Below are 72,089 nucleotides of genomic sequence, written 5' to 3' on the forward strand. Positions count from 1 at the left end.
ACTCCTTTTTTGCGTTTACGTGTGGACGAGGAATACAGAGTTTGTCACACAACGTCAAAGGTATGTGCCTTTTTTCACGTCATGCTGTGCACCACGTTATTGTTTACATGAGATGAATTGCAGAGTAGCAGATAGAGACAAAATACTGTTAATCTGACTATCGTCAGGTTTTACAGCTTACATATACACACGCAGTTACTGTCCCTCTATTTAGAAAGGCAGAGGCGTCACGATGTGATTATTTTACGTGTAGTTGTTTTTTTCCTGTGTAATAATATTCAACATTGCTATCAATACATTTTTCAAAAAATGTCTCTCTGTGCAAAATGGGTTCAAAAACATAAACAACTGTGGGATATTGTTTGTCGGTGATTTAGACAGGGGGAACAAATCGTGGCAGGATCAGCCTGATGTTATTTGTATCCCACTGTAACTTTACTGTATACTAGCTAACATCTCCAAAATGTCAGGAGTAGTTAGTTATTACAACAAGTGTTTGTGAACTAAAAATCAAGAATGTGGGATACTGTTTGTCCGTCATTTGGAGAGCCCAGCGCGTGCTCCCGACAAAGGGAAAACCAATTCTGCAGGGGAGACCTACCTCGGCACTTGTGCAGGTGAAGCCAAAGGAAAGACCACCATATTTCACCATATTCACCATATTTTCTAGTCTTTGGCTTAGAATGAAGTTGGTTTGGAAACATATTCAGTGATGCTTCATCTCCTGCTTTGCGTTTCTGTAGGCGCCCCGTGCTAGCAGTGTCCAAGCGTTTTGTTTCCTTTCCCCCCTTTTCACACCGTGCCCCCGCTGCAATGGCTCTGCACTGTCTGTGTAATTTGTGCCAGCCATGTTCCCAGGTATTTCCTCTTGCCCTTTCCCCACTTGTATTTGTCTTCATGTTCCTTTGCTTCTTGTCGTGATCTCCATCATGCCTCACTCTGTGTTCGGTCCGTCAACCTGCCTAGTTAATTTGTATCTGTATTTCGTTTTTTCCTTGTTCAGCAATAAAGCTGGTTTTGGAGTTTACATTTCATTTCCTGGAGTCTGCATTTTGGGTCCTTTTCCTGCCTGCCTGCCCACAGCCAAAACACCATATATGAGATGGAGGAGATGGCTGCAAAGCTTTTAGGTAGATCCAGCATCTAGTCTATGGTTTATAGGGTTGTACCACACAAGTCAGTAAAATTGCTTTATGAAACGGTGCCTAGTTGTTAACCTATTTTTGTAACACAGCAACCAGTTGGCAGGTATGGGATCTATCAGGACAAAAACTGAAGTACCTTCCTCAGGACCTTCTGGCACCAGTTACTTTGTATACAAGTGTGGATTTGCAGAGGAACAAACTAAAACGTGTCACCGGCATCTCCAAAAACACCAACATCACAGAGCTTAATCTGTCCAGGAACAAGATAATCGAGTTTTCTCAAGAAATCTGCAACTTGAAAAATTTACAGACACTCTATATGAATCATAACAATGTCAGATCAATTCCAGAAGGAATCTTCCCACATCTTAGAAATTTAAAGTTCCTAAAACTCAGCACCAATCGCCTGGCAAGGCTTCCTTCAGATATAAACCAGTGTACCAGTCTTACTTACCTGGACCTTTCCAAAAACTGCCTGCAAAACATCGAACCACTAGTTGGGCTACCAAAACTGAGGGAGTTATTGGTTGAGAAGAATCAGCTTACAGAGCTACCATCCCAGCTTTTCCAGAAAGGTAGCTGTGAGCTGACCAAGTTCAAGGCCATGTGTAATCCACTAAGGTGTCCACCAGAGGAAGTCTGTGCTGGAGGGGTCATGGACATTCAGAGCTACTTCCTTCAAATGGAGGAGAACCCCAATGCTCACACTACCTGGACAGTTAAAGCAATGTTTCTGGGCTCTTCCATGGCCGGGAAGTCCACACTCTGCCACAGCCTTAGGGAAGGGAAGCCTGTGGCAGTTGCAATGAAGGATCGGACGGAAGGAATAGATATCACTCGGCTATACACCCATGAAGTCCGCTTCCTTCTCTGGGACTTTGCAGGGCAGGAGGAGTACTATCTGACACATCATATCTTTATCACACCAAGAGCACTTGTTATCCTCACTGTCAATTTGGCCAGGTGAGACAATTATTGTTTCTTTTTTTTATGGTTATTTTGTTAAATTATATGACTAATAGTCAAATAATATGACTAATGTGACTATAGTTCTTTTGTTGCCCTTCCAGCTATCTAAAAGTTATCTTTCTAAAAGAAATTCTTTCACTAGAAAGTCTTTTTAATGCTTTGCAATTGTATATTCAGTCTTTATTTTAGAAAGCAAGGGAAATCTGTGGAAGTTAACATATATATATATATATATATATATATATATATATATATATATATATATATATATATATATATATATATGTGTGTGTGTGAACATATATATATATATATATGCCAAGAGTGAATCGATGTCTCGTTCACTCTTGGCATACAGGAGGTGGTCCTGTGGCATACACAGGTTGGTCAGTCTGACTGCTTGGTCTGCCAGTAGCTGGTGTTTTGCGCCTCTGGTATTCTTGCCCATGCTCATGTATTGACCCATGTGTCAGTTGGAGGGGACCGGTCCTTGAGGATCAGGACTGTCCGGCCTTCGGTTAGCCATTTTTATTGTTCCCTTGGTAACCGGCTACGGGGGGGGGTCCAGGTTTCAAGCTTGGCCATGATCCTATCTTGATCTCAACGATCCTTCTCCTATCGCACTTGGGGCTTGGTACCCAATCTCGGGTGGGGGTGATGAAATCTCCCCCCTGACCTGGCATCCTGGCTCCCCCTTGCCGTAGCATTTATGTTGTACCTCGTCAATCTCTAGCTGTGAGAGCAGTCCCTTCTTTCGAATGTTGGAACAGTTGTGGATGTTGGGTATCGAAGAATCCATAGGTCCCTCATCCTATTCATGTAACCCCTTCCGCCAGGGTTACTTGCGTAGTAGCATTCCAACTACGCCTTGTTTTCGTCTCTTGCCCACCAATGCCTTCTTGTTCCAGTAGCCCACTTCTTGTCAGGGTGCCCTGGTTCCTCGACACCTGACGCGGTGCATGCCTCCATATTTATCTGTCTCGCTCATGTCTGCGGTAGGCTTGCTTAGCATAAGGGGTCTAGCCTATATATATATATATATATATATATATATATATATATATATATATATATATATATATATATATATTAGATAACTAATACATACACACACACACACACACACACACACACACACACACACACATATATATATATATATATATATGTGTGTGTGTGTGTGTGTGTGTGTATGTATTAGTTATCTAGGTGACAGCAGCAGTGGATATTTTCAATATTCACATGGCTGCCATATGTCGCTTAGTTTATGAATGTTGTACTTACAGCTTCAAAAAAAAACCCTACTTTTTCAGTCAAGAAACAGTTTTTTTTAATGTACTTTATGACCAAACACCTTCCACCCTACTGATATTTACTTGAACAAAAACTATACATTGAGTTTAGTGCTAGTTAGCCAAGATATGACAAATGTGAAATTAATATTTGTGTATGCCAGTTATCGAGCAGCAGCATTCTGACATTATGTGTAAGTACCAATGACACCCAGCATCTTAGAGACCAATAGCAAAAAAAAAAAGACAATAATGATTCTGATTTTCTATCAGCTATAGCACTGTAGACCCAGAGTCTTTCAAAGACCAGATTTGGTTCTGGTTAAACAACATACAGCTACGTGTGCCAAATGCAGTGGTCATGCTTGTGGGAACACATTGTGATCAGTGCAGAGACCTGGAAGAGGTAATGGAGAAGAAGAAAGACATTGATGAGAAGATTAACATAATGCTGGTAAACAGAAAGATGGTTTTAAAGTACCAGAAGAAAAATCTGGAAGAAAATACAGACCCATTTCTCTACATGGATCAAGTGGATGAGATTGATTCCCTTTTAGAATACAGTTTGAAGGTAATGATTGGTATGATTAAAATATACCATTTTAAATGCCACACAGGCCCAGTGGGGTGTTACTGTGGATGCAGAACCTTTTACAGTTTTCCTTTACCTTCCCTTCAGGTGTTGGATCTTCTAACTCTTGACTGCACAAAGACTCAGGATATTGTAAGATTCAGAAGTCATATTTTGAAATGCATTCAATCAGAAAGCGCTTTCCTGTGTTCTGAGACCATCTTACCACAAAGTTATGAAGAAGTGGAACAAGCCATCCAAAACCTTGTTACACTAGAACAGATTCCTCAACATGGTAAGTCCAGTTAATGACTGTGCACTTTATTTAAGTAACACGGAGAAGTTGTTTTTGCTTTGTAATAAAAAGTATCCATTTTCTATGTCAGGTATTGTTCTACTTGAAGAACTCTGTGATTTAATAATGAACCATGTAACACAGAGCAGAGAGCACCTCCACTCCATATTGCAATTCCTCTTGCGATATCTGCACAGAATTGGGGTTATTATTTGGTATGAAGATATTGATGTACTAAGTGACCATGTGTTTATCCAGCCTTCATTCCTCATTTCTATGTTCAAGGTCAGTGGCTGTTTTTCTTTTTTCAGACCTATGTATGCACACACTACCCTTTCGAAGTACAATGGTTTCCTTTACAAGCATTAATGTGAAGATTCCTGGTAGTGTCGCTTCCACTTTAATTTTAATTCCAAACAAATTACCAATAAATATAATGTATACATGGATCAGAATGCAGTTAGGTTAAGACCAAAAAATAGCACTGGCCACGGTCAAACAAGCAGCTACACTCTTTTGATCCCTTTGCCTGAAGATTTCCACAGAATTTACAAACTACACTAAACTACTGTTACCACAGTTTCTCCTAACTTACTCTCCTAACTGCTTTCTGTGATTGCAGACCATTGTGAGACATGACCTGGTGCAGCAGCTTGAGAGAATCTCAAGAGACCTACTCATGCAAGAAGGAGCTCTGATGAAACAAAGGTTCATCTGGGTGGAGGACTTGCGGTGCAGAGGCACCCTGCACAATGCAGCCCTGCGCATCTTAGTCCGGAGGGAGTTAGAGAAACTGGTCATAGATGATGATGATTTGGTCAGAGAGGTAGTAGGTAACAAAAAGGAGGAAGGCATAATTCTCACCCTGTTGCAGCACTTTGAGGTTACCCTCCCAACTCTTGTCAGAAGCCCCATGAACCCCCAAGCACCAGACTTCATCCCAGGAGAAAATCACTGGGAGTCAGTCAGGGAGTCAAAGAGAGACCCTGATGGAGCTTGCCTCTTCCCCATCTATCTGAAGGATGACCTCATAGTATGTCAGAAATGGGGTGAGAACAAGCAGGATGATGTCAGAGTCCATGTGTACGTCCTTCCTGAGGTTCCACATGGCTTCTTTCACAGGTAGCTTGGAAAAAATTTAATTGTTTGTCACCTTTTATAACAGGGGTAGGCAACTCCAGGCCTCAAGTGACAGTGTCCTACAGGTTTTAGATGTGTCCTTGATCCCACACAGCTGCTAAATGACCTCCTCAACATGTCTTGAAGTTCTCCAGAGGCCTGGTAATGAACTTATCATTTGATTCAGGTGTTTTGACCCCGCCTACACCCTTTACAATCACAGGTCAAGGATGACCCTTGGTTTGACCACTCGTCCTGATCTGGTGGTCAGGGCAGGGCTAGTGTCCATGGTTGGTGTTGCAGTGTCTCTAGATGGCGACAAGGGCTCTGCTTGTTGTTGAGCTGCACTATCAGGCTGGCTTATCAGATCGGGTGCTGGTGCTGAAGGTGCTGGTCACGCCTTAGCGCCTCTCAGGTGTCGTCAGTTACGCCGACGTCTGCCCCTCGCCAGTGCGGATCACAAAAGAGCGGGCAGTCTCTGCAGGTCGGATGATGACAGCCGGTTTCCAACTTCTGGACTCATCCTGAAAGCAGATGTGCTCCCTCTGCGCTGCATTTGTAGTATCGCCTCTGGTGCTCTTCTCTTTCCATCCGTGTTTTTTGCACCACCGTCTGGCTTACGACGCTGGGTACCAACTGGTATACGGTGATGGGAAGCACTGAGCGCAGACATCGACTCATGAGGAGCTGCGCGGGTGATCTGAAGCCGTCGACTGGTGTGTTCCTTTGCTCCAATAGAGACAGGTAGGGATCTACTCCCTGAGCATGAGCTTTATCCAGAATTGCTTTGGCCGTTTTGACTGTTCTTTCGGCAAGGCCATTATTTTGTGGGTACAAAGGGCTTGAGGTTGTGTGGACAAAGTCCCATGTGACTGCGAAGTCCTTGAACTCTCGAGAGCTGTACTGTGGGCCGTTATCTGAGATAAGCTTCTCTGCTTTACCGTGTCTGGCGAATATGGCCTTGAGCTTTTTGATGACGGACCCTGTGGTGGTGGAGAATAGCCTTTCGACCTCAAAGAAGTGGCTGTAATAGTCCACAACTACTAAATAGTCTCGTCCACGCCATGTGAAGAGGTCTGAGGCCACAGCCTGCCATGGTCTCTCAGGAATCTGTTGTGTAATGAGAGGTTCTTTAGGGTTCGCTGCACACCTCTCCTAACATATGAAACAGTTTTCCACTGTGGCAGCAATGTCCTTGCCCATGCCTGGCCAGAAGAGGGTGTCCCTCGCTCTCTGCTTACTCCTCTCAATCCCCATGTGCCCAGTGTGGATTCTCTCCAGCATATTGTTTCTTAGGGCTGTTGGCACTGTGATTTTGTCACCTTTAAAGATGATGCCATGGAAGTGTGAAATTTCATCTCTGAAATTCCAGAAGTCCTAAAGGATATGGGGGCATTTTTTCCTGTCCTCAGGCCAGCCATCATGCACGGTTTACTTCAGAAGGGTGAGCTGCGGGTCGCATGCTGTCGCAGCCTGTATCTCTGAGAGCTTTTGGTCACTTACTGGGAGGCTGTTTATCACTGAGTGGACCTGATCCTCCATGCCTTTGCTCAGCGTGCTGTCTTGGTCGAGCAATGGTTTCCTGGACATGTCGTATCTCTGCAGCTGTAACAGCATGTGCTGCAGATGAGCAGGGGCTATGGAGATTGGCTTCTTCAATATGTGCTCCAACGGCTTGTGGTCTGACTCGACGATAACTCTTCTGCCATACATGTAGGTGTGGAAGCGCTTGCATCCAAACAACACTGCAAAGAGTTCTTTTTCAATCTGTGCATAGTTAACCTCTGTCGGGGTCAGTGTCTTTGAAGCATATGCTATTGGATGTCCGTCCTGCATCAACACAGCTCCCAAGCCATACTTTGATGCATCTACCTGTAGGCATAGCTCCTTGGTCGTGTCGTAGTATGCCAGTATGGGGCCTGGTTCCCTGGTTATGAGATCCTTTATTTGCTGGAAGACTCTGTCATGATTCTGATCCCAGACGAACTCAGAGTCTTGCTTGAGCAGCTGACGCAGCGGTGCGTTCATTTCTGATAGTCGTGGTGCGAATCTGGACAGGTAGTTCGGCATACCAAGAATTGTCTCAAGCTCATTCTTATTCTCAGGAGGTGGCATGTCCTTGAATTTCTGTAGTTTCTTTGGGTCTGGCTGGATGCCCTCCCGGGTGAGTTTGTGTCCAAAGTAACTCACTTCTGTGGCCCCTATGACAAATTTCTCTGGATCGAGACGCACTCCTCGCTCCCTTGTGCGCTCAAGCATGGCACGGAGGTTCTCGTCGTGTTCCTCCTTTGTCTTGCCAAACACGAGGATGTCATCCACGATGGCTGCCACCCCATTGAGCCCTTCATATGTCTCATTGATTTTCCTTTGGAAAATGTCCTGTGGTGATATTATCCCAAAGGGAAGGCGCAGAAAGCAGTACCTGTTTTGTGCGATTTCATAGGAACGTGCAATGTCTATGCCTTTTTCTAGAGTCAAATCTGACCCTTGGCTCAGCAGCTTTTCTTTGACTTGTGGGAAACTGGTTGCAAAGACAATCCTGTCTTAGACCATTTCATCACAGTTAACATAGCCACACTGCTTGACGAGTAGCTTTAATTAACTCTGTCACAAAGTGTTCGAATGACTCTCCTTCGCCTTGGAGTCTTTCATTAAATTTGTATCTGGCAAAAACGGTGTTCGTTTTCAGCATGAGGTACTGTTCAAACCTGTCAAGATAGGTGGTCAGCCTTTTAGCTTCTTCATCAGACAGCTGCCATGTGTTATAAATGTCTCTGCCTCTTTTTCCTACCCACAGAAGAAGATAGCTGCACTGGGTCTCCTCGGGCTTGCCACTTAGCGGGCCGCTAAACATTAGCTTCACATGTTGCACAAACCTTTGCCAGGCATCGGGAAGAGTAGCTGAATCCCAGTCCATTCGTGGTGCAGGAACTCCCGACGAATCCATTTCGCGGTGTCAAAGGGCGTTTAGTTCGAATTACTCTGACACCATGTAATATTCTGTTCTTTGACTTATGAATAATATATTCTTAAACTGCTTCGTGAGTCTCCATCTTCTTTATTTACCACTCGCTCGGTACAACATAACACACCTCCACTTCCGTAACCCGCCCCACTGCCACTACGGCAAACCCCAAGGGACAATAAGCACGAAGTGCAAACATTATAAACAATACAACAGTGTTATCTAAAATCTGCAGGACACTAGCACTTAAGGCCTGGAGTTGCCCAGCCCAATCTGTAAGATAAGTATATTTTCAATTGTATGTTGGTTTTCACAATTTTCAAGGCAGAGTCTATATAAAAGACTCAAATATGTACAATGAAATTCACAGACACCACTAGCACCACAAAAAGCTCATTCAATAAGCTACAGAGAAGATGTATTGTGTCTTTTATATATATATATATTTTATATATATATATATATATATATATATATATATATATATATATATATATATATATATATATATATATATATATATAATGGCACACTTTTACATTTACACTTTCTTTGTAAATTTCTTCAGTTTCCAATGTTTTCATTGATTTATAATTCTATTTTTTTTTCTTATTCTTACTCCACTCAAAAACCTCATGAACCATAAATCTTCTGATCTCTCATGGTTGCCACATGTAACCCTTAGACTGATCATTAAGACGTGCTCTCTTTACTCGACTCACTGGGTGGGAAAGGAGCAGTGTCTCCTCTGCTGTGGAAACAGACTTGCTCTGTTTAGACAGGGGGACAACAATGGAGATTCCTTTATAGAGATACGCTGCCGAAGACCTGAGAAGGATGAAGGTAAAAAAAAAATCTGTGGTGTCTTTTGTTTTAGGACCAAAAAGAGCTCGACAGCAACAGTAGAACTACATGTAGCTCATTTCTTTTCTTAGAGTTTCGGCAGATGTGGGATCTGATCTTGGCAGTGATGTCCAAGCTGTTTGTGCTGTCAAGGCAGTGGCCAGGACTGACCCAGCAGGTACACACTCCCTGTCCAGAGAGAGGCTGTCTGCATTATTTTACCTGGAGGGACTGGCAGGAACTGAACAACACCAACCTTTACAGTCTGTAAGTGTTGTATCTCTTAAGACTTCATCCCTGATGGCTTTTCAGAATCTAGACTACAGGGAGTGCAGAATTATTAGGGAAATGAGTATTTTGTCCACATCATCCTCTTCATGCATGTTGTCTTACTCCAAGCTGTATAGGCTCAAAAGCCTACTACCAATTAAGCATATTAGGTGATGTGCATCTCTGTAATGAGAAGGGGTGTGGTCTAATGACATCAACACCCTATATCAGGTGTGCATAATTATTAGGCAACATCCTTTCCTTTGGCAAAATGGGTCAAAAGAAGGACTTGACAGGCTCAGAAAAGTCAAAAATAGTGAGATATCTTGCAGAGGGATGCAGCAGTCTCAAAATTGCAAAGCTTCTGAAGCGTGATCATCGAACAATCAAGCGTTTCATTCAAAATAGTCAACAGGGTCGCAAGAAGCGTGTGGAAAAACCAAGGCGCAAAATAACTGCCCATGAACTGAGAAATGTCAAGCGTGCAGCTGCCAAGATGGCACTTGCCACCAGGTTGGCCATATTTCAGAGCTGCAACATCACTGGAGTGCCCAAAAGCACAAGGTGTGCAATACTCAGAGACATGGCCAAGGTAAGAAAGGCTGAAAGATGACCACCACTGAACAAGACACACAAGCTGAAACGTCAAGACTGGGCCAAGAAATATCTCAAGACTGATTTTTCTAAGGTTTTATGGACTGATGAAATGAGAGTGAGTCTTGATGGGCCAGATGGATGGGCCTGTGGCTGGATTGGTAAAGGGCAGAGAGCTCCAGTCCGACTCAGCTTGTTTCTGATTTTTATGAGGCGAAAGTGGTGTGTAAGTCTTCTGATGTACTAGCAATGGTCAGAATTCCAATGTTCCGTGCCCTCAGACTTTTACCATTAGCATCGGTGCTAAAACAAATTACTGTTAGCTTGTAACAGATAGCACACAGAACTAGAATTAACTTGTTTTTCTCCTCCCCCTGTTTTATTATGTATTTTCATCTGGTTATTGTTTATATCTCTTTATTTTTTACAGTGTGAAGGAGGAAAAATTAGTTTGCCAGGGAGGCCATACACGACGAACGGAATTCATTTTTCCAAAAGGTAAATTGATGTCTTCTTTATTCTGTAAAATAAAGGGGAAAATACAACAACAACATGTGCATTGTTTATATTGTTATTAATCACCACTGTGTTTTCTCTAAAGCTGCCACTTCGCAGTGATGACTGATGAGAATGACGTCGAAGAAGACAAACACAGCATCACAACCTCTTAAGCAATATGTTTAGTGGCAAAATGTTTTTTGTGCTAGCCAATTTTATCTTCTTTTTTAGTGACTGGTATGAGTATTATTTGGAAAAGTGTCACCAAGTATTACGTTCAGGGCTGAGGCTGATTTTGTAATAAATGTTTTGTAATAGATGTATTTAAAAATACTCCAGAAGACTACTTGCATTTCTATTTTTGATATGCAGCGTTTCAGTGTTTATGTGTACAATGACAGCCTCTGCTGGCTCTTGAAGACTGTCAGCTATGTTTTTCTTTGTGAAGACAAGTTGTAGACCTTACAGTGTTACATGAAAAATTACAACTGCTGCATGTAAAACATTTAAGCTGATCTTTAATAATATGATAGTCCAAATCAATCCGGTCATCTGCAAACTCCTAAAATAGGCTTGCTACCCCTGTATTTCTCTAGTTTTTCATCAGTTCCTCAAAACTCTCTTCTACGTGCTGGCTCATGCTGCCTTCAGGGTCTACTCGTAAATGTCAAGAAGAATGTCATGAAGAATGGTTAATTGTTAAACCCCTGTAGTCAAAAGAAATGACATGTTATTAATTACATAAACTGTCGCTGTCATATAAAAAAATACATGTCAGATTATCATATATTTTTGTAGTCTTTTTTGTAGCCACTCATGCCTGTATGAAAAAAAAGTCCTCACAGCAAACTGAACTGTGTAGTCTGAGTTAAATCCAGATAGAACAGAACCCAGTGAGTTAATGTCCTATAAGTCATATAGCAGTAATTTTCTCTTCTCTTCTGTCTAAAGACGGAAATCGACTGTCTGAAGTCTATTTTTGTGTCTTCTGTTTTGGAAATAACCTGCTTAAATGTAAATCTGACACTTGTTCAAGTGAAGAATGAGGTAATCGAATTGATCAACTTCTGGACGTACACAACTTACATGTTTTTCAGAAATATTTATGCAAATGCTTAAGACCCTCCTGAAGTTCTAAATTTAGGTGATGTTTTTAGGAAATTACATCTCAGCTATGTAACTCTGTTTAAAAACGAGAGGGACAGAATTATAAGACCATGGCACCTTGGTCAACATTCACTTTAACGTTGTGCTGAGCAGCTATAGAAGTCTACATAGAGTATATATATATATATATATATATATATATATATATATATATATATATATATATATATATATATATAATTTAATGAAGGAAAACACAAACTGGATAATTTTACAGGGCGAATAATTTCCAAATACATCAAAATCTTTGGGCGTTACCAGTTTTGATTATTCTTGCCCCACTTTAGGTAGTTACTATGTTTCCCACAGTCTTCGAAGGCAGCATCCTATCGCGGCATCGCCGGACCTCTCTCAGGTGTCTTTCCCGGGCAGCTGCACGGCGGAACGGAGAAATGAGAAAGGGGCAGCATGGCGGACAGGGAGAAGAGGAAAGCTACCCCGCCGTCTGGCCGCAACATCCAGGTGAAGTCCCCGGCCAGTTTCAGGTAGGTCCCGGCGGACACAGGGTTGGAGGGAGGGAGCGACCGAGCTGCCAGCCTGCCCACCAGGCTGGAGGCTGTGAATGAGGGATGAACCACTGCGGTTTTGCATATCCGAAGGTGCTGATGCTGGCTGGTTGGAGCCGCTGCAGCAGCAACAGTGTCTGTCTCCGCGGAGCTTTCCAGCGTTCCGACTTGCAGTGTGTTGTTGAGTCGCATGTTTTGTGCTTGGGCGTGTCTGCTCCCGGTGGACAGACACGAGCGATGAGCTCCCTGCTGCAAACATGGTTTAAATATGCCCTACTTTCTGCTAGTCTGCTTCAAAATCCTCACAGTACAAGGATACTTGGTCGTAGTGCATGTTTAATACATATTTTTTCCTTTGCTTTGGTACTCCTTTACGACGCAGTCCAAGTCTCCATCATACGTTTGCATCATTTTGAGCTTGATTTGCTGCTAAAACTCTTGATTCGACAAACCCGGCACTGATTTAGTGTCATATTTTCGGATTTTAACAATACAGACAAGGAGTAAAGCATATGCCTCCAAAAGAATATTTAAGGGACTGATTGTGTTGATGATTTTATGGAAATGTTATCAGAGCCATACGTCATCATAAGCTGACTTTTGTGGTTTAACAGTAAGTAAACTTTGATATTAAGTGGAAAGACTTTAAAACATTATTGAATCATTCTTCCTGAATTATTATTCTTATACCAGCTTAAAAATAAAACACCAAAAAGACAGAACAAAAAAAGAAAACAAGTACACTATTTGTCCCAATTACTCACTTTTACAATGCATAGATTTGCCACACAGTCAGACTGATTTTGAATAGCCTAATGTACTCAGTAAACAAAATATTCAGTAAAATAATTACATCCTTACAATAATAATTTAGATTTTGGTTTTGCTCCTTGGGTTGATTTTCAGACTGAAAAAAGCAGTCTGGGGAATCTTTGTGCTCTACAAATGGACATGTAGATATCAGCTGTTTAAAAACGGTAGGTCAGGTGACCAGTCAGAGGGATTCAACCTGTAGAGCTGAGCACTGCAAGAGATTAGCTCCACGCTGATGTCTGCTCTCACATGCTGAGTGCCTCACACACTCGGAGACCATTGCAGCTCTGCTTTAAGAGAAGCTGTGGCATTACCTCAGGGTGATTATTGTGAGGATGGAGGCCTGTGATCAATATTCTCTAGTGAGACAACAACACACACACACACACACACACACACACACACACACACACACACACACACACACACACACACACACACACACACACACACACACACACATTCCTGCAAACACCCAGCCTCTGGCCCAGTCTGTCCTTGTCTCATTAGCTGAGCTGAAAACAACCACCAAACATCTTTGTTCAGGATTTCATGATGATCTGTTATTGGGGATTGAATGCTGCTGATTGGTATTTGGGAAATGTGACTGACTAGAGGAAAGAAGCCAGATAATCCAAAATCTCGGGGGCTGGCCCAGTCCCAGAGCGGCCATATGTTGTCATGTTTTTCTCTCTCACCTCCCTGCCTGTGCACGCTACAGTGAAATCCTATGTCTCAGCCCAAGCCACTGCAGTTAAGAGACCAGCTCTTTGTGTTGGAGATGTTCAGTAAGTGAGACACATAAACGCCTCACCTTTATTTCTGGTGTTTTAGTGGCGCATTAGGATTTGTGGCATGAATCTGAGTGCAACTGAATTATGTATTAGTCATAAAGAACTGGGTTATACAGAAAGGATGACACCCATTCGATTTTTATGCAAGTCAGATAAATGGCCTGTATTTGTATAGCGCTTTACTTTGTCCCTATGGACCCCAAAGCCCTTTACACTACATTCAGTCATCCACCCATTCACACACTGGTGATGTCAAGCTATATTGTAGCCACAGCTGCCCCGGGGCAGACTGACAGAGGTGAGGCTGCCAGACACTGGTGCCACTGGGCCTCTGACCACCACCATTAGGCAACGGGTGAAGTGTCTTGCCCAAGGACAGACCGACCGAGACTATCGGAGCCAGGGCTCGAACCGGCAACCTTCCAATTACAAGATGAACTGCCAACTCTTGAGCCACACAAAGTCAGATAGCCGCACAAAATCATTCTGTATAACAATAGATTTCTAGTAAAGGTTCTAGGTTTTTAATCCAAAATGTACAGCAGGTAAAATTCTTTTTGCCAAAATCATTTATTTCTATTGGTTTATCAGTATGCAAATTGTGTCTTCTGCTTTACTGAAAAGTTTGTTCTCACTGGGTGTACCCTGGATGACTCATGTTACCGCTAAGGATGGAAACTGAGTTCCCAGTAGTTCAGTTCCTTGGAATTGTTAGTCTGCTTTCCTATCGATTCTGCTTATTGGTTCCACTTCAGTTGGTGTCCTGGAGGAGGAAAGTAGCGGTGCAGTCTACAGCATGAATATAGACATAACTTTTATTTTTATTACACAAAAGGACGAGAGCACAATGGTAAAGTGCAAACTGCATACAGGACAGAAACCTTGTGCTGCTAAAAGAACTTCAGCTCTTTGCAATTATCTGCACAGATAGCATGCTAAGCTAGCCAAGAACCCAGTGTGATGTTAAAGCTGAGTGTAGAGCCCAGCCCAACAGTCAGACCCTGAACTTCAACAGGCAACAAATTGATGAGCAGTCAGGCTCTAGCATTTTTCTCCCTGTTCATGTTTCTAAAGTAGAATCACTGTGGCGATCGCATTAAAGTCTCTCTGTGCTAGTTTTCATCTTTTTGCTTTGTGTTGTCAACTTTGTGTTCATACCTTAATACTGAAAGAAACGTCATGAGTGTGTCCTCATTAGAATAGGGGTTTGTGTTGGTATGTTGGCCTGTAGCCTATAGGTTTTTATTGTTAACTGGTAAATTATGAGACAATGATTTTTCATGTCATTTTACAGAGAATAGTGAAAGTAACATAATGAGTAGTAATACATCTTTTGACTTTTAAGTAATGACCCCAACACTAATCAGAGCCTCCAGCATGCACAAACATTTGACCGCACAGCATACAGTTATTTCCCACAAATGTGATGTCTTTGATGTGTTGGCTGCTGGTGGTGACTCTCAACCCAATGACAATTGACAGGAGAATCGATAAGGACACTAATCGATAAGTGATCTTGATAATGGAAATCTGAATCTCTAAATTCATATCAGTTCTTATCTAGTAAGAGTTTTACAACTCATGATGTGGTTGTTATAAACACTGTGCACTATAACAACAACGAAACGTTTTCCTGTTAGGCAGCTTTGGTAGAACGTGTGTAAACTGTGGCATGTGGTGTTAATGATATTCAAGCTGACAATGAGCCGTGACAGCAGAGTTAAAAAAATAGTCTAAAGTGATGTTGAATTCTGCATTTGAACATCCTTTTTATGTTCATCCTGGAGATGAAGAGAAACTGTTGAAATGTTCGGGAAACCGGCAGTCATATTGTAACTGATATTAAGCAATGGACAGCAAAATGCTGCACAATGTAGTCTACAAAAAAAGGAAAACTAAAAAACTTATAAAGGCTGCATAAAATAATTAGACCTTTCAACTAGTCATCCCCAAACAGAATTTAATCTTCAGCTATCCTGTAATATTTAATGTGAAATTAGGTGTTCAGGAAGTCTCAAACCTGGATTGTATTTTTTCATTTTAGAGGGAGTGGTGTGGTGAGGGCTGGGCTATACATTTATGTGAACTTTTGTTTTAAAATTACCTGCCATGCATTATTCACATAACTCACTTGTGGCACAAGAGGGCGTAGTGGGAAATCTGTATCTGTGCAAGTGTGCGTAGTTAAGCATAATTAAGAAGATATGAAGCAGAACAACAGTATAGGATTGCAGACTACTCTAGGGTGCTTTAAGGGAAAAACTCATTAGACATCAGCCAGCTGAGATCCCTGTTGATGGATCAGGTAATGCCTGTCTTTCTCAACAGGTGCAAGTTAACTGTAATCACTTGTTAGAGTTATAAAATAGCTTTCTGTGAATAGGGTTTGAGAGTTCTAGTAAGTTATTTGATTGGTTTATCATACAGTAGCATTAATTTGATTTGGTTAACTTGTCTAAGCTGGAACTTTCACTCTGTTAGCAACAACTGGAGCTGAAATAAAGGTATTGTCATCACCCCGTTGGACAGATGGACAAGGCGGGTGGAGTGGACATCTAAGTTTGTGAATGTAATAAGTCGAGAACAAAGATACGTAGGATTTTCAAATTGATGCCATAGGTGCATCTACTAAAAACCTTGGATAAGTTTGAATGTCAGTGATCTTGACCTCATGGTCAGAGTATGCTTTCTGAAAATCTTGTGAATGCAAAAACTTGAAAACGGGACTACGTAAGATTTTGAAATTGGCAACTCAGGTGTGTTGCCAGTTGCCAGTAGTTTTTGTTATGTATTTCATTAAACTGGCTGTCATTTCCAATATTGCTCATAAAAGTTTCCACCTTAAGGGCACGGAAAATACCTTTGTAGGTCATCATTCATCTGTTTCGTGTTTAAAGAACATAAGTAGAAGGCAGCTGGAGTTTGTTCTAGGGATGTCATGATACCAGAAATTTAGAAGTTGGTACCAGTAGTATTATACGAGTCTCCATGCCCAATTCATTACCAAACCACAATTATTATCCTATGTACTGTACTTAAACAGACTCCTTTATTAAAAGGTATTTTAAAACACTGACATACTGGCATAATTTTAATTTAAAATGTTAACATTAAAATTTGCTCACAAAACACAGATTGAAATGTTAGGGTGGTTGTCGAATAGTCTAGTAACGTTACAGCAAGGATTGTAACCTGTGGAAGAAACTGATTTCACAACAGTATTGCCAGCTATGATAACATATATTTCAGGATTAAGTAAGAAGGATAATACTTTGAATGATGTTAGCATAAACTGAAGGAAAAGTCTTTACACATGATTATGTTTAAAATAATTAGGGATGTTTCCCTCAGAATTAGATTGTATTTGTGGCAGCGAGGCAGATCATGTGTGCACATATTTTAAATGTTGTTGAGCACACTCACAAATTTCATGAATTATTAAATAATAGCATATACACTAACCACATTATAAATAATAAAGAAATAATCAACTGCCTTGCTAATAAGTTTCCAATCCGTTGAATGAACTCCACAGGTATTTGCCTGTTCTGCTCTACAGCCGTAGTGAGATAAAGTGGCGAGAGCTTTTCTCGTTCCTCAGGCTCTGGTTAGATATGCCTTTCCAGCTCACTGTAGATCATGTTTACTCAGATTTACTATGCCAAGGAGGACCCTAGCTGGCTAGCAGTTTGTGAAATTTCAAATACAATTACTGATGCTCTTTCATGGTCGAAAGGATGCATTGTGCAGTTGGTTAAAAAGGTTGATCCAAATTCAGCATCCATAATAGAAAATATTTTTCAATTTTAATATGTGACAATAATGCAAAAGCAGAAGAGTTACATCATTAAGTTACTTTAACTGCAGCGTTAAGCAGTCATATTATATTTTTACTTAAAATTAACATTGACAACAGTACTTTTATGCTTACATTTGACTTATGCTGTGTCACTACTGTTGCTATAATGCTGCTGCTGCCACCTTGTTTCAGTAGATTTACATTTCAAATTAGGTAGTGTGTCATCAGGGACACTAGCTCTCTGGTAAAGAAAGTTGGAAAAGGCCCTTCATTTCTCTTGTAAATGTTGCTGCAAACATCAGTTAAATGTTGTTCAGGATTTTTTCTAGTTTTTTCTTGAATCATTGTGATTTAATTTGGAGGCTATATTGCCCACCCATACTCTTGCATTTTGCATGACTTATGTCCCGAGGAATCAGAACTCGTAGGCACATCTTTCCATTTTTTCCCCAAATTACTTAAAAATCAAAAGTTTATCAGTAATCTCTTAATTATAAATCCACAAAAGTGTTTGAGTCATTTATCCATTGACCCTCTTTCTCTACTTTCACCTTTTCATTTGCAGCTTTAATGTTGGTTGATTTGAATTTCACCTGTAGTAGGAGCTAGTGGACAGTAATTGCCCTGCTTGCTGTTCCCAGTGGATGATCATTTACTGCTGTGTCTCATTTCTGCTAACAATGCATGTTTGACTTGACAGCACTCCGTTCTGTTTATACAGTACAGGACCCTCTCTCGCTCTTCTTTTTCTGTCACTCTCTCTCTCTTTAAAAGCAAGTACAGCACAAGTAAAACCTAATTTAGGAGTTACAGTTATATTTAGAGAAAGATAAGTTGCTAACGTTCCCTTAGTTTTTCTAAAAGATCCCTGCTTCGCTTGTGACATCTGGTTTCACCAAGATGGTGAAAGAATTATGACAAGGTGTCTGTTTTACCTATGGTAGGTCTTGATGCATTTTCAATCATCCAGGAAAGAAAACCTCCAAAAGTTGATTCTTTTCATCTGGACGTAGCATTTGGGAGAAACGTTTCAGCACTCATCCAAGTGACTTCTTGAGTCTCAGCTGACTGCAGGTTTCCCCAATCTTATAAACAGTACATTCGCATAATGACTGAAACCAGCCCACTGAGGAACAATGGGCTGGGAGGTCAGTTCCTTAATCTTAATTATGCAAATTCTCATGACCATTGATCAACAACCACTGACCAAAACCCACTGATCAAAGACCACTGATCAATGGCCATGAGTACCATTCACAGAGAGTTGGGGAATGGCTGCAATCACAGCATTGTAAGATGGCGAAAGATGTACCCTTAGGCCCCCTCCTCGATTCAGAGATGGTCTTTCCCTTTTCACATAAATGGCCTCCTTGACGCCGCGCTCAAATCAGCGTTCCTCCCTGTCCAGGATGTGAACATCCTCATCCTTGAAAGAGTGTCCACTGGACTGTAGGTGTAAATAGACTGCAGAGTCCTGGCCTGACGAGGTAGCTCTTCTGTGTTGTGCCATCCGCTTCACCAGAGGTTGTTTGGTTTCCCCGATGTATAAATCCTGGCAATTCTCCTGGCACTTAACAGCATACACTATGTTACTCTGTTTGTGTCGGGGGACCCGATCCTTGGGGTGGACCAGTTTTTGGCGCAGCGTGTTTTGGGGTTTAAAAGCCACAGTGACCCGGTGTTTAGAAAAAATGCGTCTCAACTGCTCAGATACTCCTGACACCTATGGGATCACTACAGGTTTTCGCTTGGGCAGCGGTTGTCCTTCTCTCCTGGATCGGCTGGAGCTTTCTTTAGATGCCTTTCCAGCTTTGACAAAAGTCCAGCTGGGATAACCACATTTACTCAGGGCCTTCTTGGTGTGCTGTTCTTCTGCCTCCCTGGCCGCTGTGTCAGTGGGGATGGTGTTCGATCTGTGTTGTAGCGTCCTGATGACACCCAGTTTGTGCTCCAGTGGATGATGAGAGTCAAACCTTAGATACTGATCTGTATGTGTAGGTTTACGGTACACGTCAGCTTTTAGATGTCCCCCATTACTGATGGAAATCTCACAGTCTAAGAAGGCTAACCTGCCACTTTTCATATCCTCCCTGGTGAATTTGATGTGTCAGTCCACTGAGTTAATGTGATCCGTGAATTGTGGTACGTCCTGAGATTTAATTTTCACCCAGGTGTCATCCACATATCTGAACCAATGGCTTGGTGGTGTTCCAGGGTAGGATAGCAAAGCCCTCTTTTCAACTTCTTCCATGTACAAATTGGCCACGATGGGTGAAACTGGGGAGCCCATGGCACACCCATGTTTCTGCCTGTAGAACTGACCCTTGTATGTGAAGTAGGTGGAATGAAGACACAGTTCCAAAAGCAAACACACTTGGTCGATGCTGAGAGTGGTCCTGTTGCTGAGGTTGGTGTCATCCTGTAATCTCTTACAGACTACCTCCAACACTTCCGTGACTGGGATGCACGTGAAGAGAGATGTAACGTCTTGCAAGACCATGGTTTCATCTGCCTCCATAATGACATCTCTCACCTTCTCAACAAAATCCAGGGTGTTCTGGATGTGGTGTTCAGAGCTGTCCACCAGCGGGTTGAGGATCGAAACCAGAAACCTGGAGATGTTATAGGTGACCGAGTTGATCATGCAGACAATCAGTCTTAAAGGTGCATTAAGGCATTTATATATACCTGGCAGTTCTTTCATCCATCCAATCATTTCAAATTTAGAGACACCTCTTTGGTTTCAAAAAACCAAAGTGGAAACAACTATATGCATATTTTATCTACAGTCCATGCAAACTGGTATTATGATCTACAGCTGTGTGTTAAAATGAAGTTTTCAGCCACACGGCTAATGAGAATATGATTGCATATACATTTACTGAGGCTATTTCTTAGCTTCAATTTACAGACATTCTGCTTACAGCAAAACAGTGGGGGTTTTTTTAAGGAAAGAAAAACAATTGTAAAATTGTGAAAGCTTGGCCAGTTTAGTAATGAAGTAATCTTTTAATTTTTGCACAATGAATGTCAGGTAATTCTCACCCTGTGTCCTTTACATTTATGCACTGACCTGCACTTTTTACCATCCTATTATGCTTGCATTAGCAATATCAAAAGGGTTTCACAGCAGCGACAGTGGTGGGATAACATCAAGTGGGAAGCTATAAAAGACTGTGAAAAGCAGACTGTAGATTTATTCTCGACTAGAGAAATGCTACATCCCTAGAACATGAGAGGTAAACGGGCACCCTGGAAAATAAGGGAATGGAACTTTGTAATGTGTCTTTAACATGGTAAAACCATATTGGAACTCATTGTGATTTCCTAACCTAAATGCTCACAACTGAAAATAAAACTGAAACGCTAGTGAGAGCGAATTTTAAGAACTTCCTTGTCAAAAGTTGGGATGTCCAAAATGGGAATGCCCCTACATGTTTTCAGAAAAAATGTTCCAGTTGGTGAAAACAAATAAACAGTAGTACAGGGAGTGCAGAATTATTAGGCAAGTTGTATTTTTGAAGAATAATTTTATTATTGAACAACAACCATGTTCTCAATGAACCCAAAAAACTCATTAATATCAAAGCTGAATGTTTTTGGAAATAGTTTTTAGTTTGTTTTTAGTTTTAGCTATTTTAGGGGGATATCTGTGTGTGCAGGTGACTATTACTGTGCATAATTATTAGGCAACTTAACAAAAAACAAATATATACCCATTTCAATCATTTATTTTCACCAGTGAAACCAATATAACATCTCCACATTCACAAATATACATTTCTGACATTCAAAAACAAAACAAAAACAAATCAGCGACCAATATAGCCACCTTTCTTTGCAAGGACACTCAAAAGCCTGCCATCCATGGATTCTGTCAGTGTTTTGATCTGTTCACCATCAACATTGCGTGCAGCAGCAACCACAGCCTCCCAGACACTGTTCAGAGAGGTGTACTGTTTTCCCTCCTTGTAAATCTCACATTTGATGATGGACCACAGGTTCTCAATGGGGTTCAGATCAGGTGAACAAGGTGGCCATGTCATTAGTTTTTCTTCTTTTATACCCTTTCTTGCCAGCCACTCTGTGGAGTACTTGGACGCGTGTGATGGAGCATTGTCCTGCATGAAAATCATGTTTTTCTTGAAGGATGCAGACTTCTTCCTGTACCACTGCTTGAAGAAGGTGTCTTCCAGAAACTGGCAGTAGGACTGGGAGTTGAGCTTGACTCCATCCACAACCCGAAAAGGCCCCACAAGCTCATCTTTGATGATACCAGCCCAAACCAGTACTCCACCTCCACCTTGCTGGCGTCTGAGTCGGACTGGAGCTCTCTGCCCTTTACCAATCTAGCCACGGGCCCATCCATCTGGCCCATCAAGACTCACTCTCATTTCATCAGTCCATAAAAGCTTAGAAAAACCAGTCTTGAGATATTTCTTGGCCCAGTCTTGACGTTTCAGCTTGTGTGTCTTGTTCAGTGGTGGTCGTCTTTCAGCCTTTCTTACCTTGGCCATGTCTCTGAGTATTGCACACCTTGTGCTTTTGGGCACTCCAGTGATGTTGCAGCTCTGAAATATGGCCAACCTGGTGGCAAGTGGCATCTTGGCAGCTGCACGCTTGACTTTTCTCAGTTCATGGGCAGTTATTTTGCGCCTTGGTTTTTCCACACGCTTCTTGCGACCCTGTTGACTATTTTGAATGAAACGCTTGATTGTTCGATGATCACGCTTCAGAAGCTTTGCAATTTTGAGACTGCTGCATCCCTCTGCAAGATATCTCACTATTTTTGACTTTTCTGAGCCTGTCAAGTCCTTCTTTTGACCCATTTTGCCAAAGGAAAGGACGTTGCCTAATAATTATGCACACCTGATATAGGGTGTTGATGTCATTAGACCACACCCCTTCTCATTACAGAGATGCACATCACCTAATATGCTTAATTGGTAGTAGGCTTTCGAGCCTATGCAGCTTGGAGTAAGACAACATGCATGAAGAGGATGATGTGGACAAAATACTCATTTGCCTAATAATTCTGCACTCCCTGTATTGTTTAGTCAGAGGTTTTGTTGAAGTGAAATTTTTAAATTTTACTAATAACAGTATTATTATTTATGAAATAATACAGCAATACATCACACAACAACATCTTTTTTGCGTCAGAAATTTCACAGACATAAAGGAATGACGTCTTTTACGATAAGTGCTGCAGACTATCTGAATATACCGTGTGACTGTTTGGGCACCTGTCTACGTTTGCTTTATGGCCTGTCAGCCTTCTTATTTTGTCACTGTCGCCATGCTGCCAGATCTCAGCACTGAGTGCAGTAGTTTCATGAATGATGATAAGCTAGAATCTTCTTTTAAGAAGATGAATAGGGAAAAAGAGCGATGGAAAAGGGAAAATTAGAAGTCTTCTGTGATCAATGAGCCCCATGAATAATTGAGGATGACCGTGTTTTACACAGATAGAGGAGAGAGAGAGCGCGAGAGAGGAGTGTCCTCCTGTGCTGATGTTTTTCCTGTTTGGACTTCCCGTGTTGTTAGATGATCTGCTAACACCAGCAGTTTCCAGCATTGGCATAGTAAATCTGAGTAAACATCAGAGAGAGGGAGAGAGAAAGAGGGTTATATAATACTACTGTTCTCTGGTGGCTTCAGCTCCTCTCTTTGGGGGGAAAAAAATCCTCCATCCATCTCGCTTCCCTCCCAATGAGCAGCAGCAGCAGCCGGGCTCTGAATCAGACGCCGCTTCCATCGACCCTGGACGAGCTGCTCCCCTTCTCCCTCTCCCCCAGCTCTCTTCCTACACTCGCTCCTCCCTCTCTGCCTCCGTCACTGCCTCTTTCACTTTCTAACCCTCTTGCTCCTTCTTCTCCTCCTCTCCTCTTGGCTGTGGATGCCCTCCTCACTTACAGCATGGATTCGGGAGGGGAAGGAGGAGAGGGCTGGATGGAGGACCAGTGGGAGAAATGGTAGGACATCTGTCTTATTCTCTCTCTCTCTTGTTTTTTCTTTTTTCAGTTTATTGGCATGCAGCAACATGGCTGTGTGTGACCTTGCAAGTGTGTAACTGCTAATGTTTCTTCTTCTTGCTATTTGGCATCTCCTCGGTACAGCATGCCCTTGAAGGAGATCGCCTTTATATGACTGTGTGTACGTTTGTACCTAAACAAGAGAGGTAGAATGTGCAGCGGAGGTTGCTGCCTTATGATGACCAAAAATAGGACCATAGAGGCAATCACATGTTATCCTGCTGCATGTGTATTACAGTGGAACTGCCGGTGTAGGAGAAGCACTGTGTAGACGGATTGTTGTCTTCAGAGTTTGTTTTCATGCAGCTGATGATGGAGAAGAGGGTGATTGTACTTGGATCTGTTGAATTGGACGGGACGGTCCTGATTGTGCTCCTGTCCTTGCAGGAGGGCGAAGCTAATGAATGACAGAGAGCATGCAGCCTCATAATTCCTAGTGGTAGTGTAAACGTGAGTAAGGAAGGGAAAAGAGTATAGTTGGAGCTGCTGTGATGACTAAATACTGGGCTGAAAGGTAGAATAGCACGATCAGAGCAACACAACACAGAAACACATGTGATCGTAGCATTTAAGAGAAGTATTATGTGGGGAGCATGGTTTTCCTGTTTTCACTGTAATAAAAGATATAGAAGCACTATTTATTTCTCATTGCTCTTTGTCAGGAGATTTAATTCCATTCTGCATATTTTTCTTATCTCTTTCTATTAACAGAAGTCGTCTTCTCACTGCTGTGTGACCTTCCTTTATGATAAACTGCAAAATGTCTTTTTATCACAGAGATTATATCAAATTCAGATCAACATAAAAAAGAGTTAAAAGGAAAATACCCGTATTTGACCTTGTTTGCCATTTGTGAATTTGCAAGCAAGCCTTAGATAAATGTAGTTCTATCAGGGTTATATTGGGTTGTTTCTTATATACATACATATATAGAGATATTTATATATTACTGAGCTGGCCAAGCACATCATGGCCTGAGCGTGAGGTCATTCTGCCCTTCATTAACACAAGCAGAGAGACAGGCCGAGGAGACACAAACATGGCAGCAAGCTGCCCTGTCACCACCTGCTGTTACAATAATGCTGCAGTTTGTCCCACATCCTTAGCGATATAAAACTGAAACATCCGTCCTGCAGTGTTGTTACAATCTGAAGTTGTTTTACAACATGAGCTGATGGGACTTGTCTGCAGGGACCGTTTAAAAGCTGAACAGTTTAAAACCCACATCACTTAAAGCGAATAATCAAATTAAATAATCTCAGCAGAAAGATAAAATGTGCTGAGAATGGGATCAAAATCACAGATCTGAGCAGGAAATGCTCAAATCAGCCAAGGAGAGGTGAACTTAAGTTTTTTTTGACATGTTGTAGAGAGAAATTTATGTTTTGAGACATATTAGTCAATTTTCAATCCCTGAATGTGTTCTTTTTTATTACAGAACTACTTTTGAATTGTTCTTTCTAAACTTTGCCAAAATTGTTAAAAATTGAAAATATGAAGCCTTTAGTTTCCAAGTCGAATCCCGAGTCCCGTCCTATGTGAGATGTTGCTGAATTTATTTGGTTTTCTCTGCTGTGTCATGGTGATGATGTTGATGTTGGCCGGTTGTTACTACATCTTGACCCTATTTGCCATGTTTCACTTTCAGTAATGATGACACAGTAAATGTGTCACAGGAATCTCTGACCTGGACAGCCCAAGCAGTCTGCTGAGTCAGCCTGCATTGATCGCTGGTAAGGTTGTAAGTGTAGCGAGATGATGAGTATACATAGTGCAGGAATATAATCCCAAGGGAATTCCATTTGTTTTCAGTTGTATTTATTCATTGCCAAACCACAACAACAGTTGCCTCAAGGCAAAGCTAGCAAAGGTGCATCGAGTGTTTGCAGACATATGTTGAAAGGTCGATAGAGCTGGACTGTGTCAGTGGGCTGGGGGTCAAAACCTTACCATTACATACTGATTAAGATCAATCCAAACACTGTATACTTTTGTGGCACTATGGAACAATGACAGTCTTCTTACCACATCAAGTACTGCCTAGATAATCTGGTCCAGCAAACTTCCTGTTGATCAGTGTACACATTTAAATAGAATTCAATCTATTAATATTACAATTTTCAAAAATACAAATTCAATTTCAGGAAGGTGAATTTTAAATTCAGTTGTTAGTGTTTAAAAAAATATTGTATTTGAGTATAAAAATTGTATAAAAGTATAAAAGTATAAAAATTGTATCTGACTTTATGTCCTCTACAAGAGTTTGTGTTGTTTTATCTTCAAATATCCAACAAAAACATGTATCGCTAATTCATAACGAAGAAAGCTTTGTAACTATCCCCACTAGTGAAGACTGTGTCATTTCCACAGCTTTCCCCCCGAGGTCTGCAGCGCTGTTGAAAAGGCTCTGGAGTAGCCCATACTGGAGGTTTCTGCATAAACGCGTAAACCTGTGACACAAAAAACCTGTGACCGAACTCAGACACACACAGACTGTTTTCCTTCCTGGTGATGAAGGAAAATGGTGGGCTGGCATGTAAAAGGGCATTTATTCTTCCAGGACCTGAAGCTCAGTAAAGCATCACTCCAACAGCCAAACCCATCTGTTGTCTGATTGGATTGTCAAATTTGTAATTGACATGACATTGACCAATCAGCTGAAAGGAAGAAAAATCAGGTCAAAATTTGTACTTCTAAGTTGAAATCCACACGCAGCCAGGAAACCTGAGTGCAGAGGTTTACACGTAGTTTTTTGCTTTGTATCTGTAACCAGATCTTAACAAAACATTTTGTAACTCGTGTAAATCTTTTTTACACACACACAAATTCTCATCTGTAGATGCACAAACACAAAACTTTCAGATATTTTGGTTTACCATGTTACAAAACTCAGTACACAAATATGCATTTGATTTACACATACAAAATATTTATGACCACAATTTGAGCCCATAAATGGACAGCTGCTGATTGGATTGTGTGAAACTGGCAGCTGTTTCTACTGCTTATCCCATTTATAATGCTTAGGCAAAAAATACATGATTCATAATAATTTATTCTACTACCTAATAAAATTCTTTAGCAAAATTTCCACTGAACTGAAAACTTAACATTGATGAAGGGAGGATTTATTGGAGAACTGTTGTATTATCGTCTTAGCTTTAGCTGAGTGTACCTAATCAACTGTTAAATGAGTGCATTTGCAACTCCAATTTTAGAAAAGTTGGGATGCTGTTTTGATCACAAGCACCCATTACTGATTCTTTGAATCTTTTCATGATGTTACTGTATATACTGTAGATGATGAGATATTCAAAGTTGTGACAATTTTATACTGAGTAACAAATTGTTGCAGAATTTATATCTGGAGTTTTTTTGCAGATTGGGGAACCTGTGTCCTTCTTTGCTTGTGAGACTCTACCGCCACAAGATTTATTATTTTTTTATATATATACCCAATCATGTTACTCACCTGTTGCCAGATGTTTTGTTTTACTACCACATAGTTTTACAGGTTTTTGTTTCCCCTGTCTCAACTTTTGTGATACTTGTTGCTGCCATCAAATTCAAAAAGTTATCTGTTTTCTACTTTGAAGAAAATATGTGGGATTATAAGATTTGCAAATAATTGCATTCCGTTTTTATTTAACTGCGATGTGACCCGTGCAGCCCATCTTATCTGAGAACTGTTCAACCCTTCACCCTGTGAACCTCGACGTGTGACAATGTAATTTGCTTTGTGGTATAGAGTCTGTTGGGATTTCTCTTTGGCTGCAGACAAAGAGGTTTATTTTTTAAATTATTTCTTTTTCCCACCTCCCTCCATGACTCTCTCCATCTTCACACTTTTCTCACTGTTGACTTAATTGTTATGGACTCAGTCCCTCTCACTTATAACTCTGTAGACTCACCGTTTCATAATATCCCTTGAAAAGCCCGGATTACTGCTCAAAACTTGCAATTTAAACCAGTTAAAATGTTGTTTTTGATAGCTTTGGTCAGAGGGCATATTCAGTCTGGTATTTGATAACTTTTCCTCAGTTGTAGTTTAATAATATATGCAAACCTGTGGTGAAATAGCCCAGGGTTACAGGTTGTCTTGGACAGGTTGTCAACCTGTTGCAGGACTAACATTATTAACATTTTGTATTTGCCCCTGTACACCACCACAGGGTGCTTCAAACCAAACAATTAAGATGTGATTAAAGTTCAGAATTTTGGCTTTAATTGAGTGGGTTTCCAAAAGTACTGCATTAACTGTTGAGGAATTATTGCCAGTTTTCTACACACTCCCCCAAGTGCTCAAACGTAATTGGACAAACTAACAAGCTAACATTATTTCATCATTTTAAATTTAGGTATTTTTACCTATAGGTTAGTCAGAATAAAATCATTAACCTATGATATATAGGTTTTAGTGTCAGAAAAAGATTTAAGGATAATGATGATGTAAATCAATATTTCCTCACCACAAATTGCCTAAAAATGAAAATACCAGTACAAGTAGTTTTATTTAAGGTCATCTAAGTTACTCACATACACTGTGTATAGCTGTGTTGTAAAACGTTTTTTATTTTACATGTATTCCTTTTTTTTTTTTACTTTCCCATTGTCTTCTTTTCTTTTGTTCACTTTGTTCTGTCCTTCCTTCAGTCTGTATCTCCCACCTCCTTCAGGGCTTCATTATGGAGGTAACAGATGCTTTTTCTCAGGCTATTTAACTTTCTATTCCCATCCTCTGACATGTGATGGCTAAAGACTGTAATAGCTGTATGTACACTCACGCTAGCAGTCAGAAATGACATTACCATGATGCATCAGTGGGGGGATGGTAGCTGCACAGGTTTACAAGGTTTATTTGACGGCTTGCTCCCATGCTCTGTCGTCTTTGTCTTGCATCTCAAATAACATTTTGCTCTGACTCAGTCTGTTATGCCCGGAGGCTGCAGGGTAAAGGGACAACATGCAGCCATAATTGCAGATGGGGAAAACTGAACCATTGTTTACTGGATGTTAATTGAATCCTGCCACAGACAGCAGGACCGTACATTTCCCTTTCTGCTGCAGGAGCATTCAAGACGTTTGTACTTCTCTGCAAAACACAAGTTCACTTTTCTTAGTTTCCTATTCTGCATTTTTGCCAGCGGTGGCTTTATGTGACAGTGAATCCAACGAGTAATCCAAAGGTAATGCTACAAGTGGTGTAAGGCATTACCTTCTTTAAATAAGTAGCATGATACATTATAATGAATTATGTGTAATACATTACTTTCCTTGAATAATCACCCTATAGCTCATTGTCACTGACAAAGTATGAGAAGGAGAAGAAAAAGAGTTATGCTGTGTGTATTAATTTTAGTCCCACTTGTGATGAATGAAGTGTAGTGGTGCCAAAAGAAAATCACTTTTACAAACAGCAGATGGAGATATTCACAAAATAAAACAGGCTGATAAAATCCTGGATGCTCATTGTTTTCTGCTCTAAACGAGCAGGTAGTGCTTGATTTAGATCTGCCTGAAATCAGTGCTTGAAACATTTAGTAAGTGCTTTAATACTAAATATAAATCCTTTAGAGGTCTGAGTGAAGTGTATAAAACTATGTGGTATAAGAGTCAAACGCCATGTTTCCATTTGTTAGGAACAGTACTATGACACAAAACAATAGCTTTAGATCTGTTTATCTCTTATAAGTATTAATGTAGATGCCTATGCTTGTTATATTTTGGTCATTTATAGCGACCTATATTCAAATTGTCATTGGACTGAGCATAGGAGATACAAATAACTGGGTCAACAAGAGATTCTGAGATGTACTATGGCTTGAGGATTATATATATATATATATATATATATATATATATATATATATATATATATATATATATATATATATATATATATATATATATATATATATTTTTTTTTTTTTTTTTTTTTTTTAAATATATATGACTCATCTATGCGCTATCCTCTTCTTGTCCCTCTCACCCTAATCTACCCTTTCACTCAGGTTGACCCATGACATCAGCCTTGATGAATTTGAGGACGACGACCTCTCCGAAATCACAGAGATCACAGATGAGTGTGGGATGAGCCTCAATTGCAATGGCCCAGATATAAAGGTAGGATGGCCCCATGAAGAGCTGCTTCTTGGCAGATGTCTTGTCATAGCTGCAGATGTAGTGTTCATCTTCAAGTTATTCTTTATCAGCTGCTGGTGAAAAAAATAATCAGCAGCTCTGAATGAGAGCTGCAGTATACTAGAGGATCCGCTGAGTTATGTAAAGCTGGGTTGGAGGTTCAAATTGTTTGTGTATGCTATTTGTCATTTATAGAAAGCATTCGTGAGTCCTCCTGCAAAGATTATGACATTATTTTTGTGGTGGGACTTTGGGAACTTTCTGAGTGTCTTGGGAAGCTTTTAAGTTACATCAGATGGTCGTCCACTTGAAAAGGCCGCTGACAAACAAGGTCAAAATGATCGTACACCAAAGCCTTTTAACTTTATCTAACAAAGTTTAAAAAAAAAAATTATATCGTATTGTACGTTCCACTCATGCATAACCTCCAGTGTTATTCGTCAAACTCATCATGCGATCCTTCAAAAATTGGGCTTGCCTCCTTTCGGTGACACTCTGTCAAAGTTTGAGTACAGCTAAGGGTCAGTCTCTCCTCTCTGTAGTGTTTTGTAATGAACAGCTGCTGCATTCAGCTTCCTGCCAGCAGAGAACAGGAGCCCGAGGCAGACAGGCCTGACAGACGGTGTCGGAGGCGCTCGCTGAAAGAACTTTGAATGTGATCGCATGCGATTGCCCCGATCCATCCTGGGCATCTAAATAATTCACTCTGAGCTTTTTACTGTTTGTTGAAATCCACCAAGAGTTTTTTTTTGGGAGTTTTTATTTTGTTTTGTTTTTAAGAATAGAAATGAGGGGGTCACTAACAGAACTGAGTAAGGAATATATACATGTAACTATAAGAGAAATAGTAGTGGAGTGGTGCTGAAGGAGAAAATAAATAGAGTTAAATTTGTTATTCTGTCAGATCATCATCTTCTATTTAACTCTACTGCTGTAACCAAGGCAACTAGAGGGCGAGAGGCTTTTCACAGGGCATTTGTGTGAGTAAATAAGATTCTATCTTTCTTTTCCTTTTTCATTATTTCTGTGAGTTATATTTTATCATTTTAGTGAGGCAGTGACTTGACTGATGGGACAAAAATGACTCTAATAATGCAGAGTGGTGGGAATATTTTGGGGTTTTAAAAGCCAGTACTCTTTCACACAGTACTCTTTTTTTCTTGTCTTGCTATCCTGGGAGCTAATTATAGCTCACATTGCTGAATGTGAGCACTTTTTGCTGGAAGTGTCTATGTGTGTGAAGACAGATGACTCATCTCCTTGAAGAGCCTCGCAGAATCCAAAATGGCCCCATGGATGGCAAAAAAGACAAATCTCACAGCGCAGCCAACAGCAAATCTCACGTGTTGTCACTCTCAGGAAGCGCAAACAAACTGTTTTGCTGCTGGAAGAGACAGCTCACTGGTCCTAGTAATGTCACTCCCCTCCATTTGGAAATCTCATGTCCTTTGGTCTAATTTACCATATACCTGCAGTTCATTGCAGTTGGCGGGATTTTGCTGTGCTACAGCAATTCAGTTGGGTTGACGTCTGGACTTGGACTGGGCCATACGTTTTCAGTCTTTCTATTGTAGATTTGCTTCTGTTGTTGTGATCACTGTCCGGTTGCATGTGCCAGTGTTGGCCAAGCCTTAGCAAAGTACAGTCATTCATTTCTCTGCCATGGTGTTATAATTGATATGGGGTGATTAGGGTTTGTTTATTTTTCTCCAAATGTTATATTGTCCATTATGGCCAAGCATCTTCACTTTTGGACATCTAAGCATGTTTGTTTTAGAGCAAAGCATTTGGCATACATACATCATTTTACATATCTAGTCTAAGAAGATTAACTTTCTTTTGGAGCAAGGAACTGGTCGAAACTTGCAATTTAAAGTTAAGGCTGTTAAGGTTCTATAAGAATCAGGAGATTGTGATCCGCTCGCACTGCTTCTTGTTTATCTCCTCAGTATGTCAACCAGTGATTAGGGGGCAAAATAATTGCACTGTTGTTTTATTTAAGAAAAAAAGAAAGAAGGACAGAAATGCAATCCCCTTATTGTGCAATTTTCTTCTAATGACAGTACAGATCCTGTAGGAGACCATTTAGGCTAAAAATTTAGATGTTACTCAAAAGTTAAGGTATAGTTAGTGTGTAGATCGCATATAGTATATTGTTCTTGTTCTAAGATCATTTTAGCAGCTATATGTTGAAGGAGAAAAATTGCAAAATGTCCAATTTAACAATTTCTTGGCGATCTTATGGATAGATAACAGCTACAACAGTCACACGCTTGGAATTGAGTCCAGCGCTTAGTGAATTGTGTATTTAACAATGCTGGTTTCCCGAGCTGTACAGTACATAACCGGACAGAGTCGTATAATCTTTTGTGGTAGTCAGTAACAAGATGTGTTGATTTTCTGAGTGTTTTCTATATCTTGCAATGACTCACCAGTGAGGATGCAGTTTGCTTTTTAGATGGTGTTGAACCTTACACTGAAGGCACCTAGCAGAATAAAGGAAATTGTTGTTTTTGTCACCAGCATGAAATCGTGACAGACACCAGACAAAGGGAGGTTGTAGTAATAAAAAGAAAGATGTCACAGTGTTTATTTTTTAACCACTGCTATTTTCATTGAGGTTTTTAAATCACTACACCCACCCCACAGTTGTACACAGCTTGATTCTTTCAGTTCATGTTTTTTGTTCTATATTTGTCTTGTGCCCAACTTCAATCCCATCACTTAAGACTAAAGGAAGCTGTTTTTAGGAAACAAGCTCTGATGACAAATAACAAATGTAGCCACTGGCTAACAAACATTTTTCGTTAAGAGTTGGCAGAGAACAAGTTACACATAACAGAAGAGATTTACCAAGTGGCGAAGACGTCATTTATTGAAGTAGTTGATTGCTTAGTTTTCAACTAATTCTCCCATTTATAAGTTAGATTTAACAAAAAACGTATTTATGATTAAGTTTAGAGGTTTTAATAATTTTATAAATTATTTTGGTAATTGATCATAGAATCTTCTAATAGACAAAAGGTACAACAATTAAAACAATACCCAACAATCTACATAGTTTCAGTAATATAGAAGAGGAGCACTTTGGGCGTGGTATTTAGCTGTGCTAAAATGGCTAATGTGGCTATCAGATAATTACTACAAGTTAACATGTGCACCAGCCAGGGTAGCATTTATAATACTGGATTAATACTTCATTGTTCTTAAAGTAGATGCTTTCCTCTTTAAATTCCTTTAGCTGTAAGTGATGGGAGGGGCTCTGTGCTTGTTGTGCCAGTTGGAGGAGGTAAAGATGGCAATTTTTTAAAAAAATCATTTTTGTTGCAAACGATTAATTTAGTATTTAAACATTAGTTTTATTATCAGTTAATATCTGAGGTTTTTTGACAACCATAGTAGACACAAATTCAACAAATGGCATATCATCTTCCTCAGTATGCTGGAAGTGTAAATGTTCAGCTTTTTTTAAATGACATTAACCATAAGAACCTTATTAGCCACTGATTTGGTCTTTGTGTCCTTCTTTTCCACGTCCTTCTAATTTTGTTCAGTTTGTCATGTGAACTATGATGTGCTTGAAAACATTTCTTGTAGAATGTTTAACCATGGAAAACAGAAGCAAGGATCAAAGACTGAATCAGCTTGATGAAACAGACTGACATTCTTTATGTTTCAGCTGTAATCACAGACCTTAGGGGCACTGCCTTGTCTTTGCTTCTCATTTTAAAGTGCACAGAGTTTTAGAGGCCCAGTCTGTTTTAAAAATTTATGAGGAGGCAGGGCAGCTTTAGAATATTTGGTAGGGAGCCCTCACACACACACACACACACACACACACACACACACACACAGAGCTGAATTCATCAGTGATCTCATCATCCGATGGGAGACTGAAAATGTATCTGGTCTCATCAATAATGAACGGTCACATGGAAGGAACATCACACACACCAGACATGTGTGGTGCCTACCTGAGTAGGGGGCCACAGAGGTGTGCACTGTGGTATTTGCTCGGTGGGTGGATGGACAGTGGGCTAACAACATTATAAGGACAGAAGTTTTCCACCTGACCTTTTAATCTTTAAGTTCAGGTGTTTTGAGTCCCATTGCCACAGGCGTATACCATCAACCACATAGCCATGTCTCCTCTGGGGCTTGTTCAGTCCTGTAGCTTGGCTGATTAAAAATAGGCCCAAATTGGCCACCAGAGGCAGAAGTAAGCACAGATTGAAAGTAGTGTTAATAGTGGTAGGAACAAGATATTTTGTACAGTACTTCAAATAATTGATGGGACGGGATCCACCCATTCTCATCTGCTTATTTTCATCAGGGTCGCGGGGGGGTATCCCTGGTACCACAGGGCAAGATGCAAGGTTCACCCTGGACAGGTCCCCAGTCTGTCGCAGGGCTAACACAGGGAGACAGATGGGTGTGTTTTTTTTCCTTCTGTATCAGAATCTCTCTTTGATTTATATCTCTTTTTATTAGACTTGGGTAGAAAATATATATTTTTTTCCATAATTTCCTGGCATTTTATTGGGGTATACAGTATATGATAATAAATATAAACTTAATATAAAAGGACATAAAAGCTGAGCTAACTGATATTAATCATTGTAGCTAACCACGTGCATTTCACCCATAAAGTGTCTGCCATCTGGAAAACAACACTCCTGCGCCTGAGGAGATGTCATGATCAACAAGATTGTAGGTATATTTTTGAAGAAATCCAAATTACCACCAAATAGGCCTGAATTGTTAGACTATTTAGGTGCTTTTATCCCAAAATGTTCTTCTCAAACAAAACTTCTGCTTCTTTTGCTCTTATGACAATGTAAATAAATAGATTCTTTGATTCATTTTTGTGGTGAACACACAAACATGAAACAAAAGTCACTTGTTATTCCACAGTTAAGAAGCTTCTGTTGAAGAAGACAGAGAAAATGGGCTTTTATCTAAATTAGTGTGCACATGGCTATTGTGAAGGGTTCTTGAAGGGTTAATGGAGAGCAGCTGATGTCCAGAATGAGACTTAAAGATATTTAGTGCTTCTGAGAGACATAAAGTGACAACATGCATTATAAAAATCAGTGAGAGAGAATGGGAAGTGCTTTCATGCCCAAGTGTAAGGGTGAATGGATTTGATTAGGAGTCATTTGCTGTGTGTGGATGGCTGAAATGTCGTATGTCAGGGTGGAGTCAGATAGGATGGCCAGTTATATTTAAGTGACTGCAAAAACACACAAAAAGCAGCATCTACACACAGATTTACCACACATGGAGAATCAAGGCTTTGTATTATGTCTAGATTCTGCTTTATTTATATTAAATTCACTTGCTTAATGTAAATATTTGAAATGATTTATTTTTTTATTTTACAGAAACAAAAAGAGAAAAACCTTTTAGAGAAAGTTGGAAAAATCTGAGCTATTGAACTTCATAAAAAGGTGTCATGTCCCTTGTGTGTTATTTTAATTACTGATATTTGTAATGCACTGCAATGCACTTCAACAGTATTGTCTTAAAATATAAGGTGCCCATAAAAATGTTTTAAAGGTGAACCTGTATAAATAAGTATCAGTGAAACAGATCCCCTTAATCCAGAAGGGTAGAAGGAGAGTGATATACTGAGGGAGAGTGAGGACGGAAGCAATAGAAAATAAATGGAGCAATGAGAGAGAGAGGGAGTGAAAGAGGGTCTAGCAAAACACCAGTGGAGAAGCAGACCCATTTCCATGGCAACAGTGTTTCTCTCACCTACTGCACATGTCAAAGCTGAAAATACATGCAGTGTTGGCACTTATACACACACAAACACACACACGCACACTGCCCCCATGGATACCGCTCACGTCATCTCATCCACACATGGTAACAGTGGAGAGGAAGCTGCTTCATCAATGCAAACAGAAACAGGAGAAGCCCTGTTTGGCTCTGCTACTGTTAATAAAGAGCAACTGATATGACAGCAGTGTTCTGATATTCAGCCTTGTGCTTACCTTTATGTATTCCCATTGACATGAACAGACACTTACAAGGCCCGACCCTCTCCTGCATGATTCATTTAAGCCAAATTGATATATATATATATAGATATCTATCTATCTGCTCGTTTGTTAATAAAAATGAAATAAAATGCAATACTTTACTGTATTTTATAAGAGCAGAGTGAAGCCAAAACTCTGGATTTGACAAACACATACAGGTCCTTTCAAAGTCGGCGTGGTTCAAATGTTCTCTTTCTATATTTTATTTTTCTGGCATTCGGTTTGCAGCTGAGCAGTACGTTTGGGGTGATTTGACATTTTCAGTCTTTCCTTGTGTTTCCCCTGCTCCGGCTGCTCTGATTGGGAGAAAGAAGAGCATCACGTCTTCAAGGCAGCATCATTTCCTTAGTCACTGATCCCCTTGTCTCCTAGCAACAGGGGGCAGGGCTCTTCAGAGTCCAGTAATAATTTCTCATCATAAACAAGAAGAGGAGAAGAGCATTTGCAGGCTCCATTAGGAGGCATTGATTTTTAGCAGGTGAAAAGGTGAAGTGAAGGAGAGTGAGGGTAGACAAAAGAAAAATATTGGTGGGAGGATTGTTGTTATTAGACACAGACAGACACTGACATGACGTTGCTGCCCTACAACACAAACTCACTGCTCATCACATGCCACTTACAGGTGTTTGCAGTGTGTGTAAATGGTTGGTTGGATATGGCTGTAGATTAAAGATGACCAATTGATAATTGGATTGTTTAAGGAATAGATAGCTGGATAAATCATGACTGCATATGAACGATGAACAGTAGTGACCATGACAACACTAGCTGGGAAGAAGAGGCAGCGAAGGCTGCAGGCCCCAAACTGTGCCCTGCTTGATCACCGGTATTACTATAAGTCTATCCATAGTTTACAAAATTGACATCAAACTGTATTAAAAAAAAGCATCATTTTCCCATAATCTCTGCTGTGAAAAAAACACAGGTTTAAGACATCAACAACATCAGTTATTTATAAACAGTATAACTGTTAGACTGAATGATGAAAGGTGGTATATAGATGGGATGGGATAAATGCCAGCTAGACTGAAATGGATGGATGAATGAACAAGAATCGAATATAGAACATTAGACTGCTGGATGCTTGATAAATGGGTGGATAATAGATTGATGGAAGATTATTAAGTGGATAAGAGGATGGAAAGGTAGATAAGCATACAGATAGCTATGTAGCAGGAGTGGGCAATTAATTAACCGAGGAGGTCACATGAGAAACTGGACCTGTTGTGGAGGGCCACACCAATAAACTGATCTCAGATCTGCTCAGTATTAATATTATCTTAGAGTGACCTTCAACAGCAGTCCCAATCCCCCCTGTGCCTGATCCCTGCTATACAGGATGATCAAAAAAGGATTAAAGATATAGTCAGGCATTAAAAAAGAATTATACTCATAAATATACATTGAATAAGGTGTGACTGTGTCTTCCAACAAATTGATGCATTCTCACAAATAAAGAATTAATCTAGTAACACTATAAGAGCTGTAAGCCATCATGTTGCCCAGCCACAGTTGTGGAGATGGACATGGATGTTCTGTCTAATCACATTTTATGTATGTGGCTGGAGACATATGTAGCATGCCAAAGATGGAAGGGAAGAAAACTTGTAGGTGTTCAAGTTGCAGGGAGGAACATTTTAATTCATGGCTGCAACTTCAGACATAAGATATGAAGGGTTGTACCTATGTTTTATTGTTTTATTTATGTGTTTTCACTATGTGTGTGAAAACACATAGGAAAAAAGACAATGATATCCTCTTCCTCCTCACTTCAAGCCTCTTCCCATGAACTTAAGTCATGGCTCTGTCACATGTAAATGCATATAAACATGCTTATTGCAAATATTGTTGCAGTTACTTATTGTCAGCATATTAGACATGCAACCATCCGATCTACGACAGCTGGCATCAAGCTGACTAAATAATAAAAACACCTCTAGTAGAGATTACATGTAAACTCACACTCCAAACATAGAATTCATGATTGTCTGCAATCTAAGATTATGGAAAATATATATATTTTTAAATTTTTACATGTTGGTGTCAGTCCTTTCTTGTATCATCTTTGAAAGTAATCCATGGTCTGATATATACTCGGCAGTAAACAACCGATCTCCATATACAGTTAATATCTGCATCTTGGCAATCTTTGTGTTTGGCTTATGTCTGTATTTTTAAAGGAGCTTTTATTCTTGCTTTTGCCCTCGTTTTGATTCAAAACAGTTGTATGGGTAAATGACTAAACCATATAAGTCTAATAAATGTGGACTGAGTATGAATGCAATTAGATGAACATTTTCCACTTTAGCTTTTGGCTGTTCAGCAAACCATTATAGCAGTCCTATTTCAAAGACAGGCAGGCTTCTTTCTTTCTTGGGAGTGAGAGACCTCTGGATATCTGGGATGAGTGTCTCACTGCATACAAATGTGCTTGAAGGCAACACTTAGCCAACAGAAATGAATTAACCTCCATTCCATTCAGCAACTGTTACCTTACAGTCTGCAACAAGTAAATTCGGTTAATAGGAGTGCTGTCTGTTACAACAAAGGTTTAAATCTTTACGATACTGGTTATAATACATTCCTGGTACTTGTGATTTCTCGGTGTATGAAGTATTTACAGAACAGTAGCTTATTAAATTATGGGTTTTTTTTCTCTTCCTCACAGTTTCCTTTGTGAGGTTTGTTTCCTAAAATAGTTTAAGGTGACTGTGACTGTGTTTTGTATGGCAGCTGAGAATTACACCAGTGTTTCTCCTACCATTGCCTTGAGGGGGCGATCCAGTACTGCAGCCTCACCCCACAGTCAGCCTAGAGAAAACACCGTTAACTTTAATCTGGACTAGCACAGATGTTTAAAAAGAATATGACTTGGATCCAAACTAAATTTTATAGATGCTAAAACTGACAAAACAAATGAACAAACAAAAATGAATAAATAAATAAATAAAGGTTTGATAATACTATATTACTTAGTATCAAAAATAAATGTTATAGCATTAAGTTTAATTAGGTTTTAGTTCTAGAGCAACTATACTGTTTTTGTTTCATTTTGTTTTTTTGCTCATGTCTCTCAAATTGTAAAAACGAAATAGATTATTTTAGATTCATAACTTTAAATAACTCTAAATAACTTTTTTTTCTGATTGTGCTGTAGAAGGTGGCAGACCTCCAAAACAGTTGTTCAACATTGTTCATGTTCTTGTTTTATTTGCATTTGTTTTTTTACAGGTTTTTCTGTATGTGAGGCAAACAGAGAGCACTAAAGACTATAATAGGCTTAGCAACGACTTGCCATGTGCTGTGTGTGTGTCTGTTTTGTATGTGTAGCTGCAGGGATAGTGATGATAAGTGAAGCAGACTGTACTGTCCCAGTGCCCTCTGACTTACTGTCTCTCAAATGCTTTGCTTGTGTGTTGTTTCAGCAGCAGTGAATCTCTTCTTCTTTTTTGCCAACAAACTCATATCTTGCACACTGTGTATGATTAGCGTTAGAGTAAATAAATGTGCCTAATTTTCCAACTCTTGTTTTATGAATTGATTGTTTAGCCTAACGGAGTCATCGATTTTGAGAGGTTTCATCATCAAAGCAATTAACAAATTGATTCAATTGCAGTGCTGCACGAAAGGCCAGAGGTATTATATCTGTTTCTTTTGGGGGCGTGAATATTTTTAACAATTTCCTGTTTCCAGGGTCAATATCATGAATTTGTTTTGAAATTTTTGTACTAATTTTCTTAATAGAATAGGTTTCTTAGCTTTAAAAGTAAAAAGATAAAATGAGAAATAGCAGAGCAGATTGAGTTTTTACTCTAACCTCATTACTGCAGGTAAATTCTGTCAGGTAGAAAAGCTTGATGCTAGAAATAGTCCGTCTCAGCTTTAAACGGCACTGTGTGTTGGCAGTGAATGTGTTCCTGTTGAAGACAGAGTTGCTTCCAATTGGCTAGCTAAATCTCCTCATCCCATCCACATACACTCTCTCTCACTGTCTTCCTCTCTCTCTCTCTTCCCTGTCTTGACTGATGTCGGGCTTATTCCAATCCCTGCAGAGCCGTGTGAGACGAGGAACCAATAGCATGTCGGGGAAGGCGGAGCTAGGAGCAGTCGGCCAGCTTCAGGCAGAGATGCTGCATTTGGACCTCATCGATGGTGCTGACGGTTACCGCGGTGACAAAGAATCCTCGAAGGCGTCTGCAATTTCAACTCCGCCAGTCACCAAGGACCCTGCAGCACCTGTTACCATGGATACTTACCGGCCCAAGAGACCCACGACCCTTAACCTCTTCCCAATCGTGCCACGCACACAGGTATAGCCTGAATTAATCTTATCCTCTCGCTCTCTCACACACACACACATTCACTCACACAGTTAAACAGTTTGTGGCAGGTGGACAAATATTGATGAGTAATTCTGGAGGACTGTGGGAATGTTTCAGTGTTTTTCTTTCAGTGTTTTTTCACTCCACCTATATTGGAGCCTCCTCTCGCACAAATATTATGTTTGAAATTGTAAATATAACTGGATAACCTACTTGACATCACCACTGGATTCACTACAATTGCTTCTCTGACAGGATGTGTTTTCTCCACTGAACAATAGCCTCAACTGTCATTTCTTTTTTTCTATTGGTGCCCGTCTCTGTTTGCTTCAATGGCGCTTGAGCTCGTGACCATTCGTGTCTGTGTGTGTCTGTGTGTGTGTGTCCATGTAAATCAATCTAAGTGAGGACCAGCACTAAGAAGGAAGACATTTTAGGGTAGTTTTAGGCTTTAGTTTTGGAATGGGAACTAAAAAATGTAAAGTATCGATAAAGAGCAGCGGTGTAGCCATACAAATGTGTGCAACCATGTTCGGGTTTACTGCGACAGTGAAGGTGTGTTTAAAAAATGTATTTGCACTATAGAGCACACATTTAGATTTTTCTTTTTTTGTTCAGTAAAACCTATGAATTAAAAATTGAGCATTACAATCTGCTAATTAAGTTTTGATAATGACAGTGGTATAGTTATGGTTTGAGTAGGTGGTAGACATCAGAGTGAAAGATAGTGATGAGGGCTGAAGTACTTTGTTCAGATAAGGAAAACATTATGACTTGGATCAAAAGGTTATAAAAGCCTTGGTTGTCATGTTAAAGTATGAACTGATTTGGTTCAGATAGTGTTTGTAGTTTGTTAATAATTACTTATTGAGTTACTTGAAGTTGAGGTCCTCATCTTATTGTTTTCTTGACTCCCTCCTTTATATCCGTAATGATTACTAGACCAGGACATTCATCATTATAGCCTCTTGCTAATACGTTGATCTTCTTGACTTGAGGACAGTGTCCAAGTTCAAATAAGACACATCTAATGTGCACAAAATCAAAACCTTTAGCTAGCTCCAGGAGATGTTTCAACACCTGCACAAGCGTCACTGATGTTTCTTTCAGTTCTGGGAAGGAAAAGTAGCATGTAGTGAGTGGATTAGAACTTGTTAGGTGAAAAGAGCTTCAGAGAATATGGTTGGATGAACAATACAGATACTTTGCCTTATAACCGAACAAAATACTATAAAATGGGCTAAAGAGTCAGAAATAATGTTACATGATACATTACACTGTTAATTCAGATAATAAAGGATTTGTTGCCATGACTTGTTAATGTGATGGAATTAATTTGAGAGAAAAAAGGCAAAACCATGTCATTCAAGAAAACAAATTAAATCATTTTATTCATGTTTACATTTGAATTCTAGAAATATTTCCTTTGATTCACTGAAATGTAGAACTACCTCTATGTCATATACATAGTAATGTATACAGTGAGTGAGTTTGGCCTCCTTGAGTGCAGGCAGTCAGCGTGATCAGCCAAGCGTCTACAGCCTGTTTGCCTTTGCTTTGCACTTGATCTGGAAGCAAAGTCTGCTCTGCTCAGTGCTCCGCTTTGTTCCTGTAGGTTGTTTGAGCTGTCAAAAATGAAAAGTATAAAGGAAGTAATTGGTCTCAGTTATGTTTCAGCTGGGGAAATCTTCTTGTCTATTCCAGCACTGTTCATTTTTACCTTTTATACAGCAACTAGAAAAAAAAACATTTAAACCAGTGCTGAAATACTTTACTGTTGAGGTTTCTTTAAAAAGTTTAATACATGCAATGAAAGTGAAGACACAGATCAACAGGCTGCATTTTATACCAGATAAATTCATTAGCAGTTGCGGGTGTCGCGTTTTTACTTAGATACTTATTATTTAAAATACTTTTTGGTCATAAAAAATATCATCAGGTGTGATCAAGGAAATCGGGGTAATATTATGTTTTAGTAAAACGAAACACAAAACAAAATCTGTGTCTGAAATACCATCAAAATTGATAGATTGAGAAGATCACATGGCATTATAAAAAAAAAAAACTGATCTGTCATCGCTGAAGTAGATTTATTAAAGTATTGTTCTGTTATTGAGACAGCATGGCTAAATCAGTTGAGGCAGAGGTGACAGTGAAGACTTTCACAGTGTGCATCCTTACACAGCAGGAATGAGACAGAAGATTTAGGATGATTTCCAGTCATTAATGTTTTTTCTCAGACCTTGAATTGTTAGATGAGGAGTAGGTTGTGTACACTGGGCGACTGTTTCCAGGTCAATGAGTGTGCAGAAATGCAAAAGTATACGGCATATTTGCTCTGCATCGTTTTGCAGCGAGTCCCATGTCTGAACAAAAGCATCTCTGATCAGCGTTAACACACTGAGGGTTTTTTCAAAAGCAGTATTTTTTAATCCAGTAATGTCAATAGTGCCACATCGAGTCAGACTGTTAAGAGGTTGAATTTCATCATTAAAAACCTTTTTTCCTTGTGCAGTGGTCAAATAAATGAGGTAAAATTAGTTTTCTTTATCCATTTTAAAATGAATAACCAGTTCTGATTCTGTCCACCTTTTAGTTGTTATAGTATTTGAAATATCGAGTAGTCAAAGATGCACAGTATAATAAATCTTTTGCAGTACTGAGGAGGGTGCTGCTTTACAGACTGTCTCCATTTTGCTTCCCAATTGAAGTGATTCAGTGGGCAGAGAGACAGATGTCCCTCCGAGAAAGGATTAATCTAACTCTAATTACTTATCGGGCATGCTCCATATGTTGAAGTGCATGTGTGTTTGTGTGGCAGTGTGACTATAAGGAAGGTCTGCTTAGATACCAGCAAGAACAAGTAGCATGTTGTCATTTAAAATTGATTTATAAAGTTTCAAGCTGACCTGGTTTTAATAGCTAGCTCAATTTGCAATGAAATTCATACAGAAAATCCAAATATGGCAGGGTGACACAAGATGCAGCTGTGATAGGCTGAGACAGCTGTCAATTAAGGCGCCCCATCTCATTCATTCAGCTTCCAAGGTCTCCAAACACTTCAACTTGGCAAGCTTGTGTTCTGTTGTATCAAATTCACACAGATTTTAGTCATGGACTCTGAGTCCTCAGATATATGCAGTTGTTTCCTACCTGCTGATTCACTCTTTACCATGGCAACAGCCCTGTCTCCGCCTGGTACACGTAGATGGAAAAGTGAGTCACACGTAGTGGGTGGACGGAGGAGGAAAAGATGTTATTTTGTGCGTGCTGTCGTCACAGGAGTTTCCAGCTCTCCATCTGTTAAAATCTCTGTTTAACTCTTCTGTTATCTACAACTGAGTGTTAAACCATAGTCTTTCTGTGGAAGCCGTTAAAATAAGCCACTGAGTCACAAAATATATCAGTCGTGATAATGATTAGATTCATAAGCGTGTTTGGCAGGTTTTGAATAATTCCTTTTAAAACCTATTTGGTGGCTAAATGCCAAATTTTCTGGAAACACTGCTGGCTTCTTCGGCCTATTCTAGATGCCATGATCAATTAGTTTATTGGTTGCTGCATTTTTATACATATATTTTAAAAAGAGATTAAAACATGGCTTAAGAACAACTTTAATATCATGCTGAGAAGTGTTTCAGTCACTGTGTTGTGACTGATTGTGGGTGTGGACTGGATGCACTGAGTTGTATTTAATTCAGCAGAGATGTCACTGTGAGCAGCCACACCCTTTATGATCTGTTCACCAATCACTGATAAGCTGCTCTTTAAATGACTCCTTTCATCAGTGACAATGATCAGCAACCTCTCTTTTTCTGTACTTATAAATGAAAGTGTCATATAGATACCACAAAGATGTTCATATAGATTTTTGTAACAAGGTTGATTTTGCTTTTATTCTTTCTTGATTTCCATATTTAGAAATGTATAGAAAGAAAGGAAACCTCACAAGTTTCATGACTTCAATCAGCAATTACCCCCCCAAAACAGCCTAAAGAGGCTGTCTGACTGCGTGAGTGTGTTTCCCAGTGGCTTGTGTAAATGTCAGGTCCCTTTAAATGCACACCACGGAGCATGGACAAAAGAGTTCCTGCTCATTCAACAGAATAAAAGGTTTGTGTGTGCATGTGTGTATATGAAGTGAGAGAGAAGCGAGAGGAAGAGAGAGACACACACACTCACACACAGAGAAGTTGTATATGTTGTGTCAGGATCCAGAATTCAGTGAGCAAACCCATCTCTGTTCCTCTTTTATCCATCTGTTGTTCCTTCTCTCAACTTCCTTCCTCTTCTTCTTTTTTCAGGACACGTTAAACAACAACTCCCTTGGTAAGAAGTACAGTTGGCAGGAGAAGGTTTCAGGCTCATCCTCGCCCCTTAAAACAGGTGAGCTTCCCCACATCATGTTTATGAGTCATGTTTTAGTTTAGACACATTTTCTCATTTAGTTGATGGTAACTGGGATGTGCTGGACAGAATCCATTGTTGTGTTAGTAACATTCAGTCAGTGTCGGCGTGTGTGATTTGCATTGAGTCTGACAGCTTGTGTGTCCCTCTGAACCTTGGGGACACTGCTCAGCCTTGGATTAGCTGCTGGGACAAGTTGAGCTAGCTGAGGCTATGCTGTATATTGTGCGTGTTTGGAAGCCAGCTGAGGCTTAAAGCTAGCTAGAGGCTGTCATAGCCCATTGATGCTGTTCTTTGAAGAGCACCATCCAAAGCTAGAGTAACCAGATTCACAGCCAACAGTTAGAAAAACGTAAATATTAGGTGTTAAGTCGACCTTTTAAAGGCAAATCTGGGGAACAAGCTTCCAAATTCAGGTGAAATGAACTTTTATGTTCTATTCAAGTAATAGGGACAAACTTTAGAGCTTTTAAAGCACATTGTTGTGAGATGATGCCCTTTTATTCCATGCCCTATAAATTATATAAATTGAAATAATGGCAAGTGTTACAGTGTTGCTGTCTGGGTAGTTTGGTTTTATTTGGATTGGATTGAATTTCATTAGGTGTGACTGCGAGCACTATAGTCGATTTGTCATTTGATATGTCAGACTCACTGAAAAAAACAAATGTAAATCTGTTTGCCAGATCATTGCTCGTATTCATGCTGCCCCGACGTCATGCCAGCGCATATTAGGAATGGCATAGGCACCGATCGGTTTTCTATCGCCCATTTGCTGGGAGTAAGGGCGCCCTCCGTTTGCGAGGTGCGCCTGGTGCTTGCGGCACAGGGAGGAGAGGGCGGGGCGGCGGGGGATTCTCTGGCTGGCTGGAGCAGCATCTAATAACCAACTCGCAAAATAAAAACAACCCAACAAACACGAAAACACCAGACATTATGATACAGACTTATAATTTGCACCAATGTTTTTTCGAAATTCTGTACGTGAAAAGTGAGCGCGAGAGCCCTCGGTGCGCCTGCTTACTGCTGAAGTCAAAGTAAAACTTTGTCATCTCCGCTACATACAGTACAGTAGGCTTCAGTTACAGCAGTGCAAGTAAACAAACAATATATATAAGAAGAGTAAGAAAATAAATATACACTTTAGGACTCGGGGTAAAGGGATCAATAACAATTAAAAATTTATATTTTACAGTTTGATGATTTAAAGTCTCACACACAACCCGTCGAAAGGGGAGGGGCCCTGCTGCTTCCAAGTAGAGCACATTTCATTCATAATGTTGTAAATCCAAGCCCATTATGTATTCATGATTTGAATCCTGGGTTGTGTGAAATCCCAGAAATACACCTTAGACAAAGTCAATCTGTGAACTAAGGTTTAGGTCTATTAGGTTAATTGTGATGATCCTCGATATGGGGGATTTGTGTTCATACTGGAGTGCAAAATTAGAACCAGAGGGTGTGTTCGCCCAGGGCGCCAAACAGGCTAGGACCGCCACTGAATGAAAAGATTCTTTCAATTTTGCAGTGCTTCTTGTGTGCACAGCTTTAACATTTAAATGAAAATGAAACAGATTTAATTTGAAATCAGTCCTGTCCTGAATTAGCCCCTCTGTTATTTAAATACCATTTCAAAATACTCGGGAATGATGTCTGAATCCCCTGCCAATGGATTATGACATAACACGTCAATCACCTTCTCCTGGCCACACTCTGAATTTGATGAGTAATGGGGATTTGGCTGTGTAATCCTGACATCCGTTACCTAACCATTTCTACTTTTCTCTCTTTCTGTGTGTGCTTTATTTTATCTGCCTGTGCATTCGTTGCCATGTCTGTCTTCGTGCATGTGTGCGCATTTGTTTGTCCATCATGTTTGCGTTTCTGCATCACGTATGTTTGCTCCGTGTGCGCGTCTGGGCTTTGCTTGTGCATCTGCGTCTGCATGTGTGTTTGCTTGGGTGTCTGCATGTTTCTGCTCACGCCCGCACTCCCTCTAGGTGACCTCACCCCTCCACGTGAGCACAGCTGTCTAAGCGACGAGGACAAGGTGCACGGTGGGGGAGCGCAGACCAAAGACCGCGGGACCTCCACCGACGCCCCCTGCAGACACAGTCACACCTCGGGACACTCGCACAGCTCATCTGCAGGGGCTGGGACACGGTCCAAGATTCAGGAGAAGCCACCGGCACCACCACCACCACAGAACTATACACCAGCTCCTCTATATCCTTCAGGGAAAGCGGATGGCAGTGGGTCCCACAGGGAGAGGATTAGATACCACACAGATGTTCATATAGAGCCAACAGAGGAGATCTATCTGACTCCTGTGCAACGTTCCGCAGATCCCCTGGAACCCCCCACCGTCCAGGACCGGCCTTTCCTCTCACAGCAGACTGAGCAGGGACGCATGTCCATTAGCTCTGACACAGAGGGACCACCTCCTTATCAGCCCCTCCCGGACCGGACCAACCCCTCCATCTATGAGGAAGACGAGATCTATGTCCCCCCACCGTCATACGCTTCCTGTGTAGAGTCCCTCATCACGCCACCTAGCATGGCTGTGTCAGCTCACTCCTCCCATGCACTGGACCTCAGCCTAAAGGGGACAAGTACAGGAGCTGGGGCAATGCTCAGGGCTGGGTCATCAGTTGAGTACGTTGATGCCACAGATGAAAGCTACTGTGGGGACGACGAGGATGTGGACAGGTTAATAATGGATGCAAAGATGAGAAAGGGAGGGGTAAAGGGAGCTGCCCCACCGAGGACTTCCATGAGCTCAGAGGCCAGCGGCCTGACATATGACTCAGTTAAATATACATTGGTGGTGGATGAACATGCTCAGCTGGAGTTAGTCAGTCTCCGGCAGTGTTACCAAGGCTACAGCGATGACAGCGACTCGGCCACCGTCTATGACAACTGTGTCTCGTCTCCATACGAGTCAGCCATCGGAGAGGAGTATGAGGAAGAGGAAGAGGAGCATGACCCTCGTATGGGAGGAGTGCGTCGAGAGGCCACAGCGTGCCTATCTGAGGATTCTACTCCAGAGGCAGACCTCCACTTCTCCAAGAAGTTCCTCAATGTCTTCATGAATGGGCGCTCTCGCTCCTCCAGTAAGTCTGGTAAAAACTCAATTCCAAACATAAATGGTGGCGATGGCTAGCATTTAGCTTTTGGTTTGTTTTTTTGTTGCGTAATAGTAGTAGTAGTAGTATAAAGACTTCTTGAAGAAACTCACTTTGGTTAGCAAATGTGGTCGTCTGACAGTGCTGATGGCAGTTTGGGGTTTTGTTTTTGGTTTTTTTTACATTTTTCCCTTTAATCCATTAACTACATTTCTGAGACTTGCTTGTAAATGCCAGGAAGTTTATCAGCACTACTGGCTGGTGCTCTGCCTAATTCTCTTTAAATATACACTGTCAGTGGTGTCTAGCCAAACTGGCAACAATTGCTATTCAAGGCTTAAAGCAGCGCAGCTGATGAAGCAAAGCCACAGGAATGTTCAGGAATCAAAATTTTGTCATACACTAAACACAGTCATCCACATGGCTGTCCTAACTGTGGAGTAATACAATACTAAGCCGTACTGATACACAGTATAACCATTGGCTATTACATTTACTATGTACTGTATTTGCAAAGCAGTAGTATTTTTTTTATTTATTTTAAAATTATGTCACTTCTGCTTTTAAGTCTCGAGAATAAAAGCAGTAGACTGGACATTTAAATTACCTGTTTAGTGAAAAGGTGCTCAGCCAGCTTGTTAAGGGGATGTGAGAAAACACACATCTAGAAAGAAGTTAGTGAGGCATTTGAAGTTCTAGACATAACACTTCCATAAAACTGTAAAACTTCCCAAACTGACTAAAGGCGCATTGCTTGATGTAATTTTGTGTCACTTCCACTGGAAGATTCATTCATTTTCAGTAGGAAGCAGAACAACAATGCACTGATTGTGAAATTCAGAAAATATCTACTCAGATATTCTACTGAGTATTAATAGCCTAGAAGAGACTTAGAAAGTCTAATTGAATTGTAAGTATTACCTGTTTAATTAGCTATTAACTACTACTTTTGTAGTAGTATTCCAACAGCACCCAATGCCCACTTATGTGGTTAAGTATTTAGCCGGGACAAAATTGATTTCTTGTGTCACCATATTTAGTCAACAAGGTTTATTTTATCAGAGATATGATATGATTTGTCAGATAAATCAGTGCTTTGCAAATGCTCAACATCTGTAAAACGACTGTAAAGTTTTGTTTTAACACAGTTAACTTTTAGTGAATTCCATTAAAACCTAAAAATGTTATCTAAGTTGTAAGATTTAAGAGTAAATTTGGACTATTTTGATGATAAGGGGTCTAAAGAATTAGAAATCTTGTGGGGACAATGAAGATCCCTTTGTCATATCTTATTAAAGCTGCAGGCTCTGTCTAAGAGATGTTGCTTAAACAGACTATCTGTGATCTCTCAATGAGAAAGAGCGCTGCACTGAGAGGGAGATGAGAATTCTCTGTTTGAGGACTGCAGGACTGATTCAATTGCTGTTGCCAGCCACACATTGACCCTCATCATAGTGTCTGTTAAAGAGCCAGCATTAATGGGCACAAGAGGCAATTCATGTTATGGAGACAGAGATTAGGAGATACGCGTGTTTACAGTATTTGCTCTAATAGTCCAGGCCGGTCTCTTGGAAGGGATCCATGTATTTTAGTCTCATTAGAAATGCTGCAGCAGTTTTTCTGAGTAGTTCAGGCAGCAGTCACAAAGGTCTCAGGGGAATGTAGGTAGAAATACACAATGCACGTTTGCTTCATGCCTGATTAAAGTGTGATTTATGTCTCAGAGAATGCATACATGTAAATGCTGCATCTCCTAATTATGTTCTCTGTGGTCTTTTTTGGACTTGTGTTACAAATTATAAGCCTGTGTCATTAATATTTTTGCAAGCCTGACACAAAGGCTGACATTGCATACTGTTTACTTCCTATTTTAAAATAAATCTCTCTTGTTTTTTTGTCCTTTTTTTGGTATTCAAGGTGCAGAATCCTTTGGTTTATATTCCTGTATCATAAATGGTGAGGAGAAGGATCAGAGCCACCGAGCAGTCTATAGGTAATGACAGTTACACTACCATCCTCGCTGTAATCCCAACAGACATTGTAAAACCGTGAAAAATGACAGTATGTAGTGTGTGCTGTCACTTCTGTTGATTATGATGTTAATGAATTGTGAAAACCATAGTAAAGAAATGGGAAAAATAAGTCTTAGGGTTTGATATTGTAATAATGTTTAAAACTTGTGTGGATTGATGAAATAACACTGCGGTAATATCAAATGACACACTATGCTTATATTATCAATAAAGTGTGGCATTCATCTCCCAGTCAGTTACCGTTATAAACATTTGAGATTCTATTTTTCCTATCCAGCCTCTTATGTCTTTGGTCAAACAGACCAGATTGTGTAAGCAAAGATGATCACCTGAAGTATTAAATGCTTGGTGTTCATCTTTACTAATGAATCTTTCGTAGAAATGAGTAATTCATCCAGCAGCTTTCAGATAACTCAAATAAGTCAAACAGCATTTTTTTTTAGAATGAGCCAATCTACAGGCATTTAACAGAAAGGTGTGTTTTTTAAGTGTTTTAATGATAAACCATCATCGCAATTTTTCCATCCTGACCTACTTACTTATTTATTAAAATAAATAAGTAGATTTTACAGCACATTTAAAACCAAAGTGCTTCAATAAAACTAAAAAAGGGTTCTTAAAACTCCCTGTACTCCCTGTTCTTTTAAGAAAAGATTTTAGTCTGCAGATTGTTGACTACAGCATTTATTTGTTTGGTAAATTTCCAATTTGTGTCAAAGATGAGGTTAGTTTAGAATTATATAACTTGTAATTTAATAGTATCAAAGAGCCCGGGTCATCTTCCAAGAACTCAGTTAAAAGTAGAAGGCCAAAGAGTATGACCTCAGTTTTGCATTAATTTAACTGGAAGAAACTGGGAGATCCTACTTTTTTATTATCCAAGAATGACGTAATTGTAACTGGAAAAAGAAAACTGAGACTTTCCTATAACTGCACCAGTTGCTTTCTGGGGTTTTTTTCTGTCATATGGAAGTTTTCACCACTGGAAAAAAATGCCATCCATAACTTGACATTTTGAGTTATTTTCTCCAAATTTTTAGTTAATAAGTTGACATTTCTTTGTTACCTGAAAACAGATGGCAGTGACACAGGCACACTCAACCTTGGGTAGTGATAGTATCCATGAGCTACCAGTGTAAACATGTACAAACTGCTGCGTGCTGATAATAACAGCATGCCTTTTAGCTAATAACGCAGAGATTTCATCATTTCTGAAACCATGCTGAAAGAACTCAGCAGTTGACTCAATCAATGAACCTACAGCTTCAGCTTTGGTAGCTAATGCCTTCCACCTTTTGCTTACAGGTAACAAGGAAATGACGTACCTTCACAGAGCTTCCTGATTGACTGAGCTACCTTAAAATCTTGAGTTATTTTCTTGAAATTTTAGCTTGGACATATAGCTCAAGATGTTGAGTTATGGATGGCAAAGAAAAAATATACAAATAAATTTAGTGGCGGAAATAAGGTATGTCAAACATAAGGCCCAGGGGCCAGATTCAGCCCAGAAAAGACTTCAGTCCAACCCAATGGATGGCTTTAGAAAAAGGGTAAGGAGGGTGTAAATTTTGGATTTGTAACTGTATTTGCATAGGTTTTACAGCTTTCCACAGTAATACAGACCTCCCCCATAGCCATTCATACTACATCAAAGTAAACAAGTAACATGTAAAACATGAAAATGACAAAAATTCCTTTTTTTTTTCCTTTTTCTGATATTACTGTATTGGAGATTAAATTTGTGGTTAAATGTCTTTAGAAAGGGGAGTTTTTAGATCTGTCCCACTTAACATCAAAATGACCTGCATGTGGCCCACAGTGTAAAATGAGTTTGACAGGCCTTCTTTAAAGTGTCCTCACACTGTACATCAAATGGAAAAATACAGTGTTACTAATATATAGCTGTAAGCAAGGAACTGATTGTAGTTCATTTTTACCCTGGGTTGTGTGTAATATTGTGTAGCAACACACCTGACCAGCTAACAGACATAAGTTGCATTTAAGTCACTGATTTTATTTTTTTCTTTACACTGTTTAAAAATTTCCTTGTAACGACAAGCAGGCGTAGGAAACCCGTGTTTGACTTTTAAACCTTAAATTTCATTTTAAATTCAGAGCTACTTTGTGGAGCAGTTAGCACATAAAAATCTCACATCTTTCTCGACAGGTTTGTCCCTCGGCACGAAGATGAGTTGGAGCTAGAGGTGGATGACCCGCTGTTGGTGGAGGTCCAGGCAGAGGATTACTGGTATGAGGGCTACAATATGCGAACTGGTGCTCGTGGGGTCTTCCCGGCCTACTACGCTGTAGAGGTGACCAAGGACACGGAGAACTACAAAGGTACCAATAGTGCTGGGATTTGTAGGAGTGGGCCACGAATATGTTAGTAAAGAGAGAGATGGCTGCTTTAGGCTTAAAAAAAAAAAAAAAAAAAAAAAGGGGGGGGGGGGGCTGTTTACATGCCATGAACATCAGAAATGTCATCAGTGATCAGATTTTCTAGATTCAGTACCTCTGGCATAGTTGTGTTTGTGGATGTGAAGCCTATCAGGGTTCTTGCATGGAGTGTGCTCTGATATGTGGGGTTAATGTGCACTCCAGGGAGTGTTTTACTCTACTTTTGAAATCCCAAGGTGGTGTATGCAGCAAGCAACAGGGGATAAAGTATGAAATGATGTGAAGTGCAATGCTATAACAGATTATTAGTCAGTGGTACTGATCGACAGCTCAAAAATGTATTCTTTTCCCTTAAAGGAGCTAGTGACTGAATTGTAGCTGGAATATAGTGCTGTATGAAGTATTACATTTTACACATCTTGCTTCTTGTGTTTATTGTCATTGTTGTTTTTTTTCTGCTTTTCTCTGTGCAGTAAAGAGCAATGAATGGATTGACAGATACCGCCTAAAGTTTCTGGGGTCAGTTCAAGTACCCTATCACAAAGGAAACGATGTTTTGTGTGCAGCTATGCAGAAGGTAAGCTCATGTTTTTCACGCATGTGTAAGTTATAGGAGACGAGACATGTGGGGGGAAAGAGGAGCAAGAGACGCGGAAGGGAAAGAGAGAGAGGGACAGAGACCAAATACAGACATGACTGGGAGACATACACAGAGAACATGTCTCTGTCATAGGAGACACAGGGATGAGAGAGACAAGAAAACAAGAGATGAGAGATACAAATAAACTCAGAGGCATAAAAGAACTAAACTCAACACCATAGGGGTTTAAGTTGCATTTGTGTGCCTTTGTGTTGTTTTGCTTTGATAGCTCAAAAAGTTGTGATGTTAACAATCCATTAAAGCCTTTACAACTTAGTAACTATTATTCTTGGAGTTGTTTTTAATCTTGTCACATTTGACCTCTGACCTCTCCTTTAAGTTCAACAGAAGACTATGTCTCTTACTTATTGACGACATATACGCATATAGGGAATGATATATAGGGATCATAAGTTTTGCATAACGTTACTCTGACCTCTTTTTTTTAAGGTCAAACCTTTGAAAAACGTCTTTTACCTTTGTTTTAAACTCTAGTGCCTTTTGTTTCAGTTGACCTCACTGCCTATATTTTACTTTCAAGTTAACCCCAAATTGAATTTTTTTAATTGCACTTTAAAGTTAATACATTCAAAATACAATATTATCCCCTTAAAAGTAAATACTGCCCAGAGCTAGAGCTGCCTTGGCAGAGGTTTGCAATTTGTTTGTTTGCATATTCACAGGTAAAGGAAACTTTTGAAGAGCTTTATTCTAGTAACATTTTCAAAAACAATCTAACACGTGTCTTACAGATTGCTACTAACCGAAGGATGACAGTCAAGTATAACCCACCTTCCTCATGCATCCTGGAGATCAGTGTGAAGGGCATCAAGCTTTCAGTTCAAGAGGATTATTATGCTTGTGACAGAGTAAGACGTTTACTGAGCCTGTGTATGTCTACTGTGAAATAATTACATGCAACTTCACAGACTAATCAAATAAAAGCTCATCAGCAATCTTTTGGAAAGGTGAAAAGGTTAAGGATCTCACTTTTTCAGTGATGCATGGTTTGGTTCATGTGTTTTTAACTGATAAAGATTTTCTTTCAAATTAAAATATTTTGTTTCTGAAGAAGAAAAGGCTCCTAGTTGTTAGCAGTACTCAAACCAGCCTGTGTGGCAGAAATAACTGGGATGCTCAGTTTTACCTCAGCATGTTGTCTAAACCATGTCTACATCTAAATGCATTGGGTTACTACACTGCGATTTGCTATTTAGATTTTTGCATTTTTTTGTAGTTGAACAGGTTTACCTAATAAAGAGGTTGGCGAGTGTATATTTGAAGAGTAAGGCAGAGAAAGAGAGCGAGAAGCTATAATCTATCAGCACAGTGTTGAAGGAACACATGAGACACATCGCCACCATGTGGCTGCCGACTGATACTGCAGACAAACGTGTTAGTGTCAGGCCAGAGTAATTACTTCAGCGAAAAGAAACTAAGAATTCTGTGGGAATTCTATGTATGTATATGGGATCATTATCAATTTAAAGTTCATCTGTTTAAACAATTGAGAAATTAATGTTTTACTTTTATCAAGATCTGATGTTCAGATAATACAATGTGATGCACAATCTTGATATATTTTAATATTGCAGTCGCCAACTAGTCTAAATTAAAAGCTTTAATTATTTTATCAGCAAGCAAAAAAAAGAAAAATCAATAAAAGTAAAATATATGAAACAGGGTTTGAAATGTTTGCTTCTTGGTGTTAATCTTAGACGTTTATGGATCCTCTGTTGACAGAGTAACGAGTGCAGTCACTTCTTCCAGTTAAAGAACGTCTCCTTTTGTGGCTATCACCCAAAAAACAGCAAGTAAGTAAAAACTGAAGCAGAGAGAGCAGTTATGCTGCTCTCTCTGTCGAGACTAAAATTGCCACAAGGTCTCACTATTAGATAAATATTCAAGAATATTGGACCTCTTCCTGCTCTCTGATAAAACAAAGCAGGAGTTAATCATTATTAGGTGTCAAAGTAATATACTGAATGTCTTTTTTAAAACTTCTCTGCAGGTATTTTGGTTTCATTACGAAGCACCCAGCAGACCAGAGATTTGCCTGCCACGTATTTGTGTCTGAAAATTCTACCAAACCTCTTGCAGAGTCAGTAGGGTGAGTTGTGTTTTTTTAGGTTTCCTTTGGGCATCAGTTGGTGGTTTTAGTGAGATACGGTTTAACAAGTTGCATATATAAATACATCCCGCCAGCAGAGAATCTTTACAGCACTGAAACTTGCTGTAAATAATACTTGTATAAGTTACTATGGTGTTTAAGCCAGGTACACTAACCCATTAATCTTGATTCAAACTAGGCCCTTCAGATCCTTAGTGTGTCCACGAAAGTGCACTGTACTGCAGGTTAAGAAAACAGGCAAGTCAACGTAACCCCCATCAGTCTCACAATACGGGTGCAGTATTTACTAGAAACATTTTACCTTTTAAGAAATTTGACCTGACAGGATCAGCCAGTTTTTCTCTTCTCAGCAAATCTTCTGTTATTCTGAAAGTGATAAGTGATCTTAAACAATCACTAAAACAAAATGGAACCAAATAAATACACTGCAGAAATCAATTTAAACTTAATTGAGCTCATTCAAAGGAATAAAAAATAGAAAACTGTCACAGGTTGCCGGGGCAAGCCGTGTGTGAATTATTTAGGACCCAAGATGCGGCAGCTCTGGTGCAAGTGAGTTTATTTAGCCAATGTAGATACAAACAGAGATGGCAAGGGTGAGCTTAAAACTAAGAACACCTAAACAACAAAAAACAAACCTGAAATCTTGAGACATGAAAGCAAGATGCAGGGAGACGTAGAGAACATAGGGAAAACCACACAGGATGACGGCAGGAGAAACACAGACAAACCAGCAACTACTATGACAGAAGACACGACTTAAATACACTCAGAGAAACACAGGGAGATTACACACAGGTGGGGGACACAGCTTGGAGTGATTAACGTGACGAGACAAGGGAGTCAAACTGAAAGCACTCACATAAGACGCAGACCTTCACTATAAAACAGGAACTTACACATGCAAGGACACAGACAAAGAAACGCGGACTTGACACACGAATACACGGGCAGAAAAGAATAAACACTAAACTGAGGAGGAACAGCACCAAAATCACAATAATAGAAAACAAAACGCTGGGTCAAAAGACCCAGGATCATGACAAAAACAAAACCTTAAGGCTTTTCTCAGGCATGTCTGGCACTTTGTAATGTTCTGCACCTGTTGGCTCTCGATTAGAAATGTTTATGTTGTGATTAAGTTTATGTGACGTGATGTGTTTTTCTTTTCAGGAAAGCCTTCCAGCTGTACTATAAAGAGTTTGTGGAGTTCTCATGCCCTACAGAGGACATCTACCTGGAATAGCCTTGCCTTTAACCACAACCCTGTAAAGTACGCTGTATCATAACATAATGTTGCATGAAGGACAGATATACATTAATTGGTAAAACAAAAACAAAAAAAGAGAAAAATTAAATATTAACACATCTGACAAACGAACAGGTATAGAAGGCCCAAGTTTCAGACCTGTGGTGAAAACCTTGTGCAGCAACCAGAGATGAAAATGAGCCAAAGGAGGGGTTTCCTGGCAAATGAAAATATGCAAAATGGCATCAGTGATGAGGCAAAAATGGAAAGCACAAATATTTTAACTCATCAGTTTCTGCAATGCTTGTTAGCCTGTAGCATCATGTCAGCAGAGGCAAAGCTGAAAGCCCAGGAGTCAGTCTGGACCACTTTGTACGCTGGAAAAAAGAAAGAAAAAGCAGAATTTTTGACTTGGAAGTGAACAAACAAGTGATGTTGGTTCATTTTGTCTTGAAATACTGTAACCAGGGTGTGAGCACGAGAGAGGTGTTTATTTACTAAAGACGTAACAACCTCACAATGAAAAAGGAGTACTAAACTAAATAAAACCCATGTAGGAACAGTTAATTTTATCCTTTTATCACACCTAATATGAAGGCGTATCCACATTTATTTTAAAAAAAAAACAAAGAGAGAGAGAGAAATCTCAATGAAAATCAGATGCAGTGATGTGCTCTGCATTTTGGGGGTTCTTGCCACATTTTTACTGCTTTTTGTTAAACCCAGACACAGATCTGTACTGCATATTCAAGGTACAGTAAGCACAGTGTGAATACACAAGAGTAGAATAGGTTTGCTTTTCCATTAAGCAGTTGGAGCTAACTAGTAAAGGAACAGCTGAGTATCTAAAGTTAATTTCAAATAGTTTTAGTTGAATAAAATTAAAAGATGGTTTCAGCTTCTCACTTTTCAGTCAGACAGGCAGAAGGTAAACTTTGCCGATTGATTTATATACTTTACATGCTAATGCTTAATTAAAGTAGACTTTAAACTACTTTTCTCTTGCATGTGTGCGGCTCAGTATTTGGAGATTCACACTGGTGGAGTTTTACTGGTGGATTTTTTCACTCTCGCCACTTGTGTAAGTTTGCTCCTGGTGGAAAACTACCAAAACAAAAGATTGACGGACAAACCATGGATTGATGATTTCACTTCCTGATGGAGGCTAGTGTGACCAAATGCACTGGAGTTTTAGGTTAAAGCCTAAAATGAGGGTACAAACATGTAATGTAAGTTAAATACTAAAATCTCATATTCCCCCTTTCCACCAAGGTGAGCCAGGTGCTGGCTCAAGTCTTTTGTGCTAGTGGTAGTGTGCAATTGGGCTTTCCAAATGTTGGTCAGCTTTTTCACGAGCCTTTGTAGTTTTAACTTTACAACACATGTATAAGACTATGAACACATCAAATGATTAACACTTTGCTCTTTGAAATGTTACTTTGGAGTAAACATTGAAGTTCTTTTCATGACTGAATGGTTTCTGTTATTTTGTGGCATTAGAAGTTAATGAGAAATAACCCCCCCCTCTCTCTCTCTCTCTCTCTCTCTCCATATATATATATATATATATATATATATATATATATATATATATATATATATATATATATATGAAAGAGAGAGAGACTTATGTGTCAAAAACCATCGTTAAGTTTACAGGGGACATTGACAAATGTCATCTCTAGGGGAGAAAGCATTACAGGTCTCAGCTTTTTGCTGAAGTTCTGTTGAGAAATGAAGTGAAAAGAGACAATTTGTCTCTCTCACTAACTACTGCTGGAAAACTACAGAGGTGTATTTGTATAACTGCTGCTGCTTGATTTTTTTAATTTAATATTGCCAGTCTGCTTAAATTATCATCCATACTGACACTTGGGTTTTTCTTCTAGATGATGTACTAGTTGTATTTTTTTACTAATGGCCCCAGCCCCTTTTGTACTTTTTTTCATAGTTGAAAAACAGCAAAGTGTTGATGCTACATTGAATAGTTCTTTGTGACAAAGGCAGAATAAAGAACTCCTTAAATGTACTGAGCATTGTCCATGCAGAGAATGTTTAGAGGTACACAAGTGTGTACTTTAAGCAAACATCTATTGGTGCTATCGTGCACAGCTCTGTCCATATGTTCAGTAAAGCCTTAGTAATTCCTTGTCTAATGTCAGACATGCAATGCTTCTTTACTGTGTGCTCTAATTAGGTGTGAAATTAGTGATAAAGATGTTTAACAGAGAAAAAACCCCATCTGAGTTCGGCTGTTTACTCCTTCATACGACATTTTTCTGCAACTAGAATATGACACATTCTCAGACTTGTAGAGACAAGAAAATGATACTTGGTGCAGTAGGTACAGGTGCTAACGAGGGAGCAAAAACAAAACTGGTGTCTTCAGATCTTCACTAGTAGTGCCTCTTTTTCATGAGATCATTGTTACTTTTTTGAGTCAACATTATTAAAATCTTTTAAGGGTTTTCCATTGAGTGTGTGTTGACTTTAAGGTGATGAATGCAAATTGAGTTGTTTTGCTGTGATTTGCTCTTCATTCCACTGCACTACACATTATTTGCTGTACATGTGCTGGTAATAGTCAGTTTTTCCTCTATTCATCCTCGTTCTACCGTTTGTTGCCATCAGAGAGACCAGTAGAGAAGCTCCTCCAGCTCCTCTAAGGTTACACTTTCAGCAAACCTTCATTTCTGCAGGCCATCCTCAAACAGCAAACTCAAAACAGCTCCTTTCAGTGCAAAGTTGCAGCTCTATCGTTTGCGCCACTGTCCCGGTGAAGATTGAGGTGTGAGACAAATAACTGGGCTCCTAACTCTGTGCCTGGCAGAGCCAGGATGGCCTTTAGTGTAAACACACTGCTAACACCCATATCAGTGATCATCTTATTTCTGCTCATTGCCATAGATGATTGTAGAAACATGGATTGAACTGTAGGTTAACAATTTTGTGACACTCAGCTCACTGTTCACAGCAACAGTGTTTGTAGTTTCTGTTTCAAAATTCCTTTCAGATCATACAGAGTGAATATTTTATCCAAAAGATTTCAAATACACCTTCTCATTATGTCTCTGGTATCCCCAGGAGTCTACATAATACTTGGGAAATTATGAATTTTATTATTAGAGAAGGAGCTGTGTTTAATAGCTCATGCCAGAGATTTCACAAGTTGGGCTTGATTGAGAACTTAGTCACAATGAAAAGAAACAAAAACTTGACCCAAGTGTTATGGAAGTCTATTAATGTCCTGTTTGTGAACATGTGAAACCAGTGAAAACGCATACAGTGGATAATCACTGAGACTTGATGTTGTAAAATGTGCCATAATGGTTAATAAGCAATAATGATTTTTGAGCTGTTATACCAATTATTCGGAGGAAGTGCTTGTTGCAGAGCTTTATAGACGTTTTAGTAACCCAGATTGTTCATGGTAATCTGAATTATTGAAATGAACATTAAGTTACACCATTTTTTGTGATAATGAGATTTTTTTTATTTATCAGCACACGTACAGCACAGTTGTTTTGCAGTTAAAAACAAAGTATTCTTTCTACATCATTTGTCACTAACACCGGTTTGTAACTAAATATTTTATGTGGTCAATATTTATCAGACAATTAAATAAATGTAAAAGCAAGATTCACTAATGAAGAATATTGAAAATGTTCTATTCAGCAGTTGTCTCACCAGTTGTCAGTTTTTCATTGTCAAAAACAGAAAAAAAATCATTTTGAAGAAAACAAGTTGTCTGCTGTTGTTGAAAGCCATTGTGTTTGTATCAGGAGAGATCAACACTCACTTTTCTATGAATTCCCCTCTTAAGAGCCGATCAGACTGACAGGAGAACGTGGACTGCAGCAGGGGCTATACAAAGAGTGTACAGACATGGGTGTATAAATCAAGAATTTAATTTCTGTAATTATAAATATGACATTGTATTGATTCAACATGTAGTTTGTGAAATTTCTCTTTATTTTGGACTTTTCTCTTTCAGCTGTGAATTATTCTGGATTTAAAAGTTTTACTGCAGATCTCATGGTGTGCTGTCATTAATGTGCTGGGATCAGTTATACAAACATATATTGCTGCCATGCTCCTGCTGCCTGATTCAAACTCCAGTGACAGTGCTGCATCTCTACATAAAAGAAAGATAAGAAAGGTTAATGAAACTTGCAAGAGAATTTGTGCTTTTATACTGCTTTTTTATTACATCTTAATGGGTATTTATGTATAAATTAACAGTAGGCCTACTGTAATGTACTGCTATGCACCTACATACCAGTGATGCCTGCACAGCACAGCTTGAAACTTGGATACAACTTTGTGCTCAGTGAAGCGCTGGCCTCACTGGGAGTAGAGGCCCCATGACACCATCTGTCATCTGAGTAGGAGCATGCCCCAACGTAGTCAGGCATGCATACAAGAATGTAGGGGCCATACAAACTACTGAGTGAAATTTTGAATTATTGCAATGAAATTTGCAGTTGCTGTACTTTAGCATTTAGTACTTACCATGTTTTACTTCACAGTAGAGGAGAAGTCCAGTGATATCTGATCAGGTCACAGTCTAGTTGAAAATGGTGGTTTGTAAGGAATGATTTGGCTCTCTCTGAGGTTTGTCTTCAATCCAAACAATTGGGTAAAATTTTGACCCAATATTTGATCAAAGTCACCCAACCTATAAACAGACAAAATTATTCAAGCCTGGGAGTTAATTAAAGAACCCAGCACATCGCCAACCCAACTCCTGAGTCACAACTTTTGAACCAATTTTTGGTCAAACTAACCCAACTTCTGAACCTATAAGTGTCAGAGTGAATTATTAAATGTTGTCATTTTTATGCTTACCATCTCTACATTGTTTTAACTCTGTGATGAAAGGAATTCTTTTGTCCCCCTCCCCAGATTCTTGAGGTTCTGGGTGGGGGCTGTAGTGTTATCACAAGCACATCCTTGTGACTGTTTGTTTGATGTTTGGTAAGCTTCCTGCCCTTTTTGTGGCTTCACTGTGTTATCTAGGGTGAACCATAAATTGGGTGTGGTGGACACTACCCTCTTTATGCCTTGGATGTTGCTTCCTGCTTTTATGACCCTTTTGGTCAGCAGGAGAACACACATACATTCTCACATAACACACACATCCTTACCTATTCAATTCAATTCTATTTTATTTATATAGCGCCAAATCACAACAAAAGTCACCTCAAGGCGCTTCATAGATACAGAGAAAAACCCAACAATCATATGACCCCCTATGAGCAAGCACTTTGGCGACAGTGGGAAGGAAAAACTCCCTTTAACAGGAAGAAACCTCCGGCAGAACCAGGCTCAGGGAGGGGCGGCCATCTGCTGCGACCGGTTGGGGTGAGAGAAGGAAGACAGGATAAAAGACATGCTGTGGAAGAGAGACAGAGGTTAATAACAGATATGATTCAATGCAGAGAGGTCTGTTAATACATAGTGAGTGAGAAAGGTTACTGGAAAGGAAAAACTCAATGCATCATGGGAATCCCCCGGCAGCCTACGTCTATTGCAGCATAACTAAGGGAGGATTCAGGGTCACCTGCTCCAGCCCTAATTATATGCTTTAGCAAAAAGGAAAGTTTTAAGCCTAATCTTGAAAGTAGAGATAGTGTCTGTCTCCCGAATCCAAACTGGAAGCTGGTTCCACAGAAGATGGGCCTGAAAACTGAAGGCTCTCCCTCCCATTCTACTTTTAAATACTCTAGGAACGACAAGTAGGCCTGCAGAGCGAGAGCGAAGTGCTCTAATAGGGTGATATGGTACTACAAGGTCATTAAGATAAGATGGGGCCTGATTATTTAAGACCTTGTATGTGAGGAGCAGGATTTTGAATTCAATTCTGGATTTAACAGGAAGCCAATGAAGGGAAGCCAAAACAGGAGAAATATGCTCTCTCTCTCTAGTCCCTGTCAGTACTCTTGCTGCAGCATTTTGGATTAGCTGAAGGCTGAGTTTTTTGGACATCCTGATAATAATGAATTACAGTCGTCCAGCCTGGAAGTAATAAATGCATGAACTAGTTTTTCAACGTCACTCTGAGACAGGATATTTCTAATTTTAGAGATGTTGCGCAAATGGAAGAAAGCAGTCTTACATATTTGTTTAATATGTGTGTTGAAGGACATGTCCTGGTGAAAAATGACTCCAAGGTTCCTCACAGCGTTACTGGAGGCCAAGGTAATGCCATCCAGAGTAAGAATCTGCTTAGATACCATATTTCTAAGATTTTCAGGGCCGAGTACAATAACCTCAGTTTTATCTGAATTAAGAAGCAGAAAGTTAGCGGCCATCCAGGTCTTTATGTCTTTAAGACATTCCTGCAGTTTAACTAATTGGGGTGTGTTATCTGGCTTCATGGACAGATAGAGCTGGGTGTCATCAGCATAGCAGTGAAAATGTATGCTATGTCTTCTAATGATGCTGCCTAAGGGAAGCATGTATAATGTAAACAGAATTGGTCCTAGCACTGAACCCTGTGGAACTCCATAATTAACCTCAGTGTTTGAAGAGGACTCTCCATTTACATGCACAAATTGGAGTCTATTAGATAGATATGATACAAACCACTGCAGTGCAGTACCTGTAATACCTACAGCATGTTCTAATCGCTCTAATAGGATATTATGGTCAACAGTATCGAACGCTGCACTGAGGTCTAGCAGGACAAGCACAGAGATGAGTCCACTGTCAGAGGCCATAAGAAGATCATTTGTAACCTTCACTAAAGCTGTTTCTGTGCTGTGATGAGCTCTGAAACCTGACTGAAACTCTTCAAATAAACCATTCCTCTGCAGATGATCTGTTTGCTGTTTGACAACTACTCTTTCAAGGATTTTTGATATGAAAGGAAGGTTGGAGATTGGCCTATAATTAGCTAAGACTGCTGGGTCTAGAGATGGCTTTTTGAGTAAAGGTTTAACTACAGCCAGCTTGAAGGCCTGTGGCACATAGCCAATTATTAGAGATAGGTTGATCATATTTAGGATTGAAGAATTAATTAATGGCAGGACTTCTTTGAGCAGTTTTGTAGGAATGGGGTCTAAAAGACACGTTGATGGTTTGGAGGAAGTAATTATTGAAGTTAACTCAGAAAGATCAATTGGAGAAAAAGAGTCTAACTTAACATCGATGGTACTAAGAGTAGCTGTAGATAATATTACATCTGTGGGATGATTACTGGTAATTTTTTCTCTAATGATAAAAATTTTATTTGTGAAGAAGTTCATGAAGTCATTACTAGTTAACGTTAAAGGGATGGTTGGCTCAAAAGAGCTCTGACTTTTTGTCAGCCTGGCTACAGTGCTGAAGAGAACACACACACCTACACACACACACACACACACACACATACAGTGCCTTGTCTTTGTAACCAAGGGGGGTTACGAGGGGAGGTGCATGTAAACTATTGTTTATTGTGTGAACGTTTTCAATAAAAGGCAGCGAGAGGAGGCCATCGTCGGGGTCATTCGTAATGAGATTCGAAGTGCATTTCTGAGTGTCAAGAGATGTATTCTAAGACACTTCAGCTGAGAATCAGAGAGGAGAAACACACAGTTTTTACTTGCAGCAAATGCAGCCACAGAGCGCTCGCACGAGAGTGAGAGCTCAGGGACTCGTGCTCTGCCATTGCCCTAGTCTTTATTTATACATCAGTAGGTGCGTTTGTTCCTTACATTGGAATGTGGATGTGTATACGTTGGAATGTGGATGTTTATACGTGTGTGTGTGTGTGTGTGTGTGTGTGTGTGTGGGGGGGGGGGGGGGGGGGGGTCAGAGTGTGACCCCATAAGGACTTCAGTTCATCTAAACAAAAGGCACTTAGACTAAAACTGACATAGTTACATTTATCCTACTGTAAGGCAGTGACTGGAATAAGTCACAAGGTGTCGCTGTTGAGCTGCATATGTATGGTAGAGCTAAGCAATTTTGACTATTTGTCCTCTGCAGGACACCGTAGTTCAGATTTCTCATTCGCGCGGGCGCCATCTTGGTTCAGTGTTTACTGTGATTTGCAAAGGGCCAGCAGCAGAGTTGGAGTGGTGTTTGCCCCAGCATCTGAATAAACGGCACGGTCCGAGCCACAAATTGAACGCCTGTGTCCGACTGGTCTCTCTACTGTGCACCCCAATCCAACACAAACTTACACAACGCAGAGTCCGGGGTGTAGGGAGGCCCCTGCACTGGTTGGGTTACACTACCATAAAACAAAGAGAAGGTACGACCTCACCAGAGCTACTCGGTGTTGCATCACTGCAATCCGTAATGCATCGCTTTCCTCATTCTGCTGTTCGTTGATCTTGCACGAAGCCTTCAAGAAGAGTACAAAACAATAGTCCAGAGTTTCAATCCTCAGCATGTTTTTCCAGTTCCCACCCAGGGGAACAATGAATGGAGTACTTACTGTCCGGTAGTCCATAATTTGAATTCCTTGGGTACGTCGCTTCCCCATATCGGGTCATGTGGTTGAAGTTTAGGGAACGTTGATCTTCTTTTCCGGAGTGCTGTAGAAGTGGTGTTTACTGCGGTCATCCTGAAAGTGTGGTCTGACAGGAATATAGGAGCACATGTTCCTGTCCAGCCTGGGGGCAGTATGAAATATGCCCGTTGTCCACATAGCCAGGCCATTCCTTGCACCCAGTACATGCCGTTAGAAGGTCCACTCATATTCACAGGGGCGCCCTCTCCATGGCCTGCAGTTTGGACACAGTTTGTGGTGTTTCCAAGGGGTCTGTTACCTTTCTCTTGTTGATAACACATGGAGTGGTTCTTCCCTGGGAGTTGGTCCAGGAACACTGGGAAGTGGATGGATGTATAATGTGTTTGTCACATTGAAATCGATCCAGAAGAGTTGATCACATGTTCCATTACTAAGTCCAACAGCATGTGAGATTGTATTGTTGGTGGTGATTTGGCTGTGTTGGAATCCAATGCCAGCAAAGCTAGCTGCACACTTTGCTTGAGTGTTGTTCATATATTCACCATATAGTGTGGGGTGTGTCGACGCGCTGGGCATATGAGAACAGACATAACAGTGTATTTGCAGATTCTGCCTTTGTCCTGTTGTGGATAAAACGGTACCAGGCATTGTTCATCCACGGGTGGATGTGGTCTTGTGTCATGTCTCTTAGATGAGAGTTGTCGTGTGTCCATCTTTTCTGTCTGCCTCGAGGTTCAACGGTTTCCGGCATCAGCTGGGGTCCTGTAAGGGTGAGCGTCATAGTCAAGGTAACCAGGAGGGTCCACCTTCCCATGGCTGTGTACAGGTCCGTCACACCCTCAGAGTTGGCCAATGGCTGGAGGTTGAAGTGCAAGCAATGCTCAATCAGCACTTACCCCTCACCACTGAAGCAACCAAGTGAGGGTGAAACTTTCCCTTACTAGTTGACTTCTGTGGAGGAAGTGGAATCCTCTGGGACCTCGACCTTTTTGCAGTGGCTCTGATGTATCCAGGAGGGTCTCTCCACTATTTTGCAGGCAGTTGGAGTGGTCAGAAGCACTTGGTATGGACCCTCCCACCGTGGCGAGCTCCAATTTTTCCTTTGGAGTACTCGGACAAGGATCCAATCACCTGGCTTCAACCTGCAAGAAATAGGTGAAAAAGAGTCTTGTGGCAGTTTATTGTTTAGAACAACTTCTCTGTTTATCAACAATCAAGTCATCCATCCGCCAGAGTGGTTTCACAGATTGATTTATCTAGTGGCTCGCTAGTAACTGGTAGTGGAAAAGGTCGCCCATGTATAATTTCAAATGGGGACAGTTTGTTACTTCCTTGTGCTATTCTCATCCACATTTTGACTAGGCCTACACATTCTGACCATGGTCTGCTAGTTTCTTCCATCGTTTTCCTGAGCCTTTGCTTTATAGTGCCATTTGTTCTCTCCACTAATCCTGCACTCTGTGGATGGTAGGCACAATGGTGTTTCAAACTGAAACCTAGTGCTTCAGATACTTTGCTGATCACGTCATTTACAAAATGGGTTCCATTATCTGATCTTATCAGAGTAGGAATTCCATATGTTGGAATGAAATGGTTGCATAGACACTTTGCAACTGAGATTGCGTCTGCTTTTTTCACTGGGTAGATTTCTGGCCATTTTGAGAAAACATCTATAATTACTAGAGCGTATTTTGAGCTCTGACACTCATTCAATTCAATGAAGTCCATGTGAATTGTATGAAATGGGTGAGGTGGTGTAGGAAAATGTCCTCCTTTTGGTCTTAAGTTACCTTGGGTATTGTGTTTTTGGCAGGTCATACATGTTCTCACATATTCTTTTGCTGAAGTTTCAAAATTTATAGTGTAGAATTGTTGGTTTATTATAAAGATCATCCCTCCTAATAAGACATGGCTTAAACCATGGCTCACTAGAGCGGCTGTTTTGTGTAATGATTTGGGAAGAATGGGTTTTCCTGCTATTTTCATTATGTCATCAGTGTCTAGTACTGCTCCGTGTTTTAGCCATTGCTTTTGTCCTTTTGATGGTGCTCCTTTTTGTTCGTCCTGCATTACAGACAGTGGAATGGTGTGATTTTCACGAGTTGTTAATAAGACTGTGGTTGCTATGGCTGCTGTCATCCTTCTGATGTGCTGCACGTTTGCAAATTGCTAAATGTCGCGGCAGTTGTACTGTTTGTAACAGTTGCTTCAGCAAATCTGCATGCTGAACTGGGTTTCCAGAGGAGGTAACCATTCCTCTGTTATCCCATATTTTTGCAAAGTGGTGAACTGCCGCAAATACATACTGGCTGTCTGTGTGGATGTTAATGTCCTGTCCTTCATGTATTTCACATGCTCTGATTACTGCAGTCAGTTCTGCACTCTGAGCTGAATGTGTGGCAGGGCTCTTGCTTCCACTATAGTGTCTGTTGTGGTTACTGCATATCCTACACAGTTACGCCCCAGTGCATTTTTTGATGCTGAACCGTCAACAAAGATGTCAGTGAAACCTTCTTGTGGTGTACTGTAAATGTCAGCACGTGGCTTAGTTTTCCTTTTCTAATTTTTCAACGCAGCAATGTGCTTTTCGCTCTATGGGCGTTGAAAGAAATCTCGGTCCCCGGTTTCTCCGTGGATCGGGTTTCCTCCGAGGCGTGGGCACCTATAAGCAGAGTTTTGTCTTTACCCCATAAGATTCAAAATTATTCAAAGTAACACTCAGGTATGCCGTTCAGCAGGTTAGTTACAGCGCCGGGAGTAGCTTGGGAGAACAAGGAAACACAGACTGCTTCAGGTTGCTTTCCCAAAATCAACTCAAAGGTTTATTCATCAGACAACAGTTTATATAGAGGAAAAAGGTTCGTGTGTCAGCAGATTCTCAGTTCAAACCGGTACAGACCAAATAAGGAAGCGTCTTCCTGCCCTCTGAGCAAAGAAGTATCCTTTGTATAGTTTATCAGTTCAGCTACAATTTATGATTATCCCAGCAAAATACACTCCTAGACATAGAATACAGAGTTCTTTCATTAGTGAATTCTGAAACAAACCACCTGGCCTTTAACAAGCTCTTTTCTAGGAGATAAAGAAGGGAAGATGGGAGTAAGGAAGTGATCTCTGTGGTGTTTTCGACCTTGAGGTACCATCCTGTGATTCTTACACATTAATTCTTGGGTCACAGAGAAAGAGAAAAACAACTAGTAAATGGGCCTTATTGAGTAACAGTTTTCCTGTATAATATCACTATAAAACAATATCCTGTAAATGCTACCATGGTATCAAAATATCACAACAGGCGTTGGCAACAATGTGCTAGGATTTAAAGGTCCACATCTCACTATGTTGATGTGGGATTGCAAAAGCAGTGTGCCAGCATAGGAGAGTTGTCTAGCATGTGTTAAGAAAGGCAAATGTGCTTGTAGCAGTATAAAAGTTACTGCTTGAGGTACTCTAACAGTCAGAGTGTGTCCTAAAACTATGTCAGCAGATTTTTGCACTGCCTCTACAGCTGCTGCACATGCTTGTACACAGGTGGGTAGGGATGGGTATCGTTTAGGTTTTATCCGATACCGGTGCCAAACCGGTACTTTTGAAACGGTGCCGGTGCTTAAACGGTGCTCAAACCGGTGCTTAAAGAATGGAGAACACAAAATTGGTCCAAAAACCTCTCATGTTCAGCTGTTTTTTTGTAAAAAGATAACAATGTTAGCCTTTTCTGCAGCTATAGGGGATTTATGGCATCACTCTTGGCTGGAAGCAGTGCTTAAACAATGGAAAAAACAAACTTTGTCCAAAAACCTCTCATGTTTAGCTGTTTTCCACCTTTTCTTTGATCATTTTAGCCTTTTTGGCCAGGGTGAAGGGAGTATCTGCCATCAAACAAGAAGACAGCCGCATGTAACTACGACAGTGTTTGCTAGTTCACCTTACATGCATTAATTTAATAACGTGGTTAGCCTACTCAACGTAAATTACACACGAACAACGTTAGGCTACTCATGCAGAGAAGAACGGCTGCTGCTGCCATCATCATCCGTCATCATTTCTGCTACACTGGCAGGGCTAGGGGCCAGGACTCTACTCTTCGGGTTTTTGGGGGATGTTGCTAACTCTGGGTCAGACAACAGGCAACCCACGCGCAGTCGATGTGCACGGTGTGAGGTCTCGCAGCAAGCTATCAAATACGGCGCATTTCTCGGCTTTTAACAAAATGCTATACGTCGCCAGGTGTTTCATCAGATTCAAGGAGTTACCTCGTTTGCACAGTATCACCTTAAAGCACTTGTTGCAGGCTGCTGAGTTTGCATCTTTTGCTGTGAAGTACAGCCAGACTTTGACCGCTTCACTTTGGGAATTTTTAATCTGTAGCTCTGCTCTAAAAGAACGTACGTATCTGGGCCCGCCTACTACGCTCGCAAAGGTAAAATGATTGGCTGGAATCCAAAGTGTATGACATCTCAGGGAAAAAAAAAGCACAGAAATAAAGCACAGAAATGTGCGTTGCTTTTCGGTCTGGTTACTACCGTTTATGTCAGAACCAATACCGGTACCCATCCCTACCCTTGACTAGTTGTAGAGTCGATAAAGAAATGTAGAGGGACTTCACTCCTCTTTGCTTTAGAATTATAGTAGTGCCTATATGGTCAAACTACACATGGATACATATGGAGTACTATATCACTGCATAATTCAACTTGCTGTTGTATTCTTGTTTGACTCTGATTCAAACAAAACATCAGTCCTCCTTTTTGTACCACTTTCCTTGGTGTACACACGAGGAGAATGGTACAAAAAGATTTCCATACTATTTATCTCTGGCTGAAGAAAATACAAGAAACTCATCAGTTTCTCTTCGCTATCTATTGCTAAGCTCAGTGAGTCACAGCTCTGTTGACCAAATCATTCCTTTAACCTTAACTAGAAATGACTTAATGAATGTCTTCACAAATAAAATTTTAGCCACTAGAGAAGCAAATATTTCTAACCATCTCACAGACACATCATTACATACAGTTATGGATTTTTATCGAGACTCTTTCTCTCCAACTGATCTTCAATAGTCACCTTCTCCAAAACACCAGCATGCTTATTATACCCCATTCTTTCATGACTGCTGCAAAATTACTTAAAAAGTAGTTTTTAAAAAAGAATTTAAAAACAATCCAAAAAAGGGAATATCCACAAAATTACCTTTAATTGCAGATAGAATGTCTTATTTAAGTAATTTACTGTTATCTGCAAAGGGTCTTATAGTCCTCTTCTTCTTTTCACCTTTCCTTCATGTCATGGCCATCATCCAGTGTTTTGTCAGTCCAACCATTTGATGTTGAGCACATCTCAGTGTTCTTTCTCTGCCTCACTTTATCTCTGTAGTAAGAGTTACTTTATTACAATTGTCACATTTATTCAACATAATTTCACTTCAGTTTGCATAATTTTAGCCTGATTTCTTATCATCTTCTTATCATCTTGATTAGAAATACATTGCTTTGTACTTCACATACAGTTTTCAATTCTGATTACTTCATTGTAACTTAGAATTTGCTTTCTCTCCTTATCACAATACACCCAAAAATTACTTCTTCTGATTGCCCATGCATAACAAAATCACTTCGTTTTTAAATTATTACCTCTTGATCATATTTTGATTAGAGTCATGATTTGATTAAAGCAAAAATAACTATCAGCAAAAGCACAAGCATAAATCTCTGTCACTGCACTCTTTGTTACATTACACCCATGAAAGTTGGATTTTAGGCCTTTTAATTCACTTCTGTCTGTCTTCTTGACACCATAAATATTCCACAAAAACCTACTGGTCAGAGGATATGCTTCTCTTTATGGTATTTTAAGATTTTAGTACATGAGCAGAATTTTCACCTTTGTTAGCCACCAAGCTATAATTAAAGTCTCCAGATTTAGTCACAACCTAAAATATTTACAAAATAATATATAATATTGCAACATAATTACAGAAAGGAACAACAGTCCTCCAAGCCTAAGCATTTAGATTTACCTAGCTGGATTAGATGAGTTTTCAGAAAAGGAAGACGAGCTATTCTACTAGCTCACTTGTCAAATAATCCAATAAAAATAAGTCTATATATACGTTTAACAAGCTAGCCCCTTGCTTATAAAATAATTCCAACTTTGATTTTCGATCTAGCCAGTGTCATAATGTTTTGGTGCCCACATTAGGCGGGTGACAAGTATATCCTGCTTGTCTCAAATGCTCTGGTCCCAGCAGTACTCTGGAGACAGCAGCCTGCTTGGTTTATGAATCCAAAAGTACTTGTTTAGATGGCTCTCATCGTGCCACAGAGCTTCCACATCATTTATTTCATCCTCCATGATAGCCAGATAACAGGCATCTACCAAATGCTTTACATTTTGCCACGTTCCTCCAAAGATAGCAGCATGGTAGTAGAAATCGCCAGTTTCCATGAAGGCTTTAGATTTGGGGTTTCTGTCGTAGGTAAACCGGGCTTTTGGTAATTTATAATAGTGGGCATGGAGCAAAGCCACAGAATCACCCAGTGCCTCAGACCCAAATCTCCCCTTAAACTCCTGATCCACATCAAAACAGAAGACATAATGAAATCTGTGACGGATCTCTGACTGTATAGCTTCTGATATTGTCCTCATTCGCATCATAGAAATGTCTTGCCACCTGGTGTGCTTTCCCACCTGGATAACCTTTATGTTTCTGTGAGAAGCAAGTGTGATGTTTGGTACTTTGTCTGGTAAGTCTGTAAACACATAATACGTCACTGGTAATCCCAACATAAAATGTTGTTCTGCTGAGATGAGGAAAGTCTTGAGGTAGGCATCCAGGTACCTTAATGAGAGACAGAGAAAAACAAATGATTTTTTTATTTGTAAATTATTGCAAAACAATACAAAAACCATCCTGTTTGTATATTTCTTCACTATCTTTGATGCACCAAAAGTAATTATTTCAATCTGAGCCAAGGTTCAATCGTCCACACCCAACAAACAGCAAGGCAAGCTGGTGTTTATTGGTTATGGGTCATAAAGGCCAACTACTCCAGATACTAATTACCAATTACATTTTTAAAAGCTAAAAAAAAAAAAATAGCAACAAAGAAGGCAACATGCAAGAAAGCAAGAAAAGACCTAGACATGACTATAATGCTAATAATAATAATAATAATAATAATAATAATAATAATAATAATAATATTAACCGTTGATGTCTGTGCGCAAATTTATTCAGGTTTAGATGTCTGGATTTCAAAACAGTTTGGTCAAATTTGGCCAAATTTCTTTGTATTTGAGCATGAATTGGAGCACATATTTGTGACTCCTCAAAAGTTACACAGAAATCCATGTACACATTTGTAAACATTTGTTTGTGTTTGTGGATCTTATCGTATGCATTTGCAACCCTTTTGCAGGGGTATAAGGCATATTTCCCCCCATAAACTAAAACTAGAGTCA

General features: G+C 40.0%; 3 protein-coding genes across 3 annotated transcripts in view; 2 read left to right on the forward strand and 1 right to left on the reverse strand.

Annotated features, from left to right (window-relative positions):
• The first annotated feature begins 1,086 nt into the window (after positions 1 to 1,086).
• LOC146679061 (malignant fibrous histiocytoma-amplified sequence 1) lies at positions 1,087 to 10,897 on the forward strand. Its single transcript, XM_085412239.1, has 10 exons — positions 1,087 to 1,130; positions 1,235 to 2,108; positions 3,680 to 3,977; positions 4,086 to 4,272; positions 4,364 to 4,557; positions 4,895 to 5,394; positions 9,042 to 9,199; positions 9,292 to 9,466; positions 10,494 to 10,561; positions 10,665 to 10,897. The coding sequence occupies exons 1-10, from the start codon at positions 1,103 to 1,105 to the stop codon at positions 10,679 to 10,681; spliced, it is 2,499 nt and encodes an 832-aa protein (XP_085268365.1). The 5' UTR covers positions 1,087 to 1,102; the 3' UTR covers positions 10,682 to 10,897.
• Positions 10,898 to 12,073: 1,176 nt separating this feature from the next.
• Positions 12,074 to 57,697, forward strand: mapk8ip1b (mitogen-activated protein kinase 8 interacting protein 1b). The gene is made up of 12 exons (XM_085412251.1): positions 12,074 to 12,213; positions 29,687 to 29,798; positions 39,919 to 40,176; positions 44,493 to 44,574; positions 46,596 to 47,708; positions 49,638 to 49,713; positions 51,921 to 52,093; positions 52,624 to 52,727; positions 53,543 to 53,659; positions 54,534 to 54,604; positions 54,802 to 54,900; positions 56,095 to 57,697. Exons 1-12 carry the CDS (start codon positions 12,137 to 12,139, stop codon positions 56,165 to 56,167), a joined length of 2,355 nt encoding a protein of 784 aa, XP_085268377.1. The 5' UTR covers positions 12,074 to 12,136; the 3' UTR covers positions 56,168 to 57,697.
• Positions 57,698 to 70,853: 13,156 nt separating this feature from the next.
• LOC146679063 (N-acetyllactosaminide alpha-1,3-galactosyltransferase-like) overlaps positions 70,854 to 72,089 on the reverse strand; it is a 5,395-nt gene continuing 4,159 nt past the window's right edge. The window contains exon 5 of the mRNA XM_085412263.1: positions 70,854 to 71,466. Within this exon, the coding sequence (XP_085268389.1) occupies positions 70,854 to 71,466 (613 nt within the window). The remainder of the gene's footprint in view (positions 71,467 to 72,089) is intronic.

Source organism: Rhamphochromis longiceps, linkage group LG1 (genome assembly GCF_057381845.1).
Source record: "Rhamphochromis longiceps isolate RC_006_pf linkage group LG1, R_longiceps_female_GT1.1, whole genome shotgun sequence".
Taxonomy (NCBI): Eukaryota; Metazoa; Chordata; class Actinopteri; order Cichliformes; family Cichlidae; genus Rhamphochromis; species Rhamphochromis longiceps.

What these genes read in the sequence shown, in the direction of transcription:
- LOC146679061 (XM_085412239.1), top strand. Translation starts at nt 1,103, where the DNA reads ATGGAGGAGATGGCTGCAAAGCTTTTAG. An exon ending in AGAACAGATTCCTCAACATG is followed by an intron (nt 4,273 to 4,363) that starts GTAAGTCCAGTT and finishes TTTCTATGTCAG; the next exon opens with GTATTGTTCTACTTGAAGAA. An exon ending in TCCTCATTTCTATGTTCAAG is followed by an intron (nt 4,558 to 4,894) that starts GTCAGTGGCTGT and finishes CTGTGATTGCAG; the next exon opens with ACCATTGTGAGACATGACCT.
- mapk8ip1b (XM_085412251.1), top strand. Translation starts at nt 12,137, where the DNA reads ATGGCGGACAGGGAGAAGAGGAAAGCTACCCCGCCGTCTGGCCGCAAC. An exon ending in CAATCGTGCCACGCACACAG is followed by an intron (nt 40,177 to 44,492) that starts GTATAGCCTGAA and finishes TTCTTTTTTCAG; the next exon opens with GACACGTTAAACAACAACTC. An exon ending in TGGGCGCTCTCGCTCCTCCA is followed by an intron (nt 47,709 to 49,637) that starts GTAAGTCTGGTA and finishes TTGGTATTCAAG; the next exon opens with GTGCAGAATCCTTTGGTTTA.